The following is a 72089-nucleotide window of genomic DNA, read 5'->3' on the forward strand; positions in this document are numbered from 1 at the left end:
TCATCTCCACCGTCGACTCCCTCCAGCCTCCACGAGCTACTGTTCATCCACCATCGACCTCCTCCAGCCTCCACCTGCGACTGTTCATCCACGGGCTCCTGTTCATCCAGCCTCCACCGCGCGCTACTCCACCGGCTATTGTTCAACCAGCCCTCTCCGCGGGCTCCTGTCCAACCACCCCTCCACGGGCTACTGTTCATCCTGCCCTCCACCATCTACTATTCATCCTGCCCTCCACGTGGTGGTCCTGTTCATCCAGCCCTCCACGGGGTCCTGTTCATCCAGCCCCAACCGGCTGGATCGATCGGGGTCCTGTTCATCCAGAGGCAACACCATGGGGTCCTGTTCATCCAACCCCCCCCCCCCCCCCCCCCCCCCCCCCCGCAACGCTCACTGTTCATCCAGAGGCAGCATCGATCGGCTTCAGTTAGCAGCAGTAGTGAAGGAATCGCTCGAAATCGGGTTCAGTTAACAGCCATTGATCGATCGCTCGGGTTCAGTAACGCGTAGCCTGCAGTGCAATCGCTCGGGTTTAGTTAGAGCCCAACGCCTCGCTCGGGTTCAGTTAGATCCAACGCCTCGCACACACGCGAATACGTGTACGAGAGAAGCGCGCATCGCTCGGCCCCCGACCTCCCACCGTAACCGGGAACTCCCCAAAATTTTCCTCGCTCTCGCTTCTACCACGGTTTTTTCCGTCATGGACGGCCCAAAGAATGTCATGCAGCTGCGTCTCCGGCCCGCCCAGGACGAAAAGCCCATTTTCTGTCATGATTTTTTGTCATAGAAGTAGGAGCCCACCACATCTATGATGATACCGGGTTTTGTCACAATTATCGTCATAGAAGTGTCATATGTATGACAGAAAAAAATTCGTTCGGCCCAAAATGTCACGGATGTGTCTTTTTTTTGTAGTGTCACCTTCTTGAAAGGTCCTGGACTTAACCCGGCGGCTGTGATAACGGCACAGGTCCTGTTGATAAATTGCTGATCAAGCCGCCGCCAAATCTCTCTCCTCATCTAACAAGTCAAGTGCGTCCTGTCGGGCTTGTTCATTATCAGCTTCAACGTAAGCCGCCACGCGAGGTGAGTCATGACGGATGTCACTAGGCAGCACTGCTTCTGCTCCATAAACCATGAAGAAAGGTGTATAACATGTAGACCTGTTAGGAGTGGTATTGATACTCCACAGCACCGAGGGTAATTCCTCTACCCAACAACCCGACGTCCGTTGTAAGGGAACCATAAGCCGGGGCTTGAGACCTTTTAAGATTTCCTGATTTGCTCTCTCAGCTTGACCATTGGATTGGGGGTGAGCTACTGACGAAACATCAAGCCGGATATGCTCACGTTGACAAAACTCCTCCATAGCACCTTTGGACAGATTAGTGCCATTGTCAGTTATAATGCTGTGTGGAAAACCAAAGCGAAAAATCACCTTTTTCATGAACTGAACCACCGTGGGTGCATCACACTTGCTCACTGGCTCTGCCTCAACCCATTTTGTGAATTTGTCAACTGCCATCGAAAGATGTGTCTTTTTATCTTTGGACCTTTTGAAAGGTCCAACCATGTCAAGCCCCCAGACTGCAAACGGCCAAGTGATTGGAATCATCCGCGACTCTTGAGCCGGCACGTGCGCTCGTCGTGCAAATTTTTGACATCCATCACACCTACTGACCAGCTCCTCCGCATCAGCGAGAGCCGTTAGCCAGTAAAAACCATGACGAAAAGCTTTGGCCACAAGAGACTTTGACCCGGCGTGATGACCACAATCCCCTTCATGGATCTCAGGAAGAATTTCTTGACCTTCTTCAGGAGAAACACAACGTTTAAACGCTCCAGTGACGCTGCGATGATACAACTCACCGTCAGAAATTGTCATTGACTTGGACCGCCGGGTTATTTGTCGGGCCAGGGTCTCGTCCTCCGACAACTCGCGTCGGGTCATGTAAGCCAAGAACGGTACTTTCCAATCTGGAATGACATGAAGAGCCGCCACCAACTGTGCCTACGGGTCAGGAATGGTCAAATATTCCTCTGTAGGCAACTTAACATACGGGTTATGTAAAACATCCAAAAAGGTGTTAGGTGGCACCGGCTTACGCTGAGATCCCAACCGGCTTAAGGCATCGGCCGCTTCGTTCTTTCTGCGGTCAATGTGTTCCACTTGATAACCTTTAAACTGCCCCGCAATAGCGTCGACTTCGCGGCGATAAGCCGCCATGAGAGGATCCTTGGAATCCCACTTGCCTGACACCTGCCGAGCCACCAAATGTGAGTCGCCAAGGCACCATACCCGGCTCAGACTCATCTCTTTAGCCATTCGAAGACCATGGAGCAAGGCTTCATATTCTGCTGCATTGTTAGTAGAAGGAAACATCAATCGCAACATATAACAAAACTTGTCACCTCGAGGAGAAGTTAAAACAACTCCAACCCCCGAGCCTTCCAATTGTCTGGACCCATCAAAATGAACCGTCCAATATGTGTTGTCTGGTTTCTCCTCTAGCATCTGCAACTCTGTCCAGTCATTAATGAAGTCAACCAGCACTTGAGATTTGATTGCAGTACGTGGCACATACTTCAAACCATGAGACCCAAGTTCAATAGCCCACTTAGCGACTCATCCTGTGGCTTCTCTATTTTGAATAATGTGTCCTAGAGGATCAGAGCTAACCACAGTGATTGGGTGACCCTGAAAGTAATGCTTGAGGTTCCGACTTGCCATGAACACCCCATAAACAAGCTTCTGCCAATGCGGATATCTTTGTTTAGATTCAATGAGCACCTCACTGACGTAGTAAACCGGCCGTTGGACCGGATGTTCCTTGTCAGCCTCCTTGCGCTCCACAACAATGGCCACACTAACAACACATGAGTTAGCAGCCACATACAACAACAACGGCTCTTTCTCAACCGGAGCAGCAAGAATCGGTGGCTCATCGAGCTGTTTCTTCAGATTCTCAAAAGCAGAGTTAGCAGCGTCACTCCAAACAAAGTCAGCTGCCTTCTTCATCATTTGATACAAAGGCATCGCCTTCTCCCCTAACCGGCTTATGAACCGGCTTAAGGCTGCGACGCGACCCACCAACCGTTGAACGTCATTGATGCACGCCGGTTTAGCCAGAGATGTAATTGCCTTAATTTTCTCTGGGTTAGCCTCAATACCTCTGTTAGACACCAAAAAACCCAAGAGTTTGCCAGCTGGGACTCCAAAACACACTTGGTCGGGTTAAGCACCATCTTGTAGACCCGGAGGTTATCAAAGGTCTCCTTCAGATCAGTTACCAATGTTTCCTTTTCTCTGGATTTCACCACTATATCATCCACATAAGCATGAACATTCCGCACAATCTGATTGTGAAGGAAATTCTGCACACATCGTTGATAAGTTGCCTGGGCACTTTTAAGCTCAAAAGGCATAGACACATAGCAGAAGGCTCCAAACGGAGTGATGAAAGTTGTCTTCTCCTGGTCCTTAACTGCCATCTTGATCTGATGATAACCCGAATAGGCATCCAAAAAACTCAAACCCTCGCAACCCGCCGTAGCATCAATGATCTAATCAATACGAGGGAGAGCAAAAGGGTCAGCCGGACAAGCCTTGTTTAAATCGGTGTAATCCACACACATACGCCAGGTGCCGTTCTTTTTGAGTACAAGCATCGGGTTATCCAACCACTCCGGGTGAAAAACTTCAACAATGAACCCGCCCGCCAAGAGCCGGGCCACCTCTTCTCCAATCGCCTTGCGCCTTTCCTCATTAAACCGTCGAAGAAACTACCTGACCGGCTTAAATTTCGGATCAATATTGAGAGTGTGCTCAGCGAGTTCTCTCGGGACACCCACCATGTCAGAAGGCTTCCATGCAAAGATGTCCCGGTTCTCATGGATGAACTCGATGAGCGCACTTTCCTATTTTGGATCCAAGTTAGCACTGATAATGAACTGTTTGGATGAGTCGCCAGGCACAAAATCAACCATCTTGGTGTCATCAGCTGATTTGAATTTCAACATCGGTTCATGCTCCGTAGTTGGATTTTTCAAAGATGTCATGTCTGCCGGGTCAACATTATCTTTATAAAACTTTAATTCCTCTGTTGCACAAATGGACTAAGCATAAGCAGCATCACCTTCTTCACATTCCAGGGATATTTTCCGGCTTCCATGTACTGTGATGGTGCCTTTATAACCCGGCATCTTGAGCTGCAGATATACATAACACGGCCGGGCCATGAACTTGGCATAGGCCGACCGTCCAAACAGGGCATGATATGGGCTTTTGATCTTAACCACTTCAAAAGTTAACTTCTCAGCCTAGAATCATATTCGTCCCCAAAGGCTACTTCCAGCTCAATCTTTCCAACTGGGTATGCCGACTTACCAGGTACAACACCATGAAAAACAGTGTTGGATTGTTTAAGACTCTTGTCAGTCAACCCCATGCGACGAAACGTCTCATAATAGAGGATGTTGATGCTACTGCCTCCGTCCATGAGCACCTTAGTAAACTTATATCCACCAACCTGAGGCGCCACCACCAAAGCCAAGTGTCCCAGATTATCAACCCAGGGAGGGTGATCCTCCCTACTCCACATAATAGGTTGTTCTGACCATCTCAAATAACATGGAACCGCCGGCTCAACAGCGTTTACAGCCCTCTTATGAAGTTTCTGGTCACTCTTGCACAAACTAGTGGTAAATACATGGTACTGCCCACTGTTCAGCTGTTTCGGGTTACTCTAATACCCGGACTGCTGCTGCTTATAACCACCTTGGTTACCCGGATGGCCCTGGCCGTGAAAACTGCCTCCGCCTAAGCCGGCGCCCGGGCCATGAAAACCGCCGCCGCCTGAACCGCCGCCAGGTCCGTGGTTACCATCAAACATGTTGGAATTTTTAAACGCATTCATGATCGTACAGTCCTTCCACAAATGGGTAGCTGGCTTCTCCCGGGTGTCGTGTCTCAGACAGGGTTCATTCAGTAGTTGCTCAAGAGTGGGACTCGACCCGCCGGACCGAGGAGGTGGCCTCCCCTTGCGTCGTTGGTTGTTTCCCTGTGTACTGGTGTTAGCCACAAACTCGTCAGCCTTACGTTTATTACCTCCTTGATTCACCGGGTTATGCTGGTGACCCTTGCCATTGCCGTTCTTTTTTCCCTTCCCTGCCTTCTCTTCATCAGACGCGCGATCCTTGGTACTATCTGAATCAGCATATTTGACCAGAGCCGCCATCAACTGGCCCATGTCATGACAATCACGCTTGAGTCGCCCCAGCTTCTGCTTCAGAGGTTCAAAACGGCAATTTTTCTCCAACATTAAGACCGCAGAGCCGGCATCCATCTTATCAGATGAATGTATTATCTCCTTGACCCGGTGCACCCAATGGGTCGTGGACTCACCTTCCTCTTGCTTACAGTTAGTCAAGTCCATGATGGACATAGGTTGCTTACATGTTGCTACCTCTTGAGCACTGCGTTGGTTTTCCCCGAAGAGGAAGGGATGATGCAGCAAAGTAGCATAAGTATTTCCCTCAGTTTTTGAGAACCAAGGTATCAATCCAGTAGGAGGCTATGCGCGAGTCCCTCGTACCTGCACAAAACAAATAAATCCTCGCAACCAACGCGATAAGGGGTTGTCAATCCCTACCCGTCCATTTACGAGAGTGAGATCTGATAGATATGATAATATAATATTTTTGGTATTTTTATGATAAAGATGCAAAGTAAAATAAAAGCAAAGTAAAAAAAGCAAAGGAAATAACTAAGTATTAGGAGATTAATATGATGAAGATAGACCCGGGGGCCATAGGTTTCACTAGTGGCTTCACTCAAGAGCATAGGTATTCTACGGTGGGTGAACGAATTACTGTTGAGAAATTGACAGAATTGAGCATAGTTATGAGAATATCTAGGTATGATCATGTATATAGGCATCACGTCCGAGACAAGTAGACCGACTCGTGCCTGCATCTACTACTATTACTCCACTCATCGACCGCTATCCAGCATGCATCTAGAGTATTAAGTTCATGGAAATAGAGTAACGCCTTAAGCAAGATGACATGATGTAGAGGGATAAACTCATGCAATATGACGAAAACCCCATCTTGTTATCCTCGATGGCAACAATACAATACGTGCCTTGCTGCCCCTACTGTCACTAGGAAAGGACACCGCAAGATTGAACCCAAAGCTAAGCACTTCTCCCATTGCAAGAAAGATCAATCTAGTAGGCCAAACCAAACTAATAATTCGAAGAGACTTGCAAAGATAACCAATCATACATAAAAGAATTCAGAGAAGATTCAAATATTGTTCATAGATAGACTTGATCATAAACCCACAATTCATCGGTCTCAACAAACACACCGCAAAAATAAGATTACATCGAATAGATCTCCACAAGAGAGGGGGAGAACATTGTATTGAGATCCAAAAAGAGAGAAGAAGCCATCTAGCTAATAACTATGGACCCGTAGGTCTGAGGTGAACTACTCACACTTCATTGGAGGGGTTATGGTGATGATGTAGAATCCCTCCGTGATAGATGCCCCCTCTGGCGGAGCTCCGGAACAGGCCCCAAGATGGGATCTCGTGGATACAGAAAGTTGCGGCGGTGGAAATAGGGTTTTGGCTCCGTATCTGATCGTTTGGGGTACGTAGGTATATATAGGAAGAAGGAGTACATCGATGGAGCAACAGGGGGCCCACGAGGGTGGAGGGCGCACCTGGGGGGGGGGGGTAGGCGTGCCCCCCTACCTCGTGGCCTCCTCCTTTGTTTCTTGACGTAGGGTCCAAGTCTCATGGGTCTTGTTCGTTGAGAAAATCACGTTCCCGAAGGTTTCATTCCGTTTGGACTCCGTTTGATATTCCTTTTCTTCGAAACCCTAAAATAGGCAAAAAAAACAGCAATTCTAGGCTGGGCCTCCGGTTAATAGGTTAGTCCCAAAAATAATATAAAAGTGGATAATAAAGCCCAATAATGTCCAAAACAGTAGATAATATAGCATGGAGCAATCAAAAATTATAGATACGTTGGAGACGTATCAAGCATCCCCAAGCTTAATTCCTACTCATCCTTGAGTAGGTAAATGATCAAAACAGAATTTTTGATGCGGAGTGCTACTTGGCATAATTTTTATGTAATTCTTCTTAATTGTGGTATGAATATTCAGATCCGAAAGATTCAAGACAAAAGTTCATATTGACATAAAAATAATAATACTTCAAGCATACTAACAAAGCAATTATGTCTTCTCAAAATAACATGGCCAAAGAAAGTTCATCCCTACAAAATCATATAGTTTAGTCATGCTCCATTTTCGTCACACAAGAATGCTCTCATCATGCACAACCCCGATGACAAGCCAAGCAATTGTTTCATACCTTAACAATCTCAAACCTATAAACTTTCACGCAATATATGAGCGCGAGCCATGGACATAGCACTATGGGTGGAATAGAATATGATGACGGGGGTTATGTGGAGAAGACAAAAAGGGAGAAAGTCTCACATCAACGAGGCTAATCAATGGGCTATGGAGATGCCCACCGATTGATGTTAATGCAAGGAGCAGGGATTGCCATGCAACGGATGCACTAGAGCTATAAATGTATGAAAGCTCAACAAAAGAAACTAAGTGGGTGTGCATCCAACTTGCTTGCTCACGAAGACCTAGGGCACTTGAGGAGGCCCATTGTTGGAATATACAAGCCAAGTTCTATAATGAAAATTCCTACTAGTATATGAAAGTGACAAAACAAGACTCTCTATCATGAAGATTATGGTGCTACTTTGAAGCACAAGTGTGGCAAAGGATAGTAACATTGTCCCTTCTCTCTTTTTCTCTCATTTTTTTATTTGGGCCTTTATTTTTTTTATATGGCCTCTTTTTTTTCCTCACTTGGGACAATGCTCTAGAAAATGATGATCATCACACTTCTATTTATTTACAACTCAATGATTACAACTCGATGCTAGAACAAAATATGACTCTATATGAATGCCTCCGGCGGTGTACCGGGATATGCAATGAACCAAGAGTGACATGTATGAAAGATTTATGAACGGTGGCTTTGCCAAAAATACTATGTCAACTACATGATCATGCTAAGCAATATGACAATGATGAATGTGTCATGATAAACGGAAAGGTGGAAAGTTGCATGGCAATATATCTCGGAATGGCTATGGAAATGCCATAATAGGTAGGTATGGTGGCTGTTTTGAGGAAGATATAAGGAGTTTTATGTGTGAAAGAGCGTATCATATCATGGGGTTTGGATGCACCGGCGAAGTTTGCACCAACTCTCAATGTGAGAAAGGGCAATGCACGGTACCGAAGAGGCTAGCAATGATGGAAGGGTGAGAGTGCGTATAATCCATGGAATCAACATTAGTCATAAAGAACTCACATACTTATTGCAAAAATCTACAAGTCATCAAAAACCTCGGCACTACGTGCATGCTCCTAGGGGGATAGATTGGTAGGAAAAGACCATCGCTCGTCCCGGACCGCCACTCATAAGGAAGACAATCAAATAACACCTCATGTTTCAAATTTGTTACATAACGTTTACCATACGTGCATGCTACGGGACTTGCAAACTTCAACACAAGCACTTCTCAAATTCACAACTACTCAACTAGCACAACTTTGATATTATTACCTCCATATCTCAAAACAATCATCAAGCATCAAACTTCTCTTAGTATTCAAAACATTCATAGGAATTTTTTTTACTAATCTTGAATACCTAGCATATTAGGATTATTTAAGCAAACTACCATGCTATTTAAGACTCTCAAAATAATCTAAGTGAAGCATGAGAGATCAATAGTTTCTATAAAACAAATCCACCACCGTGCTCTAGAAGATATAAGTGAAGTACTAGAGCAAAACTATATAACTCAAAAGATATAAGCGAAGCACATAGAGTATTCTAACAAATTCCAAATCATGTATGGCTCTCTAAAAATGTGTGTACAGCAAGGATGATTGTGGTAAACTAAAAAGCAAAGACTCAAATCATACAAGACGCTCCAAGCAAAACACATATCATGTGGTGAATAAAAATATAGCTCCAAGTAAAGTTACCGATAGAAGTAGACGAAAAGAGGGGATGCCTTCCGGGGCATACCCAAGCTTTGGCTTTTAGGTGTCCTTAGATTATCTTGGGGGTGCCATGGGCATCCCCAAGCTTAGGCTATTGCCACTCCTTGTTCCATAATCCATCAAATCTTTACCCAAAACTTGAAAACTTCACAACACAAAACTCAAAGTAGAAAATCTCGTGAGCTCCGTTAGCGAAAGAAAACAAAAGACCACTTCAAGGTACTGTAATGAACTCATTATTTATTTATATTGGTGTTAAACCTACTGTATTCCAACTTCTCTATGGTTTATAAACTATTTTACTAGCCATAGATTCATCAAAATAAGCAAACAACACACGAAAAACAGAATCTATAAAAAACAGAACAGTCTGTAGTAATCTGTAGCTAGCGCAAGATCTGGAACCAAAAAAATTCTAAAATAAATTTCTGGACGTGAGGAATTTGTATATTAATCATCTGAAAAATTAACTAAATATCACTTTCTAAATAAAAATGGCAGCAGTTCTCGTGGGCGCTAAAGTTTCTGTTTTTTACAGCAAGATATCAAGACTTTCCCCAAGTCTTCCCAACGGTTCTACTTGGCACAAACACTAATTAAACACAAAAAACACAACCTAAAAAGAGGCTAGATAAATTATTTATTACTAAACAGGATCAAAAAGCAAGGAATAAAAATAAAATTGGGTTGCCTCCCAACAAGCGCTATCGTTTAACGCCCCTAGCTAGGCATAAAAAGCAAGGATAAATCTAGGTATTGCCATCTTTGGTAGGCAATCCATAAGTGGCTCTCATAATAGATTCATAAGGTAATTTAATTTTATTTCTAGGAAAGTGTTCCATGCCTTTCCTTAACCAAAATTGGAATCTAATATTTCCTTCCTTCATATCAATAATTGCACCAATCGTTCTAAGGAAAGGTCTACCAAGAATAATAGGACATGAAGGATTGCAATCTATGTCAAGAACAATAAAATCTACGGGTACATAATTCCTATTTGAAACAATAAGAACATCATTAATTCTTCCCATAGGTTTCTTAATAGTGGAATCCGCAAGGTGCAAGTTTAGAGAGCAATCATCAAAATCACGGAAACCTAACAAATCACACAAAGTCTTTGGAATCGTGGAAACACTAGCACCCAAATCACATAAAGCATAAAACTCATGATTTTTAATTTTAATTTTAATAGTTGGTTCCCACTCATCATAAAGTTTTCTAGGGATAGAAACTTACAATTCAAGTTTTTCTTCATAAGATTGCATCAAGGCATCAACGATATGTTTAGTGAACGCTTTATTTTGACTATAAGCGTGAGGAGAATTTAGCACGGATTGCAACAAGGAAATACAATCAATCAAAGAGAAATTTTCATAATTAAATTCCTTGAAATCCAAAATAGTGGGTTTAGCAACATCTGGGGTTTTAATTTCTTCAATCCCACTTTTATCAATTTTAGCATCAAGATCTAAAAACTCCAAATTCTTGGAACGCCTTCTAGGTAAAGGTGGATCATATTCAGTCCCATCATTATCAAGATTCATATTGCAAAACAAATATTTAATAGGGGACACATCAATAACTTTTAGATCTTCATCTTTATTTTCATAGGAACTAGAAGAACACGCTCTTATAAAGGCATCTTTCTTAGCACGCATCCTAGCGGTTCTTTCTTTGCACTCATCAATGGAAATTCTCATGGCTTTGAGAGACTCATTGATATCATGCTTAGGTGGAATAGATCTAAGTTTCAAAGAATCAACATCAAGAGAAATTCTATCAATGTTCCTAGCCAAATCATCAATCTTAAGCAATTTTTATTCAATCATGGCATTGAAATTCTTTTGCGAAGTAATAAATTCTTTAATATTAGATTCAAAATCAGAGGGCATCTTATTATAATTTCCATAAGAATTGTTGTAGGAATTACCATAATTATTAGAGGGGTTACTAGGATAAGGCCTAGGATTAAAATTTCCTCTATACGCGTTGTTACCAAAATTGTTCCTACCAACAAAATTCACATCCATATATTCATTATTATTTTCAATCAAAGTAGACAAGGGCATATCATTAGGATCAGAAAAAACACTCTTACTAGCAAATAATTTCATAAGTTCATCCATCTTTCCACTCAAAACATTAATTTCTTCTATCGCATGCACCTTTTTATTAGTAGATCTTTCAGTATGACATTGAGAATAATTAACCATAATATTATCTAGGAGTTTAGTAGATTCTCCTAAAGTGATTTCCATAAAAGTGCCTCCCGCGGCCGAATCTAAAAGATTTCTAGAAGCAAAATTCAATCCGGCATAATTTTTTTTATAATCATCCACAAATTCAAACCATGAGTAGGGCAATTATGTATCATTAATTTCAGTCTCTCCCAAGCTTCTGCAACATGTTCACGATCAAGTTGCTTAAAATTCATAATATCATTTCTAAGGGAGATGATCTTAGTGGGAGGAAAACACTTAGAGATAAAAGCATCTTTGCACTTATTCCATGAATCAATACTATTTTTAGGCAAAAATGAAAACCAAGCTTTAGCACGATCTCTAAGCGAAAAAGGAAATAGCTTCAATTTAACAATATCGCTATCCACATCTTTCTTCTTTTGCATATCACACAAATCAACGAAGCTATTTAGATGGGTAGCGGCATCTTCACTAGGAAGGCCGGAAAATGGATCTTTCATGACAAGATTCAGCAAAGCGGTATTAATTTCACAAGATTCAGCATTGGTAAGAGGAGCAATCGGAGTGCTAATAAAATCATTGTTGTTGGTATTGGTAAAGTCACACAATTTAGTGTTATCTTGAGCCATCGTGACAAGCAAGCAAACTAACACACAAGAAAACAAAAAGCAAGCGGGCAAAAAGAAGCAAATAGAGAAGGAGAGGGAGCATAGAGAGAGAGAGGGCGAATAAAATGGCAAGGGTGAAGTGGGGGAGAGGAAAACGAGAGGCAAATGGAAAATAATGTAATGCGGGAGATAAGGATTGTGATGGGTAGTTGGTATATTGACTTTTGCGTAGACTCCCCGGCAACGGCGCCAGAAATCCTTCTTGCTACCTCTTGAGCACTGCGTTGGTTTTCCCCGAAGAGGAAGGGGTGATGCAGCAAAGTAGCGTAAGTATTTCCCTTAATTTTTGAGAACCAAGGTATCAATCCAGTAGGAGGCTACGCGCGAGTCCCTCGTACCTGCACAAAACAAATAAATCCTCGCAACCAACACGATAAGGGGTTGTCAATCCCTACACGGCCACTTACGAGAGTGAGATCTGATAGATATGATAATATAATATTTTTGGTATTTTTATGATAAAGATGCAAAGTAAAATAAAAGCAAAGTATAAAGCAAAGGAAATAACTAAGTATTAGGAGATTAATATGATGAAGATAGACCCGGGGGGCATAGGTTTCACTAGTGGCTTCTCTCAAGAGCATAGGTATTCTACGGTGGGTGAACGAATTACTGTTGAGCAATTGACAGAATTGAGCATAGTTATGAGAATATCTAGGTATGATCATGTATATAGGCATCACGTCCGAGACAAGTAGACCGACTCCTGCCTGCATCTACTACTATTACTCCACTCATCGACCGCTATCCAGCATGCATCTAGAGTATTAAGTTCATGGAAACAGAGTAACGCCTTAAGCAAGATGACATGATGTAGAGGGATAGACTCATGCAATATGATGAAAACCCCATCTTGTTATCCTTGATGGCAACAATACAATACGTGCCTTGCTGCCCCTACTGTCACTGGGAAAGGACACTGTAAGATTGAACCCAAAGCTAAGCACTTCTCCCATTGCAAGAAAGATCAATCTAGTAGGCCAAACCAAACTGATAATTTGAAGAGACTTGCAAATATAACCAATCATACATAAAAGAATTCAGAGAAGATTCAAATATTGTTCATAGATAGACTTGATCATAAACCCACAATTCATCGGTCTCAACAAACACACCGCAAAAAGAAGATTACATTGAATAGATCTCCATAAGAGAGGGGGAGAACGTTGTATTGAGATCCAAAAAGAGAGAAGAAGCCATCAAGCTAATAACTATGGACCCGTAGGTCTGAGGTGAACTACTCACACTTCGGAGGAGGGGCTATGGTGATGATGTAGAAGCCCTCCGTGATCGATGCCACCTCCGGCGGAGCTCCGGAACAGGCCCCAAGATGGGATCTCGTGGATACAGAAAGTTGCGGCGGTGGAAATAGGGTTTTGGCTCTGTATCTGATCGTTTGGAGGTACATAGGTATATATAGGAAGAAGGAGTACGTCGATGGAGCAACAGGGGGCCCACGAGGGTGGAGGGCGCACCTAGAGGGGGGGTAGGCACGCGCCCCTACCTCGTGGCCTCCTCCTTTGTTTCTTGACGTAGGGTCCAAGTCTCCTGGGTCTTGTTCATTGAGAAAATCACGTTCCCGAAGGTTTCATTCCGTTTGGACTCCGTTTGATATTCCTTTTCTTCGAAACCCTAAAATAGGCAAAAAAACAGCAATTCTGGGCTGGGCCTCCGGTTAATAGGTTAGTCCCAAAAATAATATAAAAGTGAATAGTAAATTACAATAATGTCCAAAACAGTAGATAATATAGCATGGAGCAATCAAAAATTATAGATACGTTGGAGACGTATCACATGTGTCCTTGAAGTTCTGAATGAACCGGGCTTTTAACTCCGCCCATGAGCCAATGGAGTTGGGTGGCAACCCTTTCAACCAAGTGCGGGTTGTTCCATCCAACATCATAGTGAAATATTTAGCCATTGCTGCATCGCTGACCTCCAACAGTTCCATCGCCATCTCATAACTTTCAATCCATGCCCCAGGCTGCAAGTCGGCCGTGTAATTAGGCACTTTACGAGGCCCCTTAAAATCTTTTGGCAAGCGCTCATTACATAGAGCCGGCACCAGGCAAGGGACACCTCCTGTTCTCGTGGCCACTCCTGCCTCAACAGAGGTTGCTGGATAAACCGGAAAAGCCTGATGAGCCGCCTGCTCAGCTGCGAGTTGAACCGCCCGCTCAGCCTCCTGACGGATCCTCTCCTGATCCACCAAGTTAAAGGCTCCATCCTGCGCCGGGTCATGCCTGCACGGTTGGTTACGGCGTTGGGCATTGCTTGACATAGCCGTTGAGTCCATATGCCTGCTATAGCTCGGGCTCCGGCTCTGGCTTGGGCGAGGGGTTGAATGGATTCTGTCTCGACTATAAGAGTACGCATCCTGATGTGCCAGGGCTGTCTGAAGAAGTTCTCTGACCCTTCATGTTTCGATCGTCCTTGGAGAGTCGCCTTCCATTGGGAGAGCCGCCAGACGAGCCGACACAGCAATTAAATTCTCCAAAGGGTTAGAGAAGTGACCCGGTGGTACTGGCGTGTAATGAGGCGGAGCAGTATTCACACAGGGTGGTTCCATGGCCCTCGGCTGAACCGGCGCCCCCGTCTCGGGTGTTGTGATCTGGTTTGCCTTCGGCAGGTTGCTGGGACCGGCCCCGGGTGTGTGTAAAAGGTTCCTAGGATCGTAAGTCAGAGGCAGACGTGACTGAGTTTTCTGGTGTCTTCTCCTCATGACCTCGTTCGACGCGTTCAGATCCACCGAGAGACGGAAAGTCTCCGCTTGAAGCTGCTGAGCACGTGCATCCAGAGCCGCCCGTTCTGCGGCCATCCTGACATCTTCCGCTGCTAAATTTTCCTTGGCCTGTGCTACCTCTCCACGTAGCCGTGCTACTTCTGCGTCATGCTGAGCCTTATCCGCCGGCTCAACCACAGCAGTCAATAGGGTCGTCATCCTATCCATGAGGTCCATTAATACCTGAGCTGGCGGGCGCACGGGGTCTCCTGACCCGGCCGCTGCTGACCCCGTGGTTATGGTTGCCGCAGCCGCAGAATTCTGACCAGGTTGAGTGCCAGCAATGAAGACTCCGGCTCGATTCGGCAGCTCAGTGGGGTCTGGAATACTGCTGCCATCGGAACAGCCCCCAAGCCCGCCGTCTTGTAACTGATACAAAGAATCTATTTCTCCTGTGGACGACTCACCGTCAGAACAAACGGCCGTCTCACCATCGTCCACCGATCCTTCAGAAAATTCCCCTCCATGGATGCAACCCACGAAGGCACGCCTCATGGTGGGTTGAGCCCGGGCAGATCTAGCGCACTGAGCCGTCTCGGAGAGGTCGGTGCAGATGTCTGGCTCAGGGCCCGACTCGCCGATCCGACCAATGAAGACGTGGATTCCGCCGAAGGGGACCCGGTATCCGTACTCAATTGAGCCGGCGTCGGGGCCCCAGCCTTCGTCGTTGATGTACAGCTTGTCGCGACGACTCTTGGTCATCCGGCCCACAACGTATCCCTTGAGCCCTTCGAAGTTGCCCTTCAAGAACTCAAATCCACTGTGCGCTGGCCCCACGGTGGGCGCCAAGTGTCATGGAATTGTCATGGCAGATGTCCTAGCGAAAGGACTTAGTCGTAGGGCCATCGCAACTAGGAAGCTTAAAGGGGTTAATCGGGACAAAGGACATGAGAGGTTTATACTGGTTCGGCCCCTTACGGTGAAGGTAAGGCCTAGTCCAGTTGATGTTGTATTGCTAGGTTTCGATGACCAAGGAGTGAATCCGCTAGCTTGGCTATCGATCTGTTGATTCTTGTCCCTAAGCCGCCGCCGGGTCGTCCCCTTATATACACGGGTTGACGCCTGGCGGCCTACAGAGTCCCGGCCGGCTCATAAAACGTGTCTGGCTCGGTGACTTCTTGTATATGCCTTTCTTTACAAGTCTTTCGTTACATATGGTGGTTTACAATATTGGGCCTTAAGCCGCCTCTGGGCTTAGGCCTTCTACAATTCTTAATAAACTATCACCTTGAATATTACTGGGCTTCTCTTAACAACCCGCCATTAGGGTTGACCTGGCCCCTCCTAGGCGGGTCATACCTGAAAGTTATATTCCCAACACAACCAGAGTAAGATCCGCACCAGAGTGGTACGGTAATCCTGTTCTGGAAGTCATGTTACTTGACCATGATGAACCTACAAACTATGAAGAAGCAATGGTGAGCCCAGATTTCGCAAAATGGCTTGAGGCCATGAAATCTGAGATGGGATCCGTGTATGAGAACAAAGTATGGACTTTGGTTGACTTGCCCGATGATCGGCAAGCCATCGAGAATAAATGGATCTTTAAGAAGAAGACTGACACTGACGGTAATGTTACTGTCTACAAAGCTTGACTTGTTGCGAAAGGTTTTCGACAAGTTCAAGGAGTTGACTACGATGAGACTTTCTCACCCATAGCGATGCTTAAGTCTGTTTGAATCATGTTAGCAATTGCCGCATTTTATGATTATGAAATTTGGAAAATGGATGTCAAAACTGTATTCCTGAATGGATTTCTGGAAAAAGAGTTGTATATGATGCAACCATAAGGTTTTGTCGATCCAAAGGAAGCTAACAAAGTGTGCAAGCTCCAGCGATCCATTTATGGACTGGTGCAAGCCTCTCAGAGTTGGAATAAACATTTTGATAGTGTGATCAAAGCATATGGTTTTATACAGACTTTTGGAGAAGCCTGTATTTACAAGAAAGTGAGTGGGAGCTCTGTAGCATTTCTAATATTATATGTGGATGACATATTGCTGATTGGAAATGACATAGAATTTCTAGATAGCATAAAAGGATACTTGAATAAAAGTTTTTCAATGAAAGACCTCGACGAAGCTGCTTATATATTGGGCATCAAGATCTATAGAGATAGATCAAGACGCTTAATTGGACTTTCACAAAGCACATACCTTGATAAAGTTTTGAAAAAGTTCAAAATGGGTCAAGCAAAGAAAGGGTTCTTGCCTGTGTTACAGGTGTGAAGTTGAGTAAGACTCAATGCCCGACCACTACAGAAGATAGAGATAAAATGAAAAGTGGTCCCTATGCTTCAGCCATAGGCTCTATCATGTATGCAATGCTGTATACCAGACCTGATGTGTGCCTTCCTATTAGTTTAGCAGGGAGGTACCGAAGTAATCCAGGAGTGGATCACTGGACAGCGGTCAAGAACATCCTGAAATACCCGAAAAGGACTAAGGATATGTTTCTCGTTTATGGAGGTGACAAAGAGCTCGTTGTAAATGGTTAGGTCGATGCAAGCTTTGACACTGATCCAAACGATTCTAAATCGCAAACCGAATGTGTATTTATATTGAACGGTGGAGCTGTTAGTTGGAGCATTTCTAAACAAAGCGTCGTGGCGGGATCTACGTGTGAAGCGGAGTACATAGCTGCTTCGGAAGCAGCAAATGAAGGAGTTTGGATGAAGGAGTTCATATCCGATCTAGGTGTCATACCTAGTGCATCGGGTCCAATGAAAATCTTTTGTGACAATACTGGTGCAGTTGCCTTCGCAAAGGAATCCAGATTTCACAAGAGAACCAAGCACATCAATAGACGCTTCAATTCCATCCGGGATCAAGTCCAGGTGGGAGACATGGAGATATGCAAAATACATACGGATCTGAATGTTGCAGACCCGTTGATTAAGCCTCTTCCATGAGCAAAACATGATCATCACCAAGACTCCATGGGTGTTAGAATCATTACTGTGTAATGTTGATTATTGACTCTAGTGCAAGTGGGAGACTGAAGGAAATATGCCCTAGAGGCAATAATAAAGTTATTATTTATTTCCTCGTATCATGATAAATGTTTATTATTCATGCTAGAATTGTATTAATCGGAAACATAATACATGTGTGAATACATAGACAAACAGATTATCACTAGTATGCCTCTACTTGACTAGCTCGTTGAATCAATGATGGTTATGTTTCCTAACCATAGACATGAGTTGTCATTTGATTAACGGGATCACATCATTAGAGAATGATGTGATTGACTTGACCCATTTTGTTAGCTTCGCACTTGATCGTTTTAGTTTACTGCTATTGCTTTCTTTATGACTTATACATGTTCCTATGACTATGAGATTATGCAACTCCCGATTACCGGAGGAACACTTTGTGTGCTACCAAACGTCACAACATAATTGGGTGATTATAAAGGTGCTCTACAAGTGTCTCCGATGGTACTTGTTGAGTTGGCATAGATCAAGAATAGGATTTGTCACTCCGATTGTCGAAGAGGTGTCTCTGGGACCTCTCAGTAATGCACATCACTATAAGCCTTGCAAGCAATGCAACTAATGAGCTAGTTGCGGGATGATGCATTACAGAACGAGTAAAGAGACTTGCCGGTAACGAGATTGAGCTAGGTATTGAGATACCGACGATCGAATCTCGGGCAAGTAGCATACCGATGACAAAGGGAACAATGTATGTTGTTATGCGGTTTGACCGATAAAGATCTTCGTAGAATATGTAGGAACCAATATGAGAATCTAGGTTCCGCTATTGGTTATTGACCGGAGACGTGTCTCGGTCATGTCTACATAGTTCTCGAACCCGTAGGGTCCGCACGCTTAAAGTTCTGTGACGATCGGTATTATGAGTTTATATGTTTTGATGTACCGAAGGTAGTTCGGAGTCCCGGATATGATCACGGACATGAAGAGAAGTCTCGAAATGGTCGAGACATAAAGATTGATATATTGGAAGCCTACATTTGGACATCGGAAGAGTTCCGGGTGAAATCGGGATTTTACCGGAGTGCCGGAGGGGTTACCGGAACCCCCTGGAGATTAATGGGCCTTGTTGGGCCCTAGTGGAGAGAGAGGGGCCGGCCAGGGCAGGCCACGGCCCCCCTCCCCCTCTGGTCCGAATTGGACTAGAAAGGGGGGTGCCCCGCTTTCCTTCTCCTTCTCCCCCTTCTTTCCCCCTCCTAGTAGGAGTAGGAAAGAGGGAAGTCCTACTCCTACTAGGAGGAGGACTCCTCCTCCTGGCGCGCCCTATAGGGCTGGCCGGCCTCCCCCCTTGCTCCTTTATATACGGGGGTAGGGGGCACCCTAGAACACACAAGTTGATCATTGATCTCTCTCAGCCGTGTGCGGTGCCCCCCTCCACCATAATCCACCTCGGTCATACTGTAGCGGTGCTTAGGCAAATCCCTGCGATGGTAGCTTCATCAACATCGTCACCACGCCGTCATGCTGACGAAACTCTCCTTCGAGCTCTACTAGATCGTGAGTTCGCGGGACATCATCGAGCTGAACATGTGCTGAACGCGGAGGTGCCGTACGTTCGGTACTGAGGATCGGTCGATCGTGAAGACGTACGACTACATCAACCGCGTTGTCATAACGCTTCGGCTTAACGGTCTACGAGGGTACGTGGACGACACTCTCCCCTCTCGTTGATGTGCATCACCATGATCTTGCGTGTGCGTAGGAAATTTTTGAAATTACTGTGTTACCCAACAGTATGTTCTGGGTTGGCGACCCCATTGACCCCTCATGACCTGCAATATGATCAGGTGGTTGTGCAGGCACACTGAGCATGGGTGTTTGCTTTGTTTTTCTTGGTTATGATGGTCCCATTTGCAAGGATACGAATGCGGGTCTCCATACTTTATTGGGTTTAAAATCACTCACGCCTCAACTTCTCACGTATGTAAATATCTCTCTCACACATCTTTTTTAGCCTCAATCTATTAGGCTTCTCTCTTTCCTCACGTACCCTTGTCTCTCAAACTTTGCGGATATTTCTTCTATCTTTTTTCCAAGTTTCACCAAAAAGATCATTATTTTAGGATGCTTCTAAAACCTAGTCCTAGTTCAAACCCATTTGAATTTAAAATTTCAATCATGCCCATTTATATTTTATGGATCAAGCTCATTTTTTTAATCCAGGGAAAATAACCCCATGCCCAAACTCTTTTCCTAGCCCATTTTTTTCTTCTCTAAATCTTTGGCTTTTTTCAGAAATAGAAAAGGAGAAAAACACAAGGAAGAGAGAGACCGAGAGAGAGAGAGAGAGAGAGAGTGCCAGCTGGCATTTTTGGCCCAAGACGTAGCCACACCAGAGAGCCCCGCTTGATCCTGATCTCCCTCGTCCCCCAGCCACCAGAGACCAAGAGAGAGGGGGGGTTTGGCCACCGCCGCCCGATGCCGTCCCTCCGGCGAGATCCTCCGCCATGGCCACCTCCCTTTCTTCTGTTTCTTCCTCTCCTTCCACCTGCGGACGCACCAGTTTTGCCACCGTCGGCAGCAAACGCTGCTGTCGTGGCAAGCTACCCAGCGCCGCCGGCAGCAGATGCCACCACCGTGGCAGGCTACCCAGCGCCGTTGGTAGAAGACGCCGCCTCGAAGACCTTCTACCTCGCCCGCCTCCGTTCGCTGGTGCCCAAAGCACCGTCACCGCGGAACCTCCTGTCGCGCTGTCTCAACCGAGGCCATGGCTGTTACACGGCCACGCCAGGGCTGCCCAGACAATCTCATGCACATCTCCGTATTTTTCTTGGTTCAATTCAATCTCTCTCACGCCTCAATCTCTCTCACGTATATTTTCTCAATCTCTCACGGATCCCTCTCTCTCATGTAAGTCTCTCAAACTCTTAGATCTCTCTCCTTTAGATCTATTATTTATTTATTAAATCTCAGCCGTCAATCTAAATAAAATCAACGGATATAAAAGGATGACTTATGAAGAATTATGAAAGCCTCCTCCCTTTAATGTTAGGTAAAGATAAAGATGTGAACATTTTTTTAAAAATAAAACTAACTTGAAAAAGGGGAATTAGAATAATAAAAAATGTAAAAGAAAAAAGAAAACATAAAACTGGTAAAGATACATGTAAAAGAAAAAAAAAGCCGATTCAGGGACTTTCTAGAAGGTTTGGACAACCCCGGTAGGCTTTCACTGTTTAATACACTCAAATGGGCCAGCTCTCTCTCACGCTTGTATGCGATCCTGTGCGAAGCCCCAAGCAATTGGACGTAGTGAGGGTCCAGTAGCAAAATCGCTCCAACTCAGAGGAATTTCTATTCCAAATATGCTATATATTGCCCGTTACAACCATTTTTGTAGAAATCGCTTACAGGTTTCGACGACAGGCCTGGTCCATTAGCAGCGTGAGCACATGCGCACATGAATCGACAACTCGAGTTACCTCTTGCGCCAGACTATAATTGGAGAATTAAAATAGATAGAATCGGACTTTAGTTCTTGTATCTTTTCTCATGAAGTACGAGCTCATAATTTGGCTAGGCTAGGTGTCACTCCCCCTCAGAGTAGACACATTTGGTTGGGTGATCGCCATGATATTCTTCTAATTCCGGTAAACATTCACATACATTAATAAAGCCTGGCCTACTTTGCTAAAAATACATGAATTGACAATTGGAGTTATCTCTTGCACCGAACCATAAATAGAGGCCGTCTTGTTCAAGGTCTTTCGGGCCGCTTTCTAGAAGCTTTTGCAAATTTTTATGTGGTTTTGGGAAGGCTTTTCACCGGCCGTTACGATTTTTTCTCTATTCTATTTTTCATTCATGTTTTCTTTAAATTCATGAACATTACCTAAACTTGTGATTTTAAAATTTTGTTAACATTTTAAAATCTAGGAATATTTTAACAATTTCTGAATTCATGATCAATTTCAAAATCCTGAATTATCTATTGAATTCACAAACATGTTATGAATTTGTAAACATTATGAAATTCATGAACATTTCAGTAATCAAGAACAATTGTTAAAAACATGATTTTTTTTAATTTGTAAACATTTTTTCTATTTGATGGATTTTTTTCGAGTTTAGCAAATATATTTTCAAATTCATGAAGAGTTTTTAAATTCAAGTCCATGCTTTTCCCCTAATTCCCAAATATTTTTAAATGCATGAAATTTTTTATAATTGTGAACATTTTTCAAGTTCATGAATATTTTTAAAATACATTTTGTCATATTCTTGAATATATCAATAGTTAAATTACACAGACCAAAATATATGTGAATATCTATTGGAATTTTGAAAACATGAACGTTTTTTGAATTTTTTAAATTGTTTGAAAACATAAAAGATCTGGCCTGGCCTCGCCAAAAATTATCCATGATTTAAACAAATAATTTAAAAATTGGAAAAAAAAACCATTCATGTTTTCAAATTGCACAGACCAACAACGATGCAAGCATAAGGCCAGGCTAGATCGTGCCGCCGGCCCTTTGCGCATACGACTCGCGTTGACACTGTAGTGCAGACCACTGTGGCAACCAGGAACACCCAAGCACATGGTTTTCTACATAATTTTTAAAATGTGAATATTTTTTTAATTTCAAATAGTTTTTGTAAACGTGAATATTTTTTGGAAAAAGTGATCTTTCCAGAAGCGCGAACACTTTTCCAAAATTTTAACATTTTTATAAAATAAACCTATTTTTTGAAAGCAAGACCATTTTTCGTAAACTTGTTTTTTTTATTTATGAACATTTTTTAAGTTTTGAAAACATTAACTTTTTCTGAATTTTTTAAATTATTTGTTGAAATCATGGATAATTTTTTAAATTCTAAAGTTTTTTTGAAATACGTAACCAATCCTTTGAATTTTCTAAATTTAACAAAAAAGAAAAGAGAGAGAAAGGAAAAAAAATAGTAAAGAAAAGATGAAATAAGGAAAAAACAACCTGTCAGGAACCTTCTAGAAAGTTCCCAAAACTGGTAAAAACCATACTGAAAGCTTCTAGAAGGTTCCAAAATCAGAACCACACCTTTATGTGTAGCGCTAAAATGTGTCGGCCCAGTTTGCTCTCGCTCATTGTTCTCTTGTGCGAAACTCTAACATTTTTGACGCAATGAGCGTCCATTAGGATTTGCCAAGTGCGCTTGCTCGCTAGTGCTTGCTCGGCCAGGTCCATATAAGTGTGAGGGATGCGGGACGTGAGCAATGCGTGTTGAGTGCTCGCTACGACTGACACACAACAACGCCCTTTCTATGTAGGTTCAGTGATAGGCTATAGTAGGAGAAATGATATGGCTTGAAGAGAGAGGCTTTTAGTTTTAAACAGAGGAGCATTTTTCTGTGATTTTTGCTATGCAGAAATGTGTACGAGCTTTCTATCCATTGAATAAAAAGACAGACTTAAATTTGAAGACTCAAACCTACCCCTTTATTATTAGTAGTAAGATAGGTGGCTTGAGCCAATTCTTAAATCCTGGTAGGAAAAGGCATAAGAGTGAGACCATCCAACTAAAGGGGAGAAATTCAGAACGAAGAGTGGTCGGAGGTTTTAAGATAGTTTTTTTACAACATCATGTGTTCCAAGTATTCGGACACTCTCTCCATTTCAATGAATAATGCGCGTCTGCATTCCCAAATCCAGCTTTGACCATAAATTAGACCAACTAAATGTGGATCATATGTGATAACATTATACCATTGAATTCATATACGAAATCTTGCTATGTCGAGACCACTTCACGTAGAAGTTGAAGCATCCAATGTACTTGGATTGTTGGAACATAATCCAGATACTTCTTACACCAAATAAAGTGGCAATCATCTTTGCCATGGACGAGAATATAGGTGTGCAATGTTATAGTAGTTGAAATAATCATTTTCTGTGTTTCAATCCAGTAGTTTGGCATCTTGAGCAGAATTCACCATTTCATCTTCAAAACACCAAACATTCTCTTTATGCAATTGTGCTTGGAGGAGTGGATCTTGTTGAACCTCTCCTTAGGGGTACTTGAAGGTGCACCTCTCCAAAAGTCAGGGACATGATAACGTTCCCCTTTGTATGGAGCTAGATATCCATCTTTATTAGAATGGCTGACATCTACAAGGCAATAATTTCCTAAAAAAACAAGAAACATGCATGTGACTTGGAGGATAAATGACATAAGTTGCAATAACAAGAAATGCTCACCCTTTGGAGGATGGGTGAAGGTGGCCTTGTCCTGTCAATTGTATGGAGTAACACACTTGTATCATGCGTAAAATCCGGTTGTCCAATTAAAACGTATGGGAAGTGCATATTAAAGTCTCATACTACCATCACATTATGTGTTTTTCTCATATTCTTCCTATGTACCCCACTTTCAAAGGTCCTTCGGGAATAGAAGCCCTAATACAAGTCCCATCTATTTCACCAATGTGCTCTTTGAGATGAGAACGAGCCCTTCTATATTTCGTAATCCTATCATGCACATTTGTGGAAATTTGGGTCTTGAGGCTCAGGTAGTGACATCTTGACTATGCATAGTACAATCTCATAATTTACAGTGAAATATATTTGACTATCTACTACACGTTTGAAGAGGTTTTAGGTTCTTCTAATTTATACATCCCCAAGGTCCGCAACAACATGGCAAGGGACTCATAACTGCTAACATAGCATGTTTCTTTGAGGCCTTACTGAAGCACCAACAAGTCATGAAGATCAAGGAAGGAAACACTTAGCTTTTTCTGACTAGTAGAGTGGGCCTCTTTCACTCTGTTTTCCAAACCATGCAACCTACCCACGTCATCAAAGAAAAATTGTTCTTCCTTATCCTATAGGCTAGAGCATCATCATCTCCATGGTGCCATTTATCTTCTTTGTTGTTGCCCTTTCTTTTCAGTTCTGCTCATGCAAAAGATCAATAGACACAAATATATATTATTCCACCTTTTTACCTTCAAGTGACTGATGGATGCATGTTTTATTTTTGTTTCTTTGTTTTATTTTTTCCAACTCATCTCTACCAGGAATCGGTTTCTTTATTTTTTTTTGGTTTTTGGTTTTTGCTTTTTACTGGTTTCCTTTTTTTGTTTTTCGTGTGTTTTTTAATCAATTTTTTTGAACTCATATTTACTTTTTTGGTGGACAATGTACATTTGTATAGCACAGATGATTTTGTTGATACACGTTGAACATTTACAAATATATGAATAATTTTCTTTTAAAGATTACATGTCTTGAACACCTTTTCAATTACACGGCAACCTTTTCCAAACACATTTGTACATTTTTTTTCTGAACTATGCGTTTTTTTACATTTTATAAACTTTTCTTGGAACTTGTGAACATGATTAATATTTTCTACAATGTATGAACTTTTTTCACACACATGATTAACGTTTTTTCGTACAAATGATTAACATGTTCTGTTTTTTGTTTCACTTTTTTTACATTTTTTGTGTGCATGAAAAACATTTTTCATACACATGATTAACATTTTCCGCACACATGAATAACATTTTTCGTACAAATGATTAACGTGTCTACTTATTTTTGTTTCACTTCTGTACATCTTTTGTGTGCATGAAAAACATTTTTCATACGCATGACTAACAGTTTCCGCACACATGAACGACATTTTTCGTACAAATAATTAACATGTTCAATTTTTTTGTTTCACTCTTGTACATTTTTTGTGTGCATGAAAAACATTTTCATACACATGACTAACATTTTCCACACACATGAATCGATTTTATTTGAATTACACAAACATATTTTTATAATGCATAAAGATTTTTCGTACACATAATTAACATGTTCTATTTGTTTTGTTTCACATTTATACATTTTCGTGTGCATCAAAAAAAAATTTGTATACACATTTATTTTTTTAAAAATGCAAGATTAATATTTTTTTATAACTTAATCTAATTTTTTAATAAACGTATTTAGAATATTTCGAAATGTGAATAGAAAATAAATTAAAACAAAAAAGTGAATAAAAAATGGAAGACGAAACAAAACAAAAAAGTAGCCAGCAGGCGAGTCGTGGCTACTCGGCCGGTCCATCCGTTGTAGGGCTCGCAGAAGGCCCGATCAACGGGGACCTCCTATATGCCGCTTATTGCGGCAAGAAGTCGCCGTTTCGCACAGGATGCGGTTCACGTGGGCCGGCCTATTAGCTGTCCTTTGCTGAATGAAAGAGATGCCAAAAAAGGAGCCAGTTCTGGAATCGAACCCGTGATTTCTACATGCGCACGCTATGCGCTAGCCACTCCGCGAGGCAAGCTATTTGTGAAAGAGTGGCAGCGCCAACGTAAAAAAAACCAAACAGAAGCAGCAAAAAATAAAACAAATTCACAAAATTCCATAAAAACTTGTGGGCGAGGGATAGAACACAAGTCCTCCCGCCATGAAAGCGCGTCCATAGCCACTGTATAACTGAGATTTAGTGTGTAAAATGGCAGCCCGGTATATATGAACTACAATACGTGGCAGATTATTTATTTTTACAAAAATGCCAAACAAGATTTTTTTTAAAAGAAAATACTTTTTGAAAGGAAAACATTATTTGGGAAACTCAAAAAAGTTAAAAAATGGAACAAAAAAATTAAATACGAGAACATTTTTTGAAATAATCAACTAGTTATTGTAAACACAAAACATTTATAGAAAAAAAAAGAAATTCAAACAATGAATATATTTTGAAAATTTAAAACTACTTTTACAAAATTCTAGCATTATTTTCATTTGTGAACTAATTTTGAAAAACATGAACCTTCAATATGTGAACAAAATTTGGAAAAAAGATTTTTTTTTTTAAATTCGCAAACACTATTGAATTTTGAACAAAAAATAAACATGAGAAGATTTTTTTTTCATATGTGAACAAATTTTGAAACCATTTTTTTCAAATTGTGAACAAATTTTCGAACTTCCTGAACAGCTTTGAATTTGTGAACAACATTTGGAACATTTTTTTGAAATTCACATACATTTTTGCATTTGCAAACAAAATTTAAACATGTGAACAGTTTTTGTATTTGTGAACAAATTTTGGAAATGGGAACTTTTTTTAAACAAAATATTTGTTGTTTTGTGAATAAAACATTAAAAGGTGAACAGTTTCTGAAACGATGCGAACAATTTTTTAAAGCATGAATTTTTTTTTAATGTTGAGAACAAATTTTGAAATGGAGAACAAATTTGGAAGCTCGAACAGTTTTTGAAAGCACAAACATTTTTTGAATGTTGAGAACAAATTTAGAAATGGAGAACAAATTTGGAAGCGCGAACAATTTTTGAATGTTGAGAACAAATTTTGAAATGGAGAACAAATTTGGAAGCGCGAATTTGAAATGGAGAACAATTTTGTAATGGGAAGATGTTTTGAAACTCTCAAACATAATTTGAAACGTGAACAAAAAGAAAATAAAAAGAGAAGAAAAAGGAATTGAAAGATGAAATAAAGAAACAGAAAAGCAAAGAAAGAAAAAAGAAAAAACAGGAAAAACAACAAAGAAAAAGCAAACAGAAAAAACCAGTGAAAACCCGGTTCAAGAACCTTCTAGAAGGTTCCCAAAACCGTTCAGGAACCCTCCAGAAGGTTCCCAAAACCGGAAGCTGTAGCGCCAGCGCTATCTCCTAACTGGGCCGGCCCATCTTGATCGCTAGTCGCTCGCCTCTCTGTGCGAAGCCTCGACAACTCGACGCAGCGAGCGCCGTAGAAGTGGGGGTGGGCCGGAGAAGTTTAGCAGCTGTGGGCCAAATCTTGATATGGACGCAAATACAAGCGAAACAGAAGGCCCACGAGAGTTCCTCCTTGTCTCGTTGACCCCTGGCCTCTCTCTCAAACTGCCTCATCCATCCCCGCCGAAGCGATCGCCGAGTGTTCGACGAGTGCCTGAGCGGAGTTCATCGCCGCAAGCATAAAGCTACCCACCTCGCGGAGTTCGTTCCCCGGCGCGTCGACGCTGGAAGGTATGCGCCTAATTCCGCTCCCCTCTTCAATTCTGTAGGCGAAACACCCAGCGTTCCAGCGTCTGATCGACGCCCTCGGCGTGTTCGGCAGAATGCCAGTCCGGGAGCTTCATCTTGTTTGGACCTTTGAACGACTAGTTTGAAGAATTCATCGCATGTGAGATGGAAAGAATCAGGATCGGGAATTCGGGATGATATTTTTGCGTGTAAAATTTCCTGCGTTTTGGGGATCTTATGCTGTTCTCTATGGTTTACAGGAGTTTGCTCTTCTCATTTCTCAGTACTGAAGATTGGCCCATCGGCTCATCTTGATACATATGGAGCGGGATCACTCGGCTTTGAAGAAAATGAGATTGGACGACACAGAAGATTCTGCGATCAGTCAAGTGCCTGCCATGGCGTCTAGTATGAATCAGCAACTGTTCTGGAGCCAGTGGCAGCTACTGGATTCCATTCTCCCCACAGGCGGTTTCGCACACTCCTACGGCCTGGAAGCAGCTATGCAATCGCGCATAGTGAACAACCAGGAAGACCTGAGGCTGTTCCTCATCCAGGTCGTGGACAACATTGGAAGCCTGCTGCTTCCATTTGTGTACTGCGCCAGTAGGTCTCCTGACGCCGCGGCATGGGTCAAGCTAGATCAGCTGCTGGACGCTACATTGACGAACGAGGTCGGCAGGAAGGCATCCACATCCCAAGGCTCGGCTCTGTTGAGGGTGGCCGCGTCTGTCTTCACTGAGATCCAGTCGCTGCAGGATCTCCGACGGACATTTCTCGGTTCCACGAGCGTGTCCTTTCACCATGCCCCGATATTCGGGTTGATATGTGGGCTGGTTGGATTTGATAGCGAGACAACACAACGCGCTTACATGTTTGTGGCAATGAGGGATGTGATCTCTGCCGCGACGAGGCTCAATTTGATCGGACCGCTAGCTGCTTCGGTTCTGCAGCACCAGGTTGCGCCAGATGCCGAGAAGATGCTGCAAAAGTGGAGGGACCGTGATGTCTCTGAAGCATCACAGACTGCGCCGCTGCTTGACGCATTGCAAGGCTGCCATGCTTACATGTTCTCTAGGCTGTTTTGCTCCTAATAGTGAGGTTCACTTCCATATCTTCCCATCTCTTTTGTTGTACAATGTCTCCAAGCATACACAACAGAGGGCTCAACTTCATGATACCTGTACCATGTGTGCTTTTGTATTATTCTGATGTATTGAAACATATCTCCTTATCTCCTGGGAAAATAAGTTAACTGGTTCATAGAGAGATGTATGTTACTCTGTATAAAGCATCTTTTGTAACATGGCATATGGTTGATCGATGGTTTTGTGCACTGCAATTGAACATTCACTTGAGTGTTCTCCTAACAAGGACATGATAAGCAATTGAGCAGTTTATTCAATTATCCTGTAACAAGGAGATGTTTAAATAGATCAGACATTTCCCAGGTCCATTTTGTGGACAGCATGATGCACGATACACCCAGTTATATGTCTGGATAACCTTATTCTGATATTCCTCTGCTTCTTTCAGGTTGCTGAATGCAATTTGGTGTAGTTCTGCTCATGGTTTTACCTCAGAGAAGTACAGGACCCCTGGCTTTACTAAACAACAATGGCATCAGAAGATTACAAGCATCCTGAGGAAAGATGCCCAGTATAATTCTTTATTTTACTTGCAAGCAAGATTGTACAAAAATGCCAATAGTACATTATGTTCATGTGAGCCCTCTCTACCATCTCTTACACTCATGATACATATGATACATCTGTCTTCAGCTTCACCAGTTATAACATTGATCTAATTGTGCATCGCATATTACAAACATTGTTTTCTTTTGCTCCATGATACAAAGTACTGGATCTGTTGCTCCAGCTCCAGATTCTATCCTAAATGCAACAGCAGAATGCTTGGCTTCAAGGGATTTCTGGTACTCAATAGATCTGAACAGCTCAGAGAAGTTGCCCTTGCCAATCCTGCCTCAGCCACTCTTCTGGTACTCTTGCCCGGTCCCGTCCTTCCCCATGCACCTGATCCTTTGGATCATCTCCATAGAGTAGCTGATGCAGTTAGATTTGGAATCACATAGAGTAGATAAAAGATAGCAAGGATGCAATCTGAAGTCAGTAGGTCACTGAACCTCAAGTTACTGAATTATGGCATAAATACTAGCACTATCTTCTGAATCGATTTTTTTCAAATAACTGTGTATGGCTCTATGCTAAAATACAGTACACCATGCCACGAATTGTGAAGTTGGATACGTGGCCCTATGCAAGCAGCTTTATTCCCCTTTAAAGCTCACGATTTTCATAAAGATGCATCATGCATGGATGCACTAAAAAGAGTTTCAGTTGGATTCACGGCATTCAGTATAACCAAGGTTTGATACCTTTATGCACCATACAGATGCACCATGTGATGTAGAACTCAAAATAAGTTCTTCTCTTATTTTACTTGCAAGCAAGATTGTACAGCAATGCCAACAGTACATTTTGTTCATGTGTGAGCCCTTCTTCCATCTGTTACACTGATGATATATAGGATACGCATGTCTTCAGCTTCGCTAATTATAACACGGATATAATTGCCCGTCGCATATCACAAACAACATTGTTTTCTTTTGCTCCATGAGACCATGATACAAAGTACTGGATCAGCTTCTCCAGCTCCAGCTTCTATCCTATGATCCCTGATCTGCAGCAGATTGCTTGGCTTCAAGGGACTTCTCATAATCCTCAATGGACTTGAACAGCTCAGAGAAGTTCCCTTTGCAGAACCCGCCACAGCCACCCTTCTGGTACCTTCCTCTCGTCCTTCTCCATGCACCCGATCCTTTGGATCATCTCATATTACAGAGAACATTGTTCTCTTTTGCTCCACAACACAAAGTACTAGATAAGTTGCTTGAGCTCCAGATTCTATCCTGTGATGCAGCAACGGATTGCTTGGCTTCAAGGGATTTTTCATGCTCCTCAATAGATCTGAACCGCTCGGAGAAGATGCCCTTGCTAAACCCGCCGCAGCCACCATTCTGATACTCTTGCCCAATCTCTCCCTTCTCCATGCACCCGATCCTTTGATCATCTCCAAGAATCAGGTTGGCCTGAACATAGTAGATAAAGATTTGGAATCACAGAGAGTAGATAAAGTTAGCGAAGATGCTGCCTGAAGTCAGGTGGGCACTGAACCTCAAGCTACTGAACGATGAAATACTAGTACTATCTATCGAACCCAAACTTATTTAGATAACTGTCTATGATAATATGTTGTGCACCATGCAACGAATTGTGAAGTTGTCAGGATCTATATTCCCCTTAAAAGTTGTCAGGAACTCAGGATCTTTATAAAGATGCATCATGCGAATGCACCAAAAAAAGTTTCAGTTGGATTCATGGCATTCACTGCCATATGGCTCGTGTGCCAAAACCAAGGTTTGATACCTTTACGCACCATACACATGCAACATGTGGTTTAGAACTCAAAACCAATTCTTCTTATTTTACTTCCAAGCAAGATTGTAGAACAGTGCCAACAGTACATTTTGTTGATGTGTGAGCCCCCTCTTCCATCTGTTACACTCATGATAAATAGGATACATATGTCTTCAGCTTCACCAACTATAACATTGATATAATTGCGCGTCGCATATCACAAGCAACACTGTTTTCTTTTGTTCCATGAGACCATGATACACAGTACTGGATTAGTTCTCCAGCTCCAGCTTCTATCCTATGATCCCTGAACTGCAGCAGATTGCTTGGCTTCAAGGGACTTCTCGTAATCCTCTATGGATTTGAACAGCTCAGAGAAGTTGCCTTTGCCGAGCCGTCCACAGCCACCCTTCTGGTACTCTTCCCCTCTCTCGTCCTTCTCCATGCACCCGATCCTTTGGATCATCTCCAGGAACAACGTTGGCCTGAACATAATAGTTGATGCAGTTAGATTTGGAATCACGGGGAGTAGAGCAAAGAAGCAGCTTGAATTTATAATCCAGGTCTTGGAGAACATTGTAAGCCTGCTGCTTCTATTTGTGTACTGCGCCAGTAGATCTCCTGATGCCGCGGCGTGGATCAGGCTAGATCAGCTGCTGGATGCTACGTTGACAAACGAGGTAGGCAGGAAGGCGTTCACGTCGCAAGGCTCGGCTCTGTTGAGGGTGGCTGCGTCCGTCTTCACTGAGATCCAGTCGCTGCAGGATCTCCGAAGGACATTTCTCTGTTCCACGAACGTGTCGTTTCACCATGCACCGACGTTCGGGTTGATATGCGGGCTGGTTGGATTTGACAGTGAGACAACACCCAGGGCTTACATGTTTGTGACAATGAGGGATGTGATCTCCTTGGCGACGATGTTCAATTTGATCGGACCGCTTGCTGCTTTGGTGCTGCAGCACCAGGTTACGCCAGATGCTGAGAAGAAGCTGCAGAAGTGGAGGGACCGTGATGTCTCTGAAGCATCACAGACTGCGTCGCTGTTTGACACGTTGCAGGGCTGCCATGGTCTAGGCTGTTTTGCTCCTGACAATGAGTTTCGCTTCCATATATTTCCGTCTCTCATGTTGTACAATGTCTTCAAGCATACACAACAGAGGGCTCAAATTCATGGTACATGTATAATTCATGCCTTCATATTATTCTGATGTAGGATGCCATTGAAACACATCTCCTTATTTTCTGAAAAAAATCAGTTAACGGGTTCATAGAGAGATACATGTTACTTTGTATAAAGCATCTTTTATAACATGGCATATGATTGATCGATGACTTTGTGCATTGCAATTGAACATTCACATGATTGATGTCTCCTACAGTAACAGGGACATGATGAGCAATTAAGCAGTTGATTCCTGTAACAAGGAGATGTTAAAATAGATCAGAGATTTCACTGGTCCATTTTGTTTAGATGACCTTGTTATGTTTTTTCTCTGCTTCTTTCAGGTTGCTGAATGTAATTTGGTGTACTTCTGCTCACAGTTTTACCCCGGAGAGTAGAGAACTACTGGCTTTTCCTAAAGAAAAATGGCATCAGAAGATTGCAAGCACCCCGAGGACAGATGCCCAGTACGATTCTATATTTGCAGGCAAGATTGTACAACAATCTATTACACTCATCATACATAGGATACATCTATCTTTAGCTTCACCAAATACAACAATTATAATTCTGTGTCCCATATTATGTTCATGTGTGAATGCTTTCTTAGCATAGCATACACTCACTGTAACAAATGTAAGACATTCTGGCAGTTTAAATACATTTGTTTACAGAGGAAGTAGATCTCAACAGCTCGGAGAAGTTGACCTTGCCAAACCCACCGCAGCTACCATTCTGGTACTCTTGCCCAGTCTCGTCCTCCATGGACCTGATCCTTTGGATCTCTCCAAGAACAAGGTTGGCCTGAACATAATATAATAGCTGATGCAGTTAGATTTGGATCACAGAGACTAGATAAACATAGCAAAGATGCTGTCCTAAGTCAGTAGGGCACTGAACCTCAAGTTACTGAATTATAGCATAAATACTAGTAGTACTATCTGCTGAACCAAAATAAAGTTGGATTCTTTGGCCTTTTACTATTCAAGGAGCTTTATTCCCCTTTAAGTTGTCACAATCTTTATAAAGATGCATCATGACCTTCACTATCATATGGCTCGTATGACCAAAACCAAGATTTGATACCTTACGCACGCACCGTGTGATGCAGAACTCAAAATCGGTTCTTCTTTATTTTACTTGCAAGCAAGATTATACAACAATGCCAACAGTACATTTTGTTCATGTGTGAGCCGAGCCCCCTCTACCATCTATTACACCCATCATACATAGGATACATCAGTCTTCAGCTTCACCAATTATAACATCGGACATAATTGCGCGCCGCATCTTACAAACAACATCATTTTCTTTTGCTCCATGAGACCTGATACAAAGTACTGGATCAGCTCCTCCAGCTCCAGCTTCTATCCTATGATCCCTGAACTGCAGCAGATTGCTTGGCTTCAAGGGACTTCTCGTAATCTTCAATGGACTTGAACAGCTCGGAGAAGTTGCCTTTGCCGAACCCGCCGCAGCCACCCTTCTGGTACTCTTCCCCTCTCTCGTCCTTCTCCATGCACCCGATCCTCTGGATCATCTCCAGGAACAACGTCGGCCTGAACATAATAGCTGATGCAGTTAGATTTGGAACCACAGGGAGCAGAGAAAAGATGCAGCTAGAATGTATTAGAGCACTGAACCTCACATTACTGAATTAGCATAACTGATACTACCTCCTGAACCTAATCTTGTGCAGATAGCTGCCTATGCTAATCTATGGCCCAAATTGGGAATATACGTTGGTTTTCCACTATGCACAGGGAGCTTTATTCCCCCTTTTTGGTTTGAACAAGATTTTATTCCCCTTTTAGTTCTCGCAATCTTCATAAAGGTGCATCATGCATGGAGTTCAACTCTGTGTTCTGACGGTAACATTTGATACTTTTGTGCAGCATTACACGTGCATCATGTAATTTAGAACCCAAAGTCAAAGTGGAAAAAGGTTGTGTTTTTACCTGTCCCCTACTGGCTTGGTGAAGATTTGTAGCAACACCCCTTGGTCGTCCCTGTCGACGAGCACCCCCAGCTCCTGGCATTCCTTGATCTGCGCCTCCGAGAGCACATCCCCGGCGATGCGCCGCACGCCTTCGTAGTACTTCGGCAGCGGGGGTGGCAGGAAGTCGAAGCCGCCCATGGCGGAGCGCGCACGCATCTCCCTGAGCGTCCTGAGCACGTCGCTGCTGGCCACCGCGATGTGCTGCACGCCCGAGCCGCCGTGGTGTTCCAGGAACGTCTGTATCTGGCTCCGGCGCTTGGTGCCGTGCACCGGCTCGTTGAGCGGCAGCAGCACGCCCTCCGAGTTGTTGGCGAGCACCATCGAGTTGAGCCCGCTCTCGGCCGTGCCCACGTCCTCCGTCGTGAACTCGGCGAACTCGTGGAACCCCGTGAACCCGGCGACGTAGGCCGCGGCGGGGGCAAGCTCCGGGACGTTGCCGACGACGTGGTCGAACCGCGTCAGGCCGTAGTCCACGGCGTCTGGGTTGCTCACGCCCTCGAACCCCGGCAAGAAGGGCACGTCCGTGCCGTCCGGGTGGCTGACGAAGCGGAGCACGACGTCGCCGTAGAGCTCGACCTCCGCGAAGCCGAAGCCGCGGCCGAGGTCCACAGGGCTGAAGGCCGGGCGCGCGCCCCCGTCGACGCTGGCGCGGAAGGCCTCGGCGGCGTCCGCGACGCGCAGCGCTATGGAGCGCACCGCGAGGCCGTGGTCCGCGGAGAACTGGCGCGCGGCGTCGGCGGAGAAGGAGGGCAGGGAGGCGGTGGCGGCGTCGCAGCCGTTGGCGTAGGGGGCCGTGAAGAGGAAGGCGAGGTTGCCCGAGCGGAGCAGCTGGGAGGCGTGCACGGAGTTCCCCGTGGAGAGGTCGGACCTGGCGGCGAGCGGCGCGCCGAGCGCGAAGGCGAAGCGGCCGGCGGCGGAGGCGGCGTCCGCGCACCAGAACTCGACGTGGTGGAAGGCGAGCGTGTGGAAGCGGTCGCTGCGCGGGTTGAAGCGGACCATTCGGCGCGGCCGCGCGTGCTCCGGCGTCACCGCGGCGGCGCCGGTGGCTGCGGGGGTGGTGGGGGTGGGCGGCATGGTGTGTGTTCGCTTCTTGGCTGCGTGTGGTAGTGGCTCCGGGTTATCAGTTACGGGAGAAGTGGGGGTAATAAAGGGAGCAGATGACGCCACGTGGGCCTTGGGGTTTAGTGGTGGCGGGTGGGATTTGTCTTTTGGCGTTTGGTGGTGTGGGGGCTCGAGCTAGTGTGATGGGTTTGCTGACTGGCCCAGGGTAAGGTACATCCAAGTACAGCTAGAAATATTATTATTGCAAAAAAAAAGTTCAGCTAAAAATATTGCCAGGTTCATATTCTCTCTAGCTAGTAGTAGTGGTCATTTCATCTTTCTTTTTCTCTCCCCTCCCTCCTGATTTTTAGAGTTGATCTTGGTTTTTGTTTCCTCTACTCCTCCGACGGCCTCGTCGGCCGAAGTTGGGATAAGAGAGGAGGACGGGTCTCGGGTAGATGTCGCTGAGGCGGCTGGTGATATGTTGTGGAGAAGCTTGCCACCGTTGCTCGGGGGCGGCGTGTGGTGGAAGCCCTCATCTTCCTATTTCTTGCCCATGGTGGATGGAAGTTGACGAAGGTGGATCTGGCGACAGTTTCATGATAAGCTCGTTTGGTTTCGGATCTGAAGATCATTGGAGTTGCTTCTTCCTTCTCCCTTTGTTGATGCGGTGGTGGAAAGGGCGAGAAAGTTTGGGGAATTTTTACAGGCATCGGTGCTCACTCGTCATCTTCATTTACCTCTCCATATCGACCTTTGTTGTCGGGGCTGAGGATCAAACAATGGATTTTCTTCAGTGAGCGGTTTGGATGGCTAGGACGGAACACTTGACTTAGGTGGGTTTGTCGACAATCTCTGACGCACCCTTGTTTAGCCTCCGGAAGGGAGGGCCTTCTTTCATTGCCCTACGATGACATGTTTTGTGTCCGAAGATGGTGGCCAAAGCATCTTCGCGCGAGGTCGCCAGCAGATTGAAGACTCGATGTGTCTTTGTTTTTAATGTAAAATGGGAGGGCTTGCTTGTAATTCCTTTTTTCGGGGTCCTCTTTGCAGTGTTGTGATGCTTTTGTTGTTATAATGCCAGCTCTGGCACCTTCGGGTCCCTTCGCGTGTTCAAAAGAATATTCTCTCTAGTTTTTCCTCTATTTGTCCAAAGGATTTTTCATAGAATAAACAATTACAATTCTTAGGAGTTTTTCATAAGTGCCTTGTTTGATTTGCTATATTCTGATTCATAGAAAACATTGATTAAGATTCATTTGTATTGGATTTCATAGGAAAGTTTCCATCAACTCTAACCTCATGAAAAGAATTCTTTGTTCTTTCATGAACAATCAAACGACCATACAACCCCTCCCCCCCCCCCCCCCCCCCCCCCCCCCCCCCCCCCCCCCCCCCCCCCCCCCCCCCACTCACATCCCCTCCCCGAGCTCGTCCAACTCTCGTACTGCCTTCTTCCACCAACGCCTCATACACAAAACACCATGGATTCGTTGCCCTGGAGCTCGAGGTCTTGCTACCAAGCTCTAGCGGAGGCATTGGGTCTACTAGGGAATACTCCCTTCCTCCGAAAAAGTTTGTTCCTCAAATGGATGTATTTAGTATCAAGTTAGTGCTAGATACATCCATTTGAGAAATAAGCTTGGGACAAGTTTTTCGGACGTAGAAAGTAGGTAACTAATTTATGGATTTTTTTTATATTATTGATGTTTCTACATATATAGATGTTGAGTAACGTGATTGTATTAGGAAACATAGGTTAAATTAGGAAATATTCTGACTTGCCTTGTACTTCAAGTAGATCATGTACTCTTATATATATGCCCATGAGGCTAAGCAATACAACGACTATTTCACCAATCCCTTTCTCCTTCTAACATGGTATCTATCGCAAGTCGATCCTAAACCCTAGCCGCCGTCGTTTCCGCACCCACGCGCCGCCCTGAGGCGGTCGGCCTCCACGACCGCCGGCGGGGGCCGCGCCACCCGTACCTAGGGTTCATCCGCCGGTCGTGTTGACCGGCTGCCCTAGAGAGTCTTTTTCCCGAGCCCTTGCTTCGGATTTTTTTCGCTCTCTTACCGATCGCTTTGATTGGCGTTTTTCTTTTTGGTTTTTCGATCTAATCTTGATCGGTTTGCGTTGCCCGCCGTCGTCGTCGACCCCGTACGCCTCTACTCCGACCCCGGCGTGATCAGTCGGCCTCTCCTCCGACCCGGCGGCCACGCGCGTTGAGGCGGCCCGTCAGGGCCAGCCGCCGTCCTCGTGTCGGTTCGCCCGTCGCCCTGCGCCGGCCGTCACCATCCTGCTTCGACCGGGACACCTGCATCGCCCCGACCCGGCGGCCTCCCGCCATGCGACGGCCAATCATAGCCGTCGCTCGCGTGCCGGCCCGCCCATCGATCCACGTCACTCGCCTCCGCCGCGTCTACACAGCGGCCCGGCGGTCTACCTCGACGGCCTTGTTTTCGGCTGCGTCGGGACGGCTACGTCCGGCTCGTCAGCTGCCTCAACTCGGACGCCGCTGCCCTGTTGGTTGCTCGGGCCTCGTTGCCCGGGCGCCGGCGCTGCTTTGGCATCCCGGGTGCCGGTGCTAACAAGCTCGTCCGCGACATCCCACGGCGTCCGTGGTCGCCGGCTTCATTTCGGACTCCGCCGCCACCACGCCTCCACCGAGCGGCGTCCCTGACCTCGCACGCGATCGGCTTGATCACCCGCTCGCCGCCGCGATCCGCCTCATCTACGCCGCGCGACCGACCTGGCCCGTCGGCTATGCGCGCCTCCACAGGTCCCGTGAAGATCGTCCCCGAGTTCAGCGCGCCTCTCTACCGATCGAGCATCGGGCTGCCACTGCGTCGCCCCGTCGGGCTGCAGCGCCGCCGCCCCATGGTTCTCCTCGCGGCTGCATCGACTCGTGCGTCGCCGCTGCGTCGCCCCTTCGGGCTGTAGTGCCGCGATACGCGATCCACGCCGCCGCCCCGAGGCCGTCCCCGCGGCTGCACCAACTCGCGCACCGCCGTTGCGTCGCCCCTTCGGGCAGCAACGTCGCGGCGCGCGGTCCCCGCCGCCGTCCCGAGGTCTTCCCGCCATCGCCCTGACCCGCCTGCCGCCGCTGCGTCGCCCCTTCGGGCCGTAGCGCCGCGGCCCGCGGTCCGCTCCGCCGTCACCGCGCGTCGACCTCCCGTGGTATGCGTCGCGCCGTCTTCCTTGGCGCTGGAACGCCACCATCCGCGCCGGTCTTCGTCACGCTGTCAGGATTGTTCGCCTACTTCGAGCACCGCCGCCGCACTTCTAACCTAGCCGCCGCCGCCGTCAGACCGCCGCCGCCGCTCTTCTTTGGCCGCCGCCGCGGCTACCTCCGTAGCTGCCGCCGCTGCCCGTCCACCCCGTTCGTCTTCGTCTAGCACCAGCCCGTCGCCAGCGTCGCCGTCATCTACCCCGACCACTTCGTCTACTCCGACCATCGTTGGTGACATCGGCACCGCGCCGATGAACGCCGCAATCGTCGTCGAGTTCTTCTCTGCTGGCCCCTCTGACTTCTCCGACATGGCGTACAGCTCGTGCAGGTCCCTCGTCTACGCATGCCCGGTGCTGGCAACACCGATGCGTGCCTTCATCCATGACGTGACCCCGGGCCTGGCAAGCCTGCTCGGCGCTTCGTCAACTTCGTCTTCGTCCGTCTACGCATGCCCGGTGCTGACAACACCGGTGCGTGCCTTCGTCCACGATGTGTCCCCGGATTTGGCAAACCCGCTGCGACGCGTCATCAACAACATTTTCTTCCCGGCGCACCCCTACTTCGACACCACTGCGCCCATGCTAACTCAGCGCCCTCTTGCGCCCGCGGCTCCACGGCGACTTCCTTGACACCGGCCACCCCGACTCGACATCGACCACGACATTCATCGCATGGCTACCTCGACCACGGCTCCACCACCCACGCTCTCGGCTACCCCCCACAACCGCACCAAACGGTACTATCTGTGGGGGGTGTCCGTTGGCTTGCCTTCGGATTCTTCTCCAGTCTCACCGTATGCATCGCTATCATTGTGACTGCGGGGGGGGTGTTGAGTAACGTGATTGTATTAGGAAACATAGGTTAGACTAGGAAATATTCTGGCTTACCTTGTACTCTAAGTAGATCATGTACTCTTATATATATGCCCATGAGGCTCAAGCAATACAACGACTATTTCACCAATCCCTCTCTCCTTCTAAAAATAGATCTTTGATGCTGCAAATTTTGCTTCTAGGTGCTGCAATCTTGTGTGTCTTCTGCTGCAAATGCATGGGTGACATGATGCAATGACTCTGAGGTGGCTGAGGGAAATGTTGTGTCCATGTTGCGAGTTTTTTGATGGTGCTGCGAGCGTTGGCTAACATGTACGTGTGGTGAGTTTTTTCTCAATAATTTTGCTGCGACGAGGGGGATTTGTTGTGTCTCGCGCGCACACACACAATTGCATGTTGTTTTACGCATCGTGGGGGAAATAAAACGACGATGTTGCGTGCTAGGCGTGATCTTTTGTGTGCTGCCTTAAAACGGGTAGGCATGACAAGGACGTAGACGGCCCATTTCACGTGGCTAGGTAAACAGCTGCATTTTTACTGTAAAAATAAGAAGTAAACAGCTCGTTGATTGAAAGTAACGAAAATCAAAGTACGTGTACCGTGCACCATACAAAGGAGATCTGAGCGTGCAGCACTGCTCCTCTTCTCAATCTCAAGAGCAGCAGTAGCGTTTCCGGCTTGTCCTTCGGCGTCCGAACCCAGTCATCGGCCTGATCTATCGTCGAGCTACGTATGGGCCAGAGCCAGAGGATATGCATGCATGATGCATCCGAGCCGTGCTTCGAAATCTCTTGTTTGACTCGTACTCTTCTTCCCTCTGAACCCTTGGTTGTTCTTTCCTTTTTCTCTCCCTCTCCGCTCATACAGTCTCGATTTCTCCTCTTCCCATCCCGCCAAACCGGAGCGCCATTTGTGCACGCAACTTGGGATCGCCATCCAGCTGAGCTGAAGGTAATTATAACGGCAGCATGGCATGTCTGGTTGCCTCCAACGCTTTGCTTTGCGGCGGTTTTCGTGGCGTGCAGATAAGGGCTTTTGGCTGTAATTTTGTCTTCATATCGTAGGTTTTTTTCTTTTTGAGGGGTCTTCATATCATAGGTGCGTAGCAGGCTAAAATCCATGCGACTTGCTCATGTACGTCTGCTGCTCAGAATCAAACATCTTCAGAAAACAAAGGCAAACAAATAAGGAACCAACATATATAATTGTTCAGTTGAAGGCCAACTGAACTACACCAAAAGTTTGAGACGCGTGCAAAGCTTCAGATTGACGCCGCTGGGCCATACAGATGTCAATGGGAGGGATCCAATGCAACTACTTCAGAAATACTCCCTCCGTTCCTAAAATGACTACTACATACGGATGTACGTAGATATATTTTAGAGTGTAGATTCACTCATTTTGCTCCGTATATAGTCACTTGTTGAAATGTCTAGAAAGACAAGTATTTAGAAACGAAGGGAGTAATTAGTAGCTGATGTGTGGTTGAACCAAATTTTGTTAAACTGAATTGTGGGACCCTCCAGTAAAGGAAGAGAACCCTTCAAAAATAGGTGTATGCTGCTTGATGTGGCGTGCACACGGTATTCTTTAGTAAAAGGCGAAAGAATAGTTCGCTTTGTGCTCGCCACGCAGCTGCCTGAGCTCCAACACTACAGCTCACGTTCTATAAGTAGCGATTAGAGTGGGCTCAACTCCACCGAGCAAGCGAGGTGGGACTAATACCTGTGCTCAATTTTTAGGAAGCCTAATGGCAATTTCAGTTCTATAAGCGCGGCCCATGTTAAGCTTCTAGATTGGACGTTTGGCCCACTTCGGTTTAGTTCAGTTGGACTTCTTGCATTGATCACGGTCCTGGGCTGGTCTTGCACGTATAGATGGGCTGGCCGCTGCTATTTCTCGCTTGCTGCGAGCTGAACGTGGCGCTCGCCTCAGGCGCACCCAAAACGGGACGGCCCAGCGTGGGACGAGCGCTTGCTCTCCAGCACAATTTTGAACCTCGAGCTGCAAATTATGAAGCTCATAGGTTTGCTAGGTATGGTGTTTCTCTCTCGCGGTAGGGAGGCATTTGTGGTTGGATACTCCCCTTGATCCAGTTGTAATCCCTGCGAACATTTTAGCTAATCAATAAAGGCCTAGCAAGCCTTTCTCAAAAAAAATTACTTTATTATATTTATAAATGAAAAATAAATATTAATTTAAAAATGTTTATCATGCGTTGAAAGATGTTTATATAATTTAAAAAAATATTCGCATAATTCAAAAAATACTAATAGCATTTAAAGAAATGCATGCGGAATTTATAAAAAATGTTCACACGTTACGATAAGATGTTTGTGACATTTTCTAAAAATGTTGCTGTGATTTAGTAAAATGTTTTGTACCATTCAGAAAATGTTTGTGACATTTAAAGAAATGTCCACATGTTTAAAAAAGAATGTTCATGTTTATACAATGTAAAAATATGCTCATGTATTTTAAAAAATGTTTTGTACCATTTGAAAAAATGTATGTTACATTTGAAAATGATCACTTTCCAAAAATAGGTTCATCGAATTTAAACAAATGTTATACAATGTAAAAAAAGTTTCTGTATTTAAAAGAATATTTGGTGTCATTCAAATAATGTTTCAGTGTGTATTTGAAAAATGTTTAACATGTATTATAAAGACATGTTCCAAACTTGTATTTGAAAAAAATGCTAATATGTATTTGAAAAATGTTCAAATCATGCGTTCTTCGGCATCATGGCGGCGGCGGAAGCCGGTAGCTGCGAGGGTGGTGGGGTGGGCGGCATGGTGTCTGTTTGCTTCTTGACTGTGTGTGGTAGTGGCTTGAGGTTATCAGTTACGGGAGAAGTGGGGGGTAATAGAGAGACGAGATGGCACCACGTGGGCGTGGGGTTTAGTGGTGGCGGGTGAAATTCATCTTTTGGTGTTTGGCGGTGTGGGAATTCGAGCTAGTGACGACTGTGATATTGTTTGCTTAGTGGTCTATGGCCGAGGACAGCTAGAAACGATTTTAAAAAAATCTGGAAATACTGTGAGGTTTGCCATATTATAATAATAATTCTGAGGTTTATATTTTTCTTTAAGAATGGGGGGACCCGAAGGTCCAAGATGCTAGCATTAAGATATCATTTTTTTTGCACACCACACAAAGTACCCCAAAAAATGTAAATAAGAACCCGAAGCTAAGACTTAGGGCATTTGCAACGTCAACCCTCAAATCGGACACCGCATTCGCCCGCGGACCGGTTGGGACCAGTTCGTAGACACTGATACGGGAGTAAGTCATCCAAGCATGCCCACGTTCATTTCAACCCGCATTATAACAAGCCTGAAGAATTTCATCAAACACGATCAAATTCAACAAAGTTCAGACATAATTTACATAAAACAAACATATTTTGTCCGCTTTACAAAACCAAGCCAACACTCAAAGTAATTATAGAAAATTGCATAATTCATCCACGCGTGCATGCTATACAACGTGTATATCAATATTGAGTGAATGAATGAATAAACCAACATGTAGCATAACAGGAAGCAACACTTACGATCTCAACAGTTGACGAGCCCAATGGCCACCTTTGTCTCCACTTGGTGAATCGCACCACAAAATCTTCATGACGAAGTCGCAGATGGTGTTCCACCGATGCATTAGCGACTTCACATTGCGTGCATGGATGACGTGCATGTTGTATATCGCGAAGTTCTTTCTCTCATGAAACGAAGCATGCAAGATTTGCCAAAAGGCTGGGCCCTTGTTCATGCCACCAAAGTCATCAAAAAAAGGGCAACCACACACCGCACAATAACTCATCCATGTACATTGAGTACCCCGCCATCGTGCTTCTCTAGAAAACAAAAAAGAAGTTAAAAAACTCAATGGCATATGACTGAACACCTGCTAGGCACGGTGTCCGCCATGGACAACGTCAATAGGGATGTGAAGGATACCTAGTTGTGGAGGAATTTCTGGGTAGACAACAACGTAGTCCAAGGCCAACAGTCTCGTGCGTGGGGTCTGCGGACATCCGGGATGTCTGGGCGGTAGCCAAATAGGTACAACGGCGGCGACGGACAACGACAGTGCGAATGAAAGGAGGGGGCAGGGGTGGACTGGAAGAAAAGGGGACCGAGAGGGGGATTTCAGTGGGTCTAGGGTGTCGGAGTCCTACGTGCCCGGTGTCCGGACTCCCATAAAGCCTCCCTCTCGCCCCGAGTTTGCCTCCAGTTTGCGAGAAAAAGGATGTCCGAACTGACCCGCAGACGAATACATGACCGTGTTGGATGACAAAACATGTCTGAACCGCACGGTCCGGATGGATGCGGGCGGTTTAAGGGTTTGCGTTGGAGATGTCCCTTGCCTTGATCTCTCCGCCCCTCGCGAGCCTGCCTGGTGAAGCTGCCCCTAAGGAGGTCTTGCGTCATCCGCCTCGCGAGGCTTGGCCCCTCGTGAGGGTCTTGAGTGTTTGCTGGTGAAGATGGGCCGTACAGGGCCGCTGGTTGTGACGCCCTCGATTCAATCATACACTAATCATACATGCAAAAGTGTACGATCAAGATCAAGGACTCACGGGAAGATATCACAACACAACTCTAGACACAAATTAAAATAATACAAGCTTTATATTATAAGTCAGGGGCCTTGAGGGCTCGAATACATAAGCTCGAATACACAAGAGTTAGCGGAAGCAACAATATCTGAGTACAGACATAAGTTAAACAAGTTTGCCTTAAGAAGGCTAGCACAAAAATAACAACGATCAAAAAGGCAAGGCCTCCTGCCTGGGAGCCTCCTAACTACTCCAAGTCGTCAGCGGCCGTCACATAGTAGTAGGCACCCTCGGGGTAGCAGTAGTCTTCAGTGGTGTCGTCTGGCTCCTGGGATCCGTCATCTGGTCGCAACAATCGGGTATGGGGAAAGAGGTAGCAAAGCAGCCGTGAGTACTCATCCAAAGTACTCGCAAGACTTACATCAGATCTAAACCAAGTATGCATCGGTATCAAACGAATGGGTTGTATCTATGGACTAAACTGCAGAATGCCAGAAGAGAAGGGGAAAGCCTAGCCTATCGAAGACTAGCATATTCAAGCATCTTGCAGCATATAGAAGAGTACAGATCAACATAATGTAAAGTAGTAGCAGTGTTATCAACCTCGGCCATAGATCCTTTCTCGACTACCAGCGAGAAAGCAATCCTAGAGCCATACTATCCATTTCTCATCCCAAACCATTTCTCATCTCAAGTATCCAGTTCTAGTTGTATCGATCGGGATACAACTCCAAGTGTCTGTTACCGTAGGACAGGCTATCGATAGATGTTTTATTCCCTACAGGGGTGCACCAACTTACCCATCATGCTCGATTAACTCCGGCCTGACACACTTTCCTGGGTCATGCCCGGCCTCGGCCAAACAATACGCCGCAATCCGACCTAGGCTTAATAGAGAGGTCAGCACGCCAGACTAAACCTATGCCCCCAGGGGTCATGGGCCATCTCCCCGGGAACTCCTGCACGTTGCGTACGCGGCCGGTGAGCAGACCTAGCTACCTCCTTAAACAAGGCAGGAGCTTACGCAGTCCAACCCGACGCGCGCCGCTTAGTCGCTGACATCGATTAAGCTTCGGTTGATGCATACGACGTAGAACGCCCATACAATGCCCACGTGATGGTTAGTGCTACCAGGCTAGAGGCCCCTTGGATCAAATATCCAAGTCATAGTTGATTAGGAGCACGCGGTAACAAGCAGAGACTCACGAAAGATGTGACCCTGTCGCCCCGTCTCGAGTACTTGTGGCAAGGGCTAAGAATGCCCGGCCACGCCTTGTAAGTATCTCGCGGGCACGTTCCAGGTCACCTGACTCCCTCCACATCACTCGCTATTAAGCTCGCGCGGGTACCCCTCAGGGCCGACCCGTCTTTCCAAGTAACAGTTGTAAAGTCCAAGTATCCGTGTGTCCAAACATCAAGGGGAAAACCCGAGGAATCACCCCCTGGTGAGTTCCACTCGATGTAATCATCAAGGTGAACGTAAGAGGATCCACCCTCGAGGTTCACACTTGAGGGGTTTCACGACAGAGCCGTATCGGAATTGGTTAAGGAGGAAATCACCCTTGATGACCACGACCGAATAACTACATTACAGAGGTCTCATTAGGAGTGATGTATGAGGTTCCACCCTCGACACTCGATGGTAACTCTGCAGAGTCGTTCAACTAGGGGGGTGATGTGCGGTGTCGGGGCCTGGACGTCGATCACGTTGATCGAGTCATCGAACATAAAGCGGGGCAACTGGGACAAGGTGGGGGTCACTGATGGATCTCTAACCAACCTATACTAAGCAATTTAGAATAAGCAGGTAAGGTATGAAAGCAGGTTACAAAAACATGCTATGCATTAGAGTAGGATCATACAGAAAGCAGTTGCAGTTCTAATGCAAGCATGAGAGGGAAAGAAATGGGTGATATCGGAATGCTCAAGGAGGGTTTGCTTGCCTGGAAGCTCTGCTGAAAAATAAGAAGTGTCGTCGTCGACGTAGTCGATCACAGGGGCATCAGCAGCGGTCTCGGGGTCTACCGGAGAGAAGAGGGGGAAGAAACAGTAAATACAGAGCAAACAGATGCATCACTAAGCATTACATGACGACAGGCAGAGCTAGGGTTGTCCTAACGTAGTACTACACATTGCAGACGGAGGGGATAAACATCCGAGGATGAATCCCCAGCGTTAGATGAATTTCGGACAAATGAGAAAGAGGGGACGGTTCCATGTTCATCATCCTAAGGGCATGTGACAGGTGAAAGGACCGCGCATTCGAATTCGTGGGATTTTTCTGAGCGACTTTGATATAGAAAACATTTTCATCGGAGTTACGGTTTAATTTCTACGAATTTTCAAAGTTTTAATCGTTTTTTGGAATTAATTAAATTAACAGAAGAAAATATGACGTCGGCATGACGTGCTAATGATGTCAGCAGTCAACAGAGCGGCTGACAAGGTCAAACCTGACATGTGGGTCCAGTGGGACCCACATGTCATCCTCTGTTAGTCTAACAGTAATTTAAACTAAACTAACATGCTAATTAGAGGGGTGGGCCCCTGGTGTGAGAGACTAACTAATTACTAATTAAGTAACAGATTTTAATTAGCATATTTATTTATTTTTAAACGTTTTAAACTAGTGGGGCCCACAAGTCAGTCTCACTGGGCAGCCCAGTCAGCATAGTTGACCAGGTGAACTGGGGGCCAAGGGCCCCACTAGCAATGACCCAGGGGCGGGCCCCAGGTGTGCCGCATCGGCGGCGGCGGGGTTTCGCCGCTGGCGACCATTCCAACGGCGGCGCGACTCGGGAGGTAGTCGGAATTCGTCCTCCGGCCACCAAATCGAGCACGGAAGGGCGGGATCAAGCGAGCGCGGAGCGGCGCATCGTGTGATGGTACTGGCCCGGCCGGAAGCGCACTAAAACGACGGCGGCGCGCACCGCGGTGGTCGTCGGAGTTCGGTCAAACGTGGGCTCGGGGCTGCCGGGCTTGGGGAGGCAAGCGGGCAATGGCGTTCGGACGCGGGCGAGGCGCCGCGTCGAGCGGTGCAAGTGGCTAGAGCGAGGGAGGTCCTGAGCATCGCTGACGATGAGCAGAAGCGACGGCGGCTTTGGGCAAACACGGGCGCGGGGCTGCGGTGCACGACGGGGCGGTCAGCGAGCGTGGGTGGCTCCGTGGCGATGCACCAAGCACGACCACGTGCTCAGTGGCAGGCCATAGCGGCTATGGCCGTGACGGCGATGCGGGCGACGACGGCGAGCTCGCGGGTGCGGCGACAGCCACCTAGAGAGGTAGGCTTATACGTCTTTGTCGTATCTATATTTTTTGATTGTTCCATGCCAATATTCTACAACTTTCATATACTTTTGCCAACTTTTTATACTATTTTTGCGACTAACATATTCATCCAGTGCCCAGTGCCAGTTCCTGTTTGTTGCATGTTTTTTGTTTCGCAGAATATCCATATCAAACAGAGTCCAAACGGGATAAAAACTGACGGAGATTTTTTTGGAATATGTATGATTTTTGGGAAGAAAAATCCACGCGGGACGGTGCCCGAGGTGGCCACGAGGCAGGGGGGCGCGCGTGCCACCTGGGCGCGCCCCTGACCCTCGTGGGCCACCCGTAAGGCGGTTGATGCCCTTCTTTCGCCGCAAGAAAGCTAATATCCGGATAGAGATCGTGTTAAAATTTCAGCCCAATCGGAGTTACGGATCTCCGGGAATATAAGAAACGGTGAAAGGGAAGAATCTGGGAACGAAGAAACAGAGAGAGACAGAGAGACAGATCCAATCTCGGAGGGGCTCTCGCCCCTCCCATGCCATGTAGGCCAAGGACTAGAGGGGAAACCCTTCTCCCATCTAGGGAGGAGGTCAAGGAAGAAGAAGATGAAGGGGCCCCCTCTCCCCTTCTCTTCCGGTGGCACCGGAACGCTGTCGTGGCCATCATCATCATCACCGTGATCTACACCAACACCTCTGCCATCTTCACCAACATCTCCATCACCTTCCCCCCTCTATCTACAGCAGTCCACTCTCCCACAACCCGTTGTACCCTCTACTTGAACATGGTGCTTTATGCTTCATATTATTATCCAATGATGTGTTGCCATCCTATGATGTCTGAGTAGATTTTCGTTGTCCTATCGGTGGTTGATGAATTGCTATGATTGATTTAATTTGCTTGTGGTTATGCTGCTGTCCTTTGGTGCCCATCATATGATTGCGCGCGTGGATCACACCCTAGGGTTAGTTGTATGTTGATAGGACTATGTATTGGAGGGCAAGAGTGACAGAAGCTTCAACCTAGCATAGAAATTGATGCATACGGGATTGAAGGGGGACCAATATATCTTAATGCTATGGTTGGGTTTTACCTTAATGAACGTTAGTAGTTGCGGACGCTTGCTAATAGTTCCAATCATAAGTGCATAGAATTCCAAGTCAGGGATGACATCCTAGCAGTGGCCTCTCCCACATAATACTTGCTATCGGTCTAGTAAAGTAGTCAATTGCTTAGGGAGAATTTCGCAACTCCTACCACCACTTTTCCACACTCGCTATATTTACTTTATTGTTTCTTTATCTAAACAGCCCCTACCTTTTATTTACGTACTCTTTATTATCTTGCAAACCTATCCAACAACACCTACAAAGTACTTCTAGTTTCATACTTGTTCTAGGTAAAGCGAACGTCAAGCGTGCGTAGAGTTGTATCGGTGGTCGATAGAACTTGAGGGAATATTTGTTCTACCTTTAGCTCCTCGTTGGGTTCGGCACTCTTACTTATCTAAAACTGTTGCGATCCCCTATACTTGTGGGTTATCAAGACCTTTTTCTGGCGCCGTTGCCGGGGAGCAATAGCGTGGGGTGAATATTATCGTGTGTGCTTGTTTGCTTTATCACTAGGTAATTTTTATTTGGTGTTCTTAGTTGTTCTCTATCTTTAGTTATGGATATGGAACACGAAATACCAAAAAAATAGGTGTACTTGCTACTCATGGAGATGGGGAACCTCCTAAAACCCTTGATGCTGGTTATGTGAAAAATATTATGTACTACTTTAATAATACTAAGAAAACCCCATTCAATTATGTAATGGGAGTAACGTTGGATCAACGTGAATACTTTAGGGACTACCGCTTGACACAAAAAGGGAAACTATTATGGGATCAAATTCATATATTGAATTGGTATGTTAGGCAACTATGCTTGAGATATGATTATACTTGTTGCTCTAAGGTGAAGGCTCCACACCTTCCCTTTTCAAGTGAATTTAATGATAATGAAACCTTAGCTTCTTATGCTAATGGTATATATGATTACTATGATGTGGAACAAATAGAAGAATTTGTTGCTTTTAAGGGTGCTTATGAAATTGAATCTTTGTTTGAAAAGCATGAAGCTTATGATGATGATGATGATGTTTATAGGCCTGAAAATTTAGCTATCTTAAAATATTGCTATGATAATTATGAATATAATTCCTATATTAATGCGCTTATTGAGAAAGTCTCCGCTGTCCAAGAAGAGAGTAATATTTTGCAGGAGTCTATGGAAGAAGAAATTGATGAAACTGTGAGCTCATTGGATGAAAAAGATGAGGAGGAGAGCGAAGAACAAAAAGAGGAAGAGCGGATTAGCTACCCGTGCCCACCTTCTAATGAGAGTAACTCTTCAACTCATACATTGTTTAATTTCCCTTCGTGCTTACCGGAGGATGATTGTTATGATACCGTTGATTCTTTTGAAATATCCCTTTTTGATGATGCTTGCTATGCTTGTGGCCAAGATGCCAATATGAATTATGCTTATGGAGATGAACTTGCTATAGTTCCTTATATTAAACATGAAATTGTTGCTATTGCACCCACACATGATAGTCCTATTATCTTCTTGAATTCTCCAAACTACACTATATCGGAGAAGTTTGCTCTTATTAAGGAATATATTGATGGGTTGCCTTTTACCGCTGCACATGATGATTTTGATGAATATAATATGCATGTGCTTTCTGCTCCTACTTGCAATTATTATGAGAGAGGAACTATATCTCCACCTCTCTATGTTTCCAATATGATAAAATTGCAAGAAACTGTTTATACTATGCATTGGCCTTTACTTTGTGTGCATGAATTGTTCTTTTATGACATGCCGATGCATAGGAAGAGAGTTAGACTTCGTCATTACATGATATATGTTACCTTGTGCTCACCACTAAATTATAAATCATTGTTAATTAAAATTGGCTTTGATATACCTTGGGATCCGGGTGGATCCATTACTTGAGCACTATATGCCTAGCTTAATGGCTTTAAAGAAAGTGCTGCCAGGGAGACAACCCGGAAGTTTTAGAGAGTCATTTATTTCTGTTGAGTGATTTTATATAGTTTTAAAACAACAAAAATAAAGAGGGGAACCCAAAACTTTTTCAAAAAGGAAAGCGAAAGTGAGAAAGACAAGCATTGTTGAAGTGGGAGCTAGCCTTGAACTTTGTTCATACTCATGGAAACTTTGTGAATCTTGATTACACAAACTTTTCAATAAAAATAATTATCCCCTTGTACAATTACATTGTATTATAAAAATAATGTGCCAAGGTTTGCCTTTAGGATGTTTACATTTGCTTGATGGTTTGTACGGTGCGGGACAGAAACTTTGGCTGTAGTGCACGATTTTACATTTTTTGTTGGAACGTCAAATGGTTCTGATTCTTTTTGCACTGTCTTCCTATTATAATTTTTTCTTATTTCTAATTTTGGTAGAATTTTTCAAGTATCATAAGTATGGTGAATGTTCATATTATTACAGACTGTTCTGTTTTAGACAGATTCTGTTTTTGATGCATAGTTTGCTTGTTTTGATGAAACTATCGATTCATATAAGTGGATTAAGCCATGAAAAAGTTATATTACAGTAGACACAATGCAAAAACAAAATATGAATTGGTTTGCAACAGTACTTATAGTAGTGATTTGCTTCATTATACTAACGGATCTTACCGAGTTTTCTGTTGAAGTTTTGTGTGGATGACGTGTTCGATGATCGAGAAGATCTTGATGTGAGAAGAAGGAAGAGAGGCAAGAGCTCAAGCTTGGGGATGCCCAAGGCAACCCAAGTAAATATTCAAGGAGACTCAAGCGTCTAATCTTGGGGATGCCCCGGAAGGCATCCCCTCTTTCTTCAACAAGTATCGGTATGTTTTCGGATTCGTTTCGTTCATGCGATATGTGCAAACTTGGAGCGTATTTTGCATTTAGTTTTCACTTTTCTTTTATGCACCATGCTGGTATGAGACAATCCTTGGTTGATTTATAGAATGCTCATTGCACTTCACTTATATCTTCTGAGTATGGCTTTATAGAATGCTTCATGTGCTTCACTTATATCATTTGAAGTTTGGATTGCCTGTTTCTCTTTACATAGAAAACCGTCATTTGTAGAATGCTCTTTTGCTTCACTTATATTTGTTAGAGTGTGGGCATATCTTTTGTAGAAATAATTAAACTCTCTTCCTTCACTTATATCTATTTAGAGAGATGACAGGAATTGGTCATTCACATGGTTAGTCATAAAATCCTACATAAAACTTGTAGATCACTGAATATGATATGTTTGATTCCTTGCAATAGTTTTGCGATATAAAGATGGTGATATTAGAGTCATGCTAGTGGGTAGTTGTGGATTGTAGAAATACTTGTGTTGAGGTTTGTGATTCCCGTAGCATGCACGTATGGTGAACCGTTATGTAACAAAGTCGGAGCATGATTTATTTATTGATTGTCTTCCTTATGAGTGGCGGTCGGGGACGAGCGATGGTCTTTTCCTACCAATCTATCCCCCTAGGAGCATGCGCGTAGTACTTTGTTTCGATGACTAATAGATTTTTGCAATAAGTATGTGAGTTCTTTATGACTAATGTTGAGTCCATGGATTATACGCACTCTCACCCTTCCACCATTGCTAGCCTCTCTAGTATCGCGCAACTTTCGCCGGTACCTTAAACCCACCATATATCTTCCTCAAAACAGCCACCATACCTACCTATCATGGCATTTCCTTAGCCATTACGAGATATATTGCCATGTAACTTCCATCATCATCATATACATGACTTGAGCATTCATTGTCATATTGCTTTGCATGATCGTAAGATAGCTAGCATGATGTTTTCATGGCTTGTCCGTCTTTTGATGTCATTGCTATGCTAGATCATTGCACATCCCGGTACACCGCCGGAGGCATTCATATAGATTCATATCTTTGTTCTAGACATCGAGTTGTAAGTAAATACAAGTGTGATGATCATCATTATTAGAGCATTGCCCCAGTGAGGAAAGGATGATGGAGACTATGGTTCCCCCATAAGTCGGGATGAGACTCCGGACTTTACAAAAAAAGAGGCCAAAGAAGCCCACCAAAAAAAATAAAAACAAAAAAAAATGAGAGAAAAAGAGAGAAGGGGCGGTGCTACTATCCTTTTTCCACACTTGTGCTTCAAAGTAGCACCATGTTCTTCATATAGAGAGTCTCTTGAGTTATCACTTTCATATACTAGTGGGAATTTTCATTATAGAACTTGGCTTGTATATTCCGATGATGGGCTTCCTCAAATGCCCGAGGTCTTCATAAGCAAGCAAGTTGTATGCACACCCACTTAGTTTCAGTTGGAGCTTTCATACACTTATAGCTCTAGTGCATCCGTTGCATGGCAATCCCTACTCACTCACATTGATATCTATTGATGGGCATCACCATAGCCCGTTGATACGCCTAGTTGATGTGAGACTATCTTCTCCTTTTTGTCTTCTCCACCATCATATTCTATTCCACCTATAGTGCTCTGTCCATGGCTCGCGCTCATGTATTGCGTGAAAGTTGAAAAGGTTTGATAACGTCAAAAGTATGAAACAATTGCTTGGCTTGTCATCGGGGTTGTGCATGATGTGAATATTTTGTGTGGTGAAGATGGAGCATAGCCTGACTATATGATTTTGTAGGGATAACTTGCTTTGGCCATGTTATTTTGAAAAGATATGACTGCTTTATTAGTAGGCTTGAAGTATTATTATTTTTATGTAAAATGATAGACTATTGCTTTGAATCACTCGTATCTTAATATTCATGCCATGATTAGATTACATGATCAAGATTATGCTAGGTAGCATTCCACATCAAAAATTATCTTTTTTATCATTTACCTACTCGAGGACGAGCAGGAATTAAGCTTGGGGATGCTGATACGTCTCCGTTGTATCTATAATTTTTGATTGTTCCATGCCAATATTCTAGAACTTTCATATACTTTTGGCAACTTTTTATACTATTTTTGGGACTAACATATTGATCCAGTGCCCAGTGCCAGTTCCTGTTTGTTGCATGTTTTTTGTTTCGCAGAATATCCATATCAAACGGAGTCCAAACGGGATAAAAACAGACGGAGATTTTTTTTGGAATATATATTATTTTGGGGAAGAAAAATCCATGCAAGACGGTGCCCGAGGTGGCCACGAGGCAGGGGGCGCGCCTGCCCCCCTGGGCGTGCCCCTGACCCTCGTGGGCCACCCGTAAGGCGGTTGATGCCCTTCTTTCGCCGCAAGAAAGCTAATATCCGGATAGAGATCGTGTTAAAATTTCAGCCCAATCGGAGTTAAGGATCTCCGGGAATATAAGAAATGGTGAAAGGGAAGAATCTGGAAACGCATAAAAAGAGAGAGACAGAGAGACAGATCCAATCTCGAAGGGGCTCTCACCCCTCCCATGCCATGGAGGCCAAGGAACAGAGGGGAAACCCTTCTCCCATCTAGGGAGGAGGTCAAGGAAGAAGAAGACGAAGGGGCCCCCTCTCCCCTTCTCTTCCAGTGGCGCCGGAACGCTGCCGTGGCCATCATCATCATCACGGCGATCTACACCAACACCTCCGCCATCTTCACCAACATCTCCATCACCTTCCCCCCTCTATCTACAGCGGTCCACTCTCCCACAACCCGTTGTACCCTCTACTTGAACATGGTGCTTTATGCTTCATATTATTATGCAATGATGTGTTGCCATCCTATGATGTCTGAGTAGATTTTCGTTGTCCTATCGGTGGTTGATGAATTGCTATGATTGATTTAATTTGCTTGTGGGTATGTTGCTGTCCTTTGGTGCCCATCATATGATTGCGCGCGTGGATCACACCCTAGGGTTAGTTGTATGTTGATAGGACAATGTATTGGAGGGCAAGAGTGACAGAAGCTTCAACCTAGCATAGAAATTGATGCATACAGGATTGAAGGGGACCGATATATCTTAATGCTATGGTTGGGTTTTACCTTAATGAACGTTAGTAGTTGCGGACGCTTGCTAATAGTTCCAATCATAAGTGCATAGAATTCCAAGTCAGGGATGACATGCCAGCAGTGGCCTCTCCCACATAATACTTGCTATCGGTCTAGTAAAGTAGTCAATTGCTTAGCGACAATTTCGCAACTCCTACCACCACTTTTCCAAACTCGCTGTATTTACTTTATTGTTTCTTTATCTAAACAGCCCCTACCTTTTATTTATGTACTCTTTATTATCTTGCAAGCCTATCCAACAACACCTACAAAGTACTTCTAGTTTCATACTTGTTCTAGGTAAAGCGAACGTCAAGCGTGCGTAGAGTTGTATCGGTGGTCGATAGAACTTGAGGGAATATTTGTTCTACCTTTAGCTCCTCGTTGGGTTCGACACTCTTACTTATCGAAAACTGCTGCGATCCCCTATACTTGTGGGTTATCAGAGGCGACCGACTTGAGAGAGGGGAGAGGGGGAGGAGCTCACCGGGTGGGCGCACGAAGGCCCGGCGAGCAACAGGAGCGCAGTGGCTATGAATCGCGACGACAGCGTCGCGATGGCCGGAGAAGGGGATCAGGTCGTTGGCGTTGCTGTGCTGCTCCCCGACTTGATCCAACGACGCCGGACGAAGGGATCGACGACGCTGGGGCTCCCGGACAGATCGGCGGGGTCGAAGGGACCCGGTGGCCGCAGGCTCGACCGGCGCACGGCGACGGTGGCACTCAGGAGGAGCAAGCGCGTGAGGAAGAGGGGAATGAGCGAGGGGGTGGCTCTGGTGCAAGTGGAGGCGGGGATCGAGGAGCCGAGGAGGCGCAGGCCTTATCCCCTCGCCCGCACGTCGCCGGCGAGGCGGGTTCGGTGGAGACGCGCGCGCGCGGTCGCGGTCGCTCGCACAGTGGGGAGGGAGGAAGACGACAGGGGGGAGTGGTAGGTGGGCCAGCCTGGGTGAGGAAGAGTTGGGCCGGCCCAGGTGGGCTTGCCCGAGGGGGCAGGGGCACTTCTCTCTCTCTCTCCCTGCTTTTCCTTTTCCTTTTTCTTCTTTAACTTTTTCTTTTAAGACTTTTACATGTTTATTTAATTTCCAAAATACATTATTTAGTTAAAATACAAAAATAGTTTCTAAATTATAATTTCTATTTATACCTCTGCCACAAAAAGTGCTAGGCCCAAATAAATTTGTTTGAAATTTAGTAAATTAGAAAGGCATTTAACTAATTGTTTTAGCTACTGTTTTCATTACTTTTGAGCACTTAAACATTTTATAAAAACTTGGTTTCACCACCAATAATATTTATGAATATTTGGCACATGATGAACATTTTAGTTTTCATGTTTGAGCATTTTTAAAATTCACACAATTTGAAATTGAATTCAACTGGAATTTGAAATGGAATATTGATCAAAGTGACCAAGCACTGTTATGGCAAAATGATTAGCTTGATCTCAGGGATTACTGTAGCATCATTACACCGGGGTGTTACAACTCTCCTCCTCTAAAAGAAATTCTCGTCCCGAGAATTAAAAGGTAGAAGGGAAAAGATCGGGGTATTTAGCCCAGAGGTTATCTTCGCGTTCCCAAGTGGCTTCCTCTTTAGTATGATTCGACCATTGCACCTTGAGGAACTTGGTAACCTTCTGGCGTGTTCGATGTTCAGCTTCTTCAAGAATGCGGATCAGATGCTTTTTGTATGTGAGATCATCTTGAACTTTAATCAATTCCGGATCCACTTCATGTTCCGGATCCTTGAAGCAACGACGAAGTTGCGACACGTGGAAGACGTCATGGACGTGAGAGAACTGAGGTGGCAACTCTAGTTGATAAGCCACCAGTCCACGATGGGCCAGAATGCGGAAGGGACCAATGTAGCGTGGAGCTAGCTTGCCCTTGACTCCGAACCGATGAGTGCCTCTCAAAGGAGTGACACGCAGATAAGCTTGTTCACCAGGTTGATAAGTTGAACCCCAGTGTTTCCGGTCATAGTTGCTCTTCTGGCGGGACTCGGCCGCCTTGAGATTATCCCGGACAATGCGAACCTGCTCTTCAGCTTGTTGAATGATGTCTGGACTAATGAGCGTCCGTTCCCCAGTTTCTGGCCAATTCAGAGGGGTTCGGCACTTACGTCCATAAAGCACATTGAAGGGTGCCATCTTCAAGCTGGCTTGATAGCTATTGTTATAAGAGAACTCCACATAAGGGAGAGATTCTTCCCACTTCTTACCGAAAGAAATAACACAAGCCCGAAGCATGTCTTCAAGAATTTGATTGACTCGCTCGACTTGGCCTTGGGATTGGGGATGATAAGCAGTGCTCCAGGTAATATGAGTTCCCATTGCCTCTTGGAAACTATCCCAGAACTTTGAAGTGAATATACTGCCACGGTCTGAACTGATCTCCTTCGGAATGCCGTGGAGTGACACAATTCGGGAGATATACAAGTTTGCTAATTGACTAGCAGTGATAGTCTCCTTGACTGGCAGAAAGTGAGCGACCTTTGAGAATTGGTCGATGACGACAAAGATAGCATCATTACCTTTCTGAGACTTGGGAAGGCCAGTGACGAAGTCCATCTGAATCTTATCCCACTTCCATTCAGGAATCGGAAGCGGTTGTAGAAGTCCAGCCGGTTTCTGATGTTCTGCTTTGACGCGACGATAAACGTCACATTCTTCGATATATCGAGCAATATCTTGCTTCATCTTGGACCACCAATATTTCTGATGAATGTCTAAGTACATCTTGGTACTTCCCGGATGAATAGAGAGAGGGGTGTCATGCGCTTCTTTCATCACCTTCTTTGTCATAAGCTCGAACCGAGGTACTACAATACGATCTCTGAAGTATAAGGTTCCATCTTCACCAAGTGAGAAATCTCTGGATTTCTCTAAGGCAAGATCCTTTTTCATCAAATCAACATGAGCATCCTTGGCTTGTGCAGACTTAATTGCTTTTAGAAGAGTTGGTTCCAAGACAAGGTTATTCAGAGAACCCTGTGGAACTAGTTGAAGGTTCAGCTTGCATAGCTCTTCATAAAGGCGGGGTTGGGCTTTGTAGACCATGTGGTTATTGCAATAAGACTTACGGCTCAGGGCATCGGCCATTACATTAGCCTTATCAGGGGTATAGGATATACCGCAGTTGTAGTCAGCAATAGCTTCCATCCATCACTGCTGATGGAGGTTCAGATCTGGCTGAGTAAACAGGTACTTCAGACTCTGATGATCGGTGAAAATCTCGCAACGATTACCGAGAAGGTACCGTCGCCATAGCTTTAATGCATAGTTAACCGCAGCAAGCTCAAGGTCATGAACTAGGTAGTTCTCTTCATTAGGACGCACTTGAAGAGAGGCATAAGCAATCACTCTACGCTCTTGCATTAGGACATAGCCTAATCGTTGACGTGAAGCGTCGTAATAGATGACGAAGTCCTTGCGAGAATCAGGGGGAGCAAGCACTGGGGCAGATGTCAGCTTTTCTTTGAGTGCCTGGAAACTTTCCTGACATTTGTCTGTCCAATCGAACTTGATGCCCTTGTGAAGCAGATTGGTCAGTGGCTTGGCGATCTTGGAGAAGTTCTCGACAAAGTGGAGACAATAGCTGGCTAGACCGAGAAAGCTTCTGACTTGCTTGACAGTCTTCGGAGGGGTCCAGTCAAGAATAGCCTGAACGTGCTCTGGGTTGATGGCAATACCATCCTTGGAGATGACATGACCAAGGTAGGTGACTTCGGGTAACCAAAATTCGCACTTGGAATACTTGGCATAAAGTTGATGTTCTCGAAGCTTCTCTAGAACAAGTCGAAGATGTTCAGCATGTTCTTCTTTGTTCTTCGAATATACCAGGATATCATCCAGATAGACCACGACGAACTTGTCGAGGTAATCCATGAATATGTAGTTCATCAAACGGGAGAATGTAGCTGGAGCATTGGTCAAGCCAAAAGACATGATGGTGTACTCGTAAGAACCATAACGAGTGACTAATGCGGTTTTTGGAATATCCTCTTACGAACATGGATCTGGTGGTAACCCAACCTCAAGTCGAGTTTAGAGAATATTGATGAACCAGCCAGTTGATCATACAGATCATTGATCCGAGGAAGGGGGTATTTGTTCTGAATTGTAGCTTGGTTGATAGGACGGTAGTCTTGGACCAAACGATTCGTTCCATCCTTCTTCTTTACAAAGAGAGAAGGTGCTCCCCAAGCTGAGGAACTTGGACGAATGAATCCACTGCGAAGAGATTTATCGATTTCCTCCTTAAGTTCAACGAGCTCATAAGGCGGCATCTTGTAGGGTTGTTTGGCAATAGGAACAGTGCCTGGTTTCAAGTCGATGACGAACTCGACAGCCCGAACAGGAGGTATTCCTGGAAGTTCTTCTGGAAAGACGTCTAGGAAGTCGCGAACAACTCGAATCATTTCAATTCCCTCAAGAGGTGTTGTGTTCAACGCATTCAAGACATAAAGTCGTGCTTCAGTGTTTTGAACAAGTTGAGCATGGTAGCTTACTATCTCATCGGAAGACTCCAGAATGAGGTCAATATTGGAAGACTCCAGAATAATGGGAGAAACAAGGAATTCCAACCCTTCAATCTCAACGGGAATGTTGTGACCGATCATGGTAGTTTGACATCGGCCCGTAGGGGTGCTTACCACTATCGGAGTGTTCATGGGCTCGCATCGAATGTCGTGTGTGTATGCAAACTTTTCTGACATAAATGAATGCGATGCTCCCGAATCAAATAAAACAGAAGCCGGTACTGAATTAGCGAGAAGAGTACCCATCACAGTGGCAGGCTGGTCTTGAGCTTCATTTAGATCAATGTTGTTAGCCTGCCCATGACCATAAGGTCGGGCATTGTTGTTGCGGGGTTGATTGTTACCACGACCGGCAGCAGGAAGAGCCAGTTGATTTTGATTTTGAGGATAGTTCCTGGAGTAGTGACCCGGAAGGCCACACTTGAAGCACAGACCATCATTGGGATTGCGAGCAGAAGCTTGGGGTGGTACAACCCGAAGGGGCTGCCTCTGTGGTGGAGGGGGAAGACGAGGTGTAGCATAAGACTGTCTTGGTGCCAGTGCAGTTGGGTGATACATGCTGTTGGGGATCCATATCCGACGCTTCTGCGCTGACGGGCCCGAAGATGAGCCAGTGTCACGGCTGCGCCTGAGGGATCCCTGGTGTTCCTGAAGACCAGTCTCAACCTGAATAGCCTTGTTCACCAAGGTGGCAAAGTCGGCAAAGTCATGAACGAGCAGTGCTAGCTTGATATCAGGGTGAAGTCCATCACGGAACTTTTCTTGCCTACGAGCATCAGTTGCAATGTCTTCTTCAGCATAACGTGACAAGTCCAGAAATTCCCGCTGATAAGCATCTACAGTCTTGTTGCCTTGGGTGAGGTTGCGGAAATCTCGCTTCTTCCTGTCCATGATTCCCTGAGGAATGAAGCGGGCATGGAAGGCAGCTTGGAAATCCGACCAAGTGATGACCGTTCCAGTAGGCAGGGTATGCCTGTGGCTGTCCCACCATTGAGCAGCGGGACCCTTCAGAAAGAAAGATGCAATGGTTACATAACTAGCAGGGGCCACACTAGCAGACTCCATTTCATACGTGATGTCACCGAGCCAGTCATCAGCATCAAGGGGTTGAGTTGAGCTGCGGTAAATAGTTGGGTTGAGATGCATGAAGTCTTGCAGAATTACTGGGGTTGGCTGTTGATTCATGTTCGGACGAGAAAACTGAGCCATCATTCCTTCCATGCACTGGCGGTTCAGGTCAAATTGTTGCATCATTCCAGCAAAGAATTCGGGCAGTGGTGGATCGTTGGCACCACGGCCATGACCAGCGGTCCTAACCATCCTGCTAACATGTAACAGGGGGTAGTTCAACATTGAGCATTTGCAAAGACAAGGATCATTCATGATGAAACATGCATAATGAAAGAGGTACGATGGATACCACTTCGTAGTCAACACGACAGTGCGTGTACTATTCAGAATACTAATCTAAGAACTATGGCTTATCCAACTTTGGGGTGAATGTGGTCACGGGATCCTAATGTCAGAGTTAGTAAATTCATTAACCCGAATGGAAGATAGATGAGAATCCCAGAGTAAAGATCGAGGAGTAAAAGATCCTAATACCACCCATATGGCGATGTGGGCTCGTAAGACACACAACCATGTTAGTAAAAGTTTTTTGTAGTGCCTAGACTCAACTTCGGCCAAGGAGTTGGAAATGGGGCTACCTACAGGCAGTCGGCTCTGATACCAACTTGTGACGCCCTCGATTCAATCGTACACTAATCATACATGCAAAAGTGTACGATCAAGATCAAGAACTCACGGGAAGATATCACAACACAACTCTAGACACAAATTAAAATAATACAAGCTTTATATTACAAGCCAGGGGCCTCGAGGGCTCGAATACATAGGCTCGAATACACAAGAGTCAGCGGAAGCAACAATATCTGAGTACAGACATAAGTTAAACAAGTTTGCCTTAAGAAGGCTAGCACAAAAAAAACAACGATAAAAAAGGAAAGGCCTTCTGCCTGGGAGCCTCCTAACTACTCCAAGTCGTCAGCGGCCGTCACATAGTAGTAGGCACCCTCGAGGTAGCAGTAGTCTTCAGTGGTCTCGTCTGGCTCCTGGGATCCGTCATCTGGTTGCAACAATCGGGTATGGGGGAAAAGAGGTAGCAAAGCAGCCGTGAGTACTCATCCAAAGTAATCGCAAGACTTACATCAGATCTAAACTAAGTATGCATCTGTATCAAACGAATGGGTTGTATCTGTGGACTAAACTGCAAAATGCCAGAAGAGAAGGGGAAAGCCTAGCCTATCGAAGGCTAGCATCTTCAAGCATCTTGCAGCATATAGAAGAGTACAGATCAACATAAGGTAAAGTAGTAGCAGTGTTATCAACCTCGTCCAGAGATCCTTTCTCGACTCCCAGCGAGAAAGCTATCCTAGATCCATACTATCCATTTCTCATCCCAAACCATTTCTCATCTCAAGTATCCAGTTCTAGTTGTATGGATCGGGATACAACTCCAAGTGTCCGTTACCGTAGGATAGGCTATCGATAGATGTTTTCTTCCCTGCAGGGGTGCACAAACTTACCCATCACGCTTGATTAACTCCGGCCGGACACAATTTCCTGGGTCATGCCCGGCCTCGGCCAAACAATACGCCACAACCCGACCTAGGCTTAAAAGAGAGGTCAGCACGCCAGACTAAACCTATGCCCCATGGGTCATGGGCCATCTCCCCGGGAACTCCTGCACGTTGTGTATGCGGCCGGTGAGCAGACCTAGCTACCTCCTTAAACAAGGTAGGAGCTTACGCAGTCCAACCCGGCGCGCGCCGCTCAATCGCTGACGTCGATTAAGCTTCAGCTGATGCATACGACGCAGAACGCCCATACAATGCCCAGGTGATGGTTAGTGCTATCAGGCCAGAGGCCACTCTGATCAAACATCCAAATCATAGTGGATTAGGAGCACGCCGTAACAAGCAGAGACTCGCGAAAGATGTGACCCCGTCGCCCCGTCTCGAGTACTTGCGGCAAGGGCTAAGAATGCCCGGCCACGCCTCGTAAGTATCTCACGGGCACCTTCCAGGTCAACCCGACTCCACATCACTTGCTATTAAGCTCGCGCGGGTACCCCTCAGGGCCGGCCCGTCTTTCCAAGTAACAGTTGTAAAGTCCAAGTATCCGTGTGTCCAAACATCAAGGGGAAAACCCTAGGAATCACGCCCCGATGAATTCCACTCGATGTAATCATCAAGGTGAACGTAAGAGGATCCACCCTCGAGGTTCACACTTGAGGGGTTTCACGACAGAGCCGTATCGGAAGTGGTTAAGGAGGAAATCACCCTCGATGACCACGACCGAATAACTACACTACAAAGGTCTCATTTGGAGTGATGTATGAGGTTCCACCCTCGGCACTCGATGTTAACTCTGCAGAGTCGTTCAACTAGGGGGGTGATGTGCGGTGTCGGGGCTTGGACGTCGATCATGTTGATCGAGTCATCGAACATAAAGCGGGGCAACTGGGACAAGGTGGGGTTCACTGATGGATCTCTAACCAACCTATACTAAGCAATTTAGAATAAGCAGGTAAGGTATGAAAGCAGGTTACAAAAACAGGCTATGCATCAGAGTAGGATCATACAGAAAGCAGTAGCAGTTCCAATGCAAGCATGAGAGGGAAAGAAATGGGCGATATCGGAATGCTCAAGGAGGGTTTGCTTGCCTGGAAGCTCTGCTGAAAAAGAAGAAGTGTCATCGTCGACGTAGTCGATCACAGGGGCATCAGTAGCGGTCTCGGGGTCTACCGAAGAGAAGAGGGGGAAGAAATAGTAAATACAGAGCAAATAGATGCATCACTAAGCATTACATGACGAAAGGCAGAGCTAGGGTTGTCCTATCATAGTACTACACGTTGCAGACGGATGGGATAAACATCTGAGGATGAATCCCCGGCGTTAGACGAATTCCCGACAGATGGAAGAGAGGGGACGGTTCCATGTTCAGCATGCTAGGGGCATGCGACAGGTGAAAGGACCGCGCATTCGGATTCGTGGGATTTTTCTGAGCAACTTTCATATAGAAAATATTTTCATCGGAGTTACGGTTTAATTTCTACGAATTTTCAAAGTTTTAATCATTTTTTGAATTAATTAAATTAACAGAAGAAAATATGACGTCAGCATGACATGCTGATGACGTCAGCAGTCAATAGAGCGGCTGACCAAGTCAAACCTGACATGTGGGTCCAGTGGGACCCACATGTCAGCCTCTGGTAGTCTAACAATAATTTAAACTAAACTAACACGCTAATTAGAGGGGTGGGCCCCTGGTGTCAGAGACTAACTAATTACTAATTAAGTAACAGATTTTAATTAGCAGATTTATTTATTTTTGAAACATTTTAAACAAGTGGGGCCCACAAGTCAGTCTCACTGGGCAGCCCAGTCAGCACAGTTGACCAGGTTAACTGGTCAACTCGGGGCCTAGGGCCCCACTGGCAGTGACCCAGGGGCGGGCCCCAGGAGTGCCGCATCGACGGCATTGGGGTTTCGCCGCCGGCGACCATTCCAACGGCGGCGCGGCTCGGGAGGTGGTCGGAATTCGTCCTCCAGCCACCAAATCAAGCGCGGAAGGGCGGGATCGAGCGAGCGCGGAGCGGCGCATCGTGTGATGGTACTGGCCTGGCCGAAAGCGCACTAAAACGACGGCGGCGCGCACCGCGGTGGTCGCCGGAGTTCGATCAAACGTGGGCTCGGGGCTGCCGGGTTTGGGGAGGCAAGCGGGTAACGGTGTTCGGACGCGGGCAAGGCGCCGCGTCGAGCGGTGCAAGTGGCTGGAGCGAGGGAGGTCGCGAGCATCGCTGGCGATGAGCAGAAGCGGCGGCTTTGGGCAAACGCGGGCGCGGGGCTGCGATGCATGACGGGGCGGTCAGCGAGCGTGGGTGGCTCCGTGGCGATGCACCAAGCACGACCACATGCTTAGTGGCAGGCCATAGCGGCTGTGGCCGCGATGGCGAGGCGGGCGACGACGGCGAGCTCGCGGGTGCGGCGACAGCTAGCTAGAGAGGGAGGCGACCTACTTGAGAGAGGGGAGAGGGGGAGGAGCTCACCGGGTGGGCGCACGAAGGCCCGGCGAGCAACAGGAGCGCAGTGGCTATGAATCGCGACGACAGCGTCGCGATGGCCGGAGAAGGGGATCAGGTCGTTGGCGTTGCTGTGCTGCTCCCCGACTTGATCCAACGACGCCGGACGAAGGGATCGACGACGCTGGGGCTCCCGGACAGATCGGCGGGGTCGAAGGGACCCGGTGGCCGCAGGCTCGACCGGCGCACGGCGACGGTGGCACTCAGGAGGAGCAAGCGCGTGAGGAAGAGGGGAATGAGCGAGGGGGTGGCTCTGGTGCAAGTGGAGGCGGGGATCGAGGAGCCGAGGAGGCGCAGGCCTTATCCCCTCGCCCGCACGTCGCCGGCGAGGCGGGTTCGGTGGAGACGCGCGCGCGCGGTCGCGGTCGCTCGCACAGTGGGGAGGGAGGAAGACGACAGGGGGGAGTGGTAGGTGGGCCAGCCTGGGTGAGGAAGAGTTGGGCCGGCCCAGGTGGGCTTGCCCGAGGGGGCAGGGGCACTTCTCTCTCTCTCTCCCTGCTTTTCCTTTTCCTTTTTCTTCTTTAACTTTTTCTTTTAAGACTTTTACATGTTTATTTAATTTCCAAAATACATTATTTAGTTAAAATACAAAAATAGTTTCTAAATTATAATTTCTATTTATACCTCTGCCACAAAAAGTGCTAGGCCCAAATAAATTTGTTTGAAATTTAGTAAATTAGAAAGGCATTTAACTAATTGTTTTAGCTACTGTTTTCATTACTTTTGAGCACTTAAACATTTTATAAAAACTTGGTTTCACCACCAATAATATTTATGAATATTTGGCACATGATGAACATTTTTGAAATTCACACAATTTAAAATTGAATTCAACTGGAATTTGAAATGGAATATTGATCAAAGTGACCAAGCACTGTTATGGCAAAATGATTAGCTTGATCTCGGGGATTACTGTAGCATCATTACACCGGGGTGTTACACTGGTGGAGCCACGCCGCGGGCCGCAGGCAGGCAAGTCTGGGGACTCCCGTTCCCAGAACACCGACATATTCAAAAAGGGTCTTCCAAGAATAATAGACATACTATTATCCTCGGGAATATCAAGAATAACAAAGTCCTTTAAAATAGTAACGTTTGCAACCACAAGAGGCACATCCTCACAAATACCGACAGGAATAGCAGTTGATTTATCCGCCATTTGCAAAGATATTTCAGTAGGTGTCAACTTATTCAAATCAGGTCTATGATATAAAGAGAGAGGCATAACACTAACACCGGCTCCGAGATAACATAAAACAGTTTTAACATAGTTTCTCTTAATGGAGCATTGTATAGTTGGTACTCCCGGATCTCCTAGTTTCTTTGGTATTCCACCTTTAAAAGTATAATTAGCAAGCATGGTGGAAATTTCAGCCTCCGGTATCTTTCTTTTAATAGTAACAATATCTTTCATGTACTTAGCATAAGGGTTCATTTTAAGCATATCAGTCAAACACATATGCAAAAAGATAGGTCTAATCATTTCAGCAAAGCGCTCAAAATCCTCATCATCCTTTTTCTTGGATGGTTTAGGAGGAAAAGACATGGGTTTCTGAACCCACGGTTCTCTCTCTTTACCATGCTTCCTAGCAACAAAGTCTCTCTTATCATAAAGTTGATTCTTTGATTGTGGGTTATCAAGATCAACAACAGGTTCAATCTCTACATCATTATCATTGCTAGGTTGAGCATCAACATGAACAACATTATTAACATTATCACTAGGTTCATGTTCATTACCAGATTGTGTTTCAGCATCAGAAATAGAAATATCATTGGGATCCTCATGTGTGTCTACAATAGGTTCACTAGAAGCATGCAAAGTCCTATCATTTTGCTTTTTCTTCTTCTTAGAAGAACTGGTGCATCAACATTAGTTCTCTGAGAATCTTGCTCAATTATCTTAGGGTGGCCCTCAGGATACAAAGGTTCCTGAGTCATTTTACCCCCTCTAGTCACAAATCTAACAACATTATCATTTTTCTTGTTATTTAATTCATTGAGCAAATCATTTTGAACCTTAAGTACCTGTTCTACTCGAGTGGTAACCATAGAAGCATGTTTACTAATAAGTTTAAGTTCACCTTTAACTCTAGACATATAATCACTCAAGTGTTCAATCATATAAGCATTACGTTTCAATTGTCTACCAACATAAGCATTGAAGTTTTCTTGTTTAACAATAAAATTATCAAACTCATCTAAGCATTGGCTAGCAGACTTCTAACGAGGAATATCACCTTCATCAAATCTATAGAGAGAATTTACCTTTACTACCTATGTCGGGTTATCAAGACCATGTATTTCTTCAATAGGTGGTAAATTCTTAACATCTTCAGCTTTTATACCTTTTTCTTTTATAGATTTCTTTGCCTCTTGCATATCTTCAGGACTGAGAAATAGAATACCCCTTTTCTTCGGAGTTGGCTTAGGAAATGGTTCAGGAAGTGTCCAATCATTTTCATTACTCAACATATTATTCAATAGCAATTCAGCTTGATCAACAGTTCTTTCCTTGAAAACACAACCAGCACAACTATCCAGGTGGTCTCTAAAAGCATCGGTTAGTCCATTATAAAAGTTATCAAGTATTTCATTTTTATTGAGAGGATGATCAGGCAAAGCATTAAGTAATTGGAGAAGTCTCCCCAAGCTTGTGGGAGACTCTCTTCTTCAATTTGCACAAAATTATATATTTCCCGTAAGGCAGCTTGTTTCTTATAAGCGGGGAAATATTTAGCAGAGAAGTAATAAATCATATCCTGGGGACTACGCACACAACCAAGATCAAGAGAATTAAACCATGTTTTAGCATCACCCTTTAATGAGAATGGAAATAACTTAAGGATAAAGTAGTAGCGAGTTTTCTCATCATTAGTGAATAGGGTGGCTATATCATTTAATTTAGTAAGATGTGCCACAACAGTTTCAGATTCATAGCCATAGAAAGGATCAGATTCAACCAAAGTAATTAACTTAGGGTAGACAGAGAAATCATAATCCTTATCGGAAATACAGATAGGTGAAGTAGCAAAACCAGGGTCATATTTCATTCTAGCATTCAAGTATTTTTCTTTCAGCTTAGCTAATAATTTCTTAAGATCATATCTATCATTGCAAGCTAAAAAGTCTCTAGCAGTTTCTTCATCCATAACATAACCCTCAGGCATAAGAGGCAATTCATATCTAGGGGGAGAATCTTCGTCATCACTTTCATCAATATTATCAGTTTCAATAATTTCATTCTCTCTAACCCTAGCAAGTTGTTCATCAAGAAATTCACCTAGTGGCACAGTATTATCAAGCATAGAAGTAGTTTCATCATAAGCATCATGCAAAGCAGAAGTGGCATCATCAATAACATGCGGCATATCAAAATGAATAGCAGGAGTAGGTGTCGCAACATTACTCAAAACAGAAGGTGAATCAAGTGCAGAGGTAGTTGGCAGTTCCTTACCTCCCCTCGTAGTTGAGAGAAAAATCTTGGTTCTTTTATCTTTCAAGTCCTTCATAGTGATCAACAGATATAAATCCCAAGTGACTCAAATAATAGAGCTATGCTCCCCAGCAACGGTGCCATAAAATAGTCTTGATAACCCACAAGTATAGGGGATCGCAACAGTTTTCGAGGGTAGAGTATTCAACCCAAATTTATTGATTCGACACAAGGGGAGCCAAAGAATATTCTCAAGTACTAACAGTTGAGTTGTCAATTCAACCGCACCTGAAAGACTTAATATCTGCAGGAAAGTATTTAGTAGCAAAGTAATATGATAGTAGCGGTAACAGTAGCAGTTTTATAGTAATTGTAACAGTGGCAACGGAAAAGTAACTAAGCAAAGATCAATATGTGAGAAGCTCGTAGGCAATGGATCCGTGATGGATAATTATGTCAGATGCGATTCCTCATGCAACGGTTATAACATAGGGTGACACAAAACTAGCTCCAGTTCATCAATGTAATGTAGGCATGTATTCCGAATATAGTCATACGTGCTTATGGAAAAAACTTGCATGACATATTTTGTCCTACCCTCCCGTGGCAGCGGGGTCCTATTGGAAACTAAGTGATATTAAGGCCTCCTTTTAATAGAGTACCGGACCAAAGCATTAACACTTAGTGAATACATGAACTCCTCAAACTACGTTCATCACCGGTAAGTATCCCGATTATTGTCACTTCGGGGTTAACGGATCATAACACATAATAGGTGACTATTGATGTCTACTACACAACCTTCTTCTTGTAGACGTTGTTGGGCCTCCAAGTGTAGAGGTTTGTAGGACAGTAGCAAATTTCCCTCAAGTGGATGACCTAAGGTTTATCAATCCGTAGGAGGCGTAGGATGAAGATGGTCTCTCTCAAGCAACCCTGCAACCAAATAACAAAGAGTCTCTTGTGTCCCCAACACACCCAATACAATGGTAAATTGTATAGGTGCACTAGTTCGGCGAAGAGATGGTGATACAAGTGGTATATGGAAGGTAGATAATAGTTTTTGTAATCTGAAAATATAAAAACAGCAAGGTAACGAATGATAAAAGTGAGCGTAAACGGTATTGCAATGTGTTGAAACAAGGCCTAGGGTTCATACTTTCACTAGTGCAAGTCCTCTAAACAATAATAACACAATTGGATCACATAACTATCCCTCAACATGCAACAAAGAGTCACTCCAAAGTCACTAATAGCGGAGAACAAACGAAGAGATTATGGTAGGGTACGAAACCACCTCAAAGTTATTCTTTCCAATCAATCCGTTGGGCTATTCCTATAAGTGTCACCAACAGCCCTAGAGTTCGTACTAGAATAACACCTTAAGACACAAATCAACCAAAACCCTAATGTCACCTAGATACTCCAATGTCACCTCAAGTATCCGTGGGTATGATTATACAATATGCATCACACAATCTTAGATTCATCTATACAACCAACACATAGAACCTCAAAAGTGCCCCAAAGTTTCTACCGGAGAATCACGACGAAAACGTGTGCCAACCCCTATGCATAGGTTCATGGGCAGAACCCGCAAGTTGATCACCAAAACATACATCAAGTGAATCACGTGATATCCCATTGTCACCACAGATACGCACGGCAAAACATACATCAAGTGTTCTCAAATCTTTAAAGACTCAATCCGATAAGATAACTTCAGAAGGGAAACTCAATCCATTACAAGAGAGTAGAGGGGGAGAAACATCATAGGATCCAAATATAATAACAAAGCTCGCGATACATCAAGATCGTGCCAAATAAAGAACATGAGAGAGAAAGAGAGAGATCAAACACATAACTACTGGTACATACCCTTAGCCCCGAGGGAGAATTACTCCCTCCTCGTCATGGAGAGCACCGGGATGATGAAGATGGCCACCGGAGAGGGATTCCCCCTCCGGCAGGGTGCCGGAACGGGTCTAGATTGGTTTTCGGTGGCTACGGAGGCTTCTGGCGGCGGAACTCTTGATCTCTTGTGCTCCTCGATCGTTTTAGGGTATATGGAGATATATAGGAGGAACAAGTGCGTCAGGGGGCCCACGAGGGGCCCACGAGGGTGGAGGGTGCGCCTAGGGGGGTTAGGCGCGCCCCCCTGCCTCGTGGATCCCTCGTTGATCCCCTGACGTGCACTCCAAGTCTTCTGGGCTTCTTCTGATCCAAAAATAAGTTCCGTGAAGTTTCAGGTCAATTGGACTCCGTTTGATTTTCCTTTTCTGTGATATTCTAAAACAAGGAAAAAACAGAAACTGGCATTGGGCTCTGGGTTAATAGGTTAGTCCCAAAAATCATATAAAATAGCATATAAATGCATATAAAACATCCAAGGTTGATAATATAATAGCATGGAAGAAGCGAAATTATAGATACGTTGGAGACGTATCAAGGGAGTAGTTCTCCCTCGGGGCTGAGGGTATGTACGAGTAGCTATGTGTTTGATCTCTCTCTCTCTCTCTCGTGTTCTTGAGGTGATACGATATTGATGTATCGCAAGCTTTGCTATTATAGTTGGATCTTATGATGTTTCTTCCCCCCTCTACTCTCTTGTAATGGATTGAGTTTCCCCTTTGAAGTTATCTTATCGGATTGAGTCTTTAAAGATTTGAGAACACTTGATGTATGTCTTGTCGTGCGTATCTGTGGTGACAATGGGATATCACGTGATTCACTTGATGTATGTTTTGGTGATCAACTTGCGGGTTCCACCCATGAACCTATGCGTAGGGGTTGGCACACGTTTTCGTCGTGATTCTCCGATAGGAACTTTGGGGCACTCTTTGAGGTTCTATGTGTTGGTTGAATAGATGAATCTGAGATTGTGTGATGCATATCGTATAATCATACCCACGGATACTTGAGGTGACATTGGAGTATCTAGGTGACATTAGGGTTTTGGTTGATTTGTGTCTTAAGGTGTTATTCTAGTACGAACTCTAGGGCTGTTTGTGACACTTATAGGAATAGCCCAACGGATTGATTGGAAAGAATAACTTTGAGGTGGTTTCGTACCCTACCATAATCTCTTCGTTTGTTCTCCGCTATTAGTGACTTTGGAGTGACTCTTTGTTGCATGTTGAGGGATAGTTATGTGATCCAATTGTGTTATTATTGTTTAGAGGACTTGCACTAGTGAAAGTATGAACCCTAGGCCTTGTTTCAACACATTGCAATACCGTTTACGCTCACTTTTATCATTCGTTACCTTGCTGTTTTTATTATTTTCAGATTACAAAAACTATTATCTACCTTCCATATACCACTTGTATCACCATCTCTTCGCCGAACTAGTGCACCTATACAATTTACCATTGTATTGGGTGTGTTGGGGACACAAGAGACTCTTTGTTATTTGGTTGCAGGGTTGCTTGAGAGAGACCATCTTCATCCTACGCCTCCTACGGATTGATAAACCTTAGGTCATCCACTTGAGGGAAATTTGCTACTGTCCTACAAACCTCTACACTTGGAGGCCCAACAACGTCTACAAGAAGAAGGTTGTGTAGTAGACATCAAGCTCTTTTCTGGTGCCGTTGTTGGGGAGGTTAGCACTTGAAGGTATATCTTTAGATCTTGCAATCGAATCTTTTTGTTTCTTGTTTTAGCACTAGTTTAGTTTATAAAAGAAAACTACAAAAAAATATTGAATTGAGTTTGCCTCATACGCTTCATCTTTTTAATATCTTTCGTGAGTATGATGGAAAGGATAATTGTGCTCAAGTGCTAGAAGAAGAATGCATTAGAATGTTTGGCACTAAATATTTGAATGATGAGCATGATTGCAATGTTGTTAGTATGAATTCCTTGAATATCTATGATGCTAATGATATGCAAAGCCACAAGCTTGGGGAAGCTATGTTTGATGAAGATGATATTTTTTGTCCCCCAAGTTTTGATGAGCAAATTTATTATGATGAAAACATGCCTCCTATCTATGATGACTATTGTGATGACACGTATGCTTTAAAGAATAATGATAACAATGAAACTTGTCATCTTGATTTCAATTTTCAATCCCATGATAGTTACTTTGTTGAGTTTGCTCCCACTACTATTCATGAGAAGAATTTTGCTTATGTGGATAGTAATAAAATTTCTATGCTTGTAGATCATGAAAATAATGCTTTAGGTGCTGGTTATATTGTTGAATTCATTCATGATGCTACTGAAAATAATTATGAGGGAGGAATATATGCTTGTAGGAATTGCAATAATATCAAGTTTCCTCTTTATGTGTGCTTAAAGTTTTGAAGCTATGCTTGTTTTCCCTTCCTATGCTAGTTGATTATTGTTTCCATAAGTTGTTTGCTCACAAAATCCATATGCATAGGAAGTGGGTTAGACTTAAATGTGCTAGGCATATTCTTCATGATGCTCTCTTTATGTTTCAATTCTTATCTTTTATGTGAGCATCATTGAAATCATCATGCCTAGCTAGGGGCGTTAAACGATAGCGCTTGTTGGGAGCCAACCCAATTTTATTTTAGTTTCTTGCTTTTTGCTCCTGTTTAGTAATAAATAATTCATGTAGACTCTGTTTAGATGTGGTTTTATGTGTTTAATTAGTGTTTGTGCCAAGTAGAACCTTTGGGAAGACTCGGGGAAAGT

General features: G+C 44.8%; 2 protein-coding genes, 1 non-coding gene and 1 pseudogene across 9 annotated transcripts; 2 read left to right on the forward strand and 2 right to left on the reverse strand.

The window, feature by feature from the left end:
- The first annotated feature begins 27569 nt into the window (after window positions 1-27569).
- On the forward strand, window positions 27570-33517 carry LOC125516177 (urease accessory protein F-like). Of its 6 annotated transcripts, none has more exons than XR_007287262.1 (5): window positions 27570-27722; window positions 27814-27879; window positions 27980-28820; window positions 29256-29443; window positions 32663-33517. XR_007287262.1 is itself a non-coding variant. In XM_048681661.1 (2 exons), the coding sequence occupies exon 2, from the start codon at window positions 28040-28042 to the stop codon at window positions 28811-28813; it is 774 nt and encodes a 257-aa protein (XP_048537618.1). In that variant the 5' UTR covers window positions 27570-27722; window positions 27980-28039; the 3' UTR covers window positions 28814-29068. The 6 variants fall into 6 exon arrangements, 1 of the variants encoding a protein (XP_048537618.1); XR_007287264.1 differs by having other exon boundaries at window positions 28004-28820; XR_007287260.1 differs by lacking the exon at window positions 27814-27879.
- Window positions 31440-35458, reverse strand: LOC125516176 (4-hydroxyphenylpyruvate dioxygenase). 2 transcript variants are annotated; one of them, XM_048681660.1, is made up of 2 exons: window positions 34277-35458; window positions 31440-31641 (listed from the first exon to the last, which is right to left on the reverse strand). In XM_048681660.1, the coding sequence occupies exons 1-2, from the start codon at window positions 35389-35391 to the stop codon at window positions 31455-31457; spliced, it is 1302 nt and encodes a 433-aa protein (XP_048537617.1). In that variant the 5' UTR covers window positions 35392-35458; the 3' UTR covers window positions 31440-31454. The 2 variants fall into 2 exon arrangements, with proteins under 2 accessions (XP_048537617.1, XP_048537616.1); XM_048681659.1 differs by lacking the exon at window positions 31440-31641 and adding an exon at window positions 33422-33877 and having other exon boundaries at window positions 34277-35456.
- On the forward strand, window positions 31648-32653 carry LOC125516178 (annotated as a pseudogene).
- A 5486-nt stretch (window positions 35459-40944) lies between the features above and the next one.
- On the reverse strand, window positions 40945-41064 carry LOC125517689. Its single transcript, XR_007287737.1, has one exon. It is a non-coding gene; the product is annotated as a U5 spliceosomal RNA (small nuclear RNA).
- Window positions 41065-72089: the final 31025 nt, after the last annotated feature.

This window comes from Triticum urartu, chromosome 6 (genome assembly GCF_003073215.2).
Source record: "Triticum urartu cultivar G1812 chromosome 6, Tu2.1, whole genome shotgun sequence".
Lineage (NCBI taxonomy): Eukaryota > Viridiplantae > Streptophyta > Magnoliopsida > Poales > Poaceae > Triticum > Triticum urartu.

Coding starts and splice junctions, on each gene's coding strand:
- LOC125516177 (XM_048681661.1), top strand. CDS start 28,040: ATGGAGCGGGATCACTCGGCTTTGAAGAAAATGAGATTGGACGACACA.
- LOC125516176 (XM_048681660.1), bottom strand. CDS start 35,391: ATGCCGCCCACCCCCACCACCCCCGCAGCCACCGGCGCCGCCGCGGTG. Junction 31,642..34,276: donor ACCAAGCCAGTAGGGGACAG/GTAAAAACACAA, acceptor TATTATGTTCAG/GCCAACGTTGTTCCTGGAGA.